At 41.5% G+C, this 72,089-nt stretch overlaps 1 protein-coding gene and 2 non-coding genes across 4 annotated transcripts; 1 reads left to right on the forward strand and 2 right to left on the reverse strand.

The window, feature by feature from the left end:
- Window positions 1-27,634: 27,634 nt before the first annotated feature.
- LOC128578749 (U6 spliceosomal RNA) lies at window positions 27,635-27,742 on the reverse strand. The gene has a single exon (XR_008377882.1). It is a non-coding gene; the product is annotated as a U6 spliceosomal RNA (small nuclear RNA).
- A 3,102-nt stretch (window positions 27,743-30,844) lies between these two features.
- Window positions 30,845-56,515, forward strand: ATP6AP2 (ATPase H+ transporting accessory protein 2). 2 transcript variants are annotated; one of them, XM_053581165.1, is made up of 9 exons: window positions 30,846-31,036; window positions 38,192-38,322; window positions 39,550-39,681; window positions 45,480-45,575; window positions 45,765-45,902; window positions 47,416-47,469; window positions 48,838-48,987; window positions 50,384-50,503; window positions 55,441-56,515. In XM_053581165.1, exons 1-9 carry the CDS (start codon window positions 31,000-31,002, stop codon window positions 55,633-55,635), a joined length of 1,053 nt encoding a protein of 350 aa, XP_053437140.1. In that variant the 5' UTR covers window positions 30,846-30,999; the 3' UTR covers window positions 55,636-56,515. The 2 variants fall into 2 exon arrangements, with proteins under 2 accessions (XP_053437141.1, XP_053437140.1); XM_053581166.1 differs by lacking the exon at window positions 45,765-45,902 and having other exon boundaries at window positions 30,845-31,036.
- A 6,611-nt stretch (window positions 56,516-63,126) lies between these two features.
- On the reverse strand, window positions 63,127-63,249 carry LOC128578880 (U4atac minor spliceosomal RNA). Its single transcript, XR_008377974.1, has one exon. It is a non-coding gene; the product is annotated as a U4atac minor spliceosomal RNA (small nuclear RNA).
- Between the last annotated feature and the right edge of the window lie 8,840 nt (window positions 63,250-72,089).

Here is a 72,089-nt window from a genome sequence, read left to right on the forward strand (position 1 = left end):
CTTCCCAGGCATCACTAAGCCAAATCCAAATCCTGATTCTGAGATGCCCCTTTTCACTTTTCAGGTTTTTATGTCCTCTCCCCAACCCCAGCCACACAGGGCAGGGCTTAGTGGGCCACTCGGTCCTGCAGCTCATCTGGAGGTGAGTGACACAGAGGACAACCCATACAGGTAAGGCCCAGACATATTCACACTCCCTCACCCTTCCTTAGGGGGAGGGCTGTTCTTTCATTTGGAGAGAGTGGGATTCTGGGATCCAAACACACACAGCGGTGGCTTCGGGCTGCTGGAAACTGGACAGCAGTGGGTGGTTTGGGAAAAGAACAACCTTTGGCACTGCTTAGCTTGTGGAAACATCGCCTCACCTCCTCATCTTGCCTTCATCGTCGCATGGTGTTCTCTCAGTATACCCAGCTCTGTATCCAAATTTACCTTTTTCATAAGGACATCTGTCCCATCCTGAGCTACTGGGGATTAGGACACCAACCTATCTTTTGGTAGAGGGCAGGACACAATTCAACACATGACACCTACTAATTCCAAACTTAGTGTGGCCATCCTGGTTTTTGTCCGCACAGAATGCCTGGCTATCTTCTTCTGGTAACAGCACTCCTCTTCCTTTACAATGAATCCTTCCTTTCCATAAGGCTGCCAATAACAGGACCCCGTCCTCCCCTTACAGAATGGGTACATGACCCAACCGGCCAACCGGATGCTCTCTGTCAGTCCCTCTTTCTGTGTTTTGTAATTACTTACATACTCCCAAAGTGGGAAGGGGTGAGGGGGAAACTAGTGCTATCCCCCAAAATTGGCCCAGTCTGTTTCCAGCATTTACTCTTTCAGGGAAGTCCTCTCCAATGACACACCTGGACTGTTACAAGCCCAAGGCTGGCTTTGAAGCTTCGACCCCCAAATCCTCATTAACTCCTGAGAGATTCAGTTTTCCATGTCTCCATTTTATCATATGTGAAATATATTTCTAGAGGAAGCCAAGAGGGCTTCCTGGAGGAGGTGACATTTGAGCTTGCTCTTAAAAGGCAGGTAAGTGATTTCCAAGCAGAAAGGGGGTAGAAGAGCTTTTCAGACAGAAGAAACCACATCTATGAGGACACCAAATGTTGCAGAAAGAGTGGAGAGAGGTCCAGAGTGGCAGAAGCACGGGGTGGGTAGAATGTGAATGTTGTGTCACAACATTCTGCTGTGATGCCAAAGTCTGGGGAGCCAAAGGAGGCTTTTCTTTCTTTCTTTTTTTTTTTTTTATTTTTATTTTTTTTTTATTAAATCATAACTGTATACAATGATATGATCATGGGGCATCATACACTCACTTCATAAACCATTTGACACATTTTTATCACAGTGGTTAACATAGCCTTTCCGGCGTTATCTCAGTTACTGTGCCAAAACATTTACATTCTACATTTACCAAGTTTCGCAAATACCCCTGTAATATGCACCACAGGTGTGATCCCACCGATTCCCCTCCCTCTACCCACCCCACCCTTTCCCACTTCTCCCTATTGTTAAGTTGTAGCTGGGTTATAGCTTTCATGTGAGAGTCCCAAATTAGTTTCATAGTAGGGCTGTGTACATTGGGTATTTTTTCTTCCATTCTTGGGATACTTTACTAAGAAGAATATGTTCCAGCTCCATCCATGTAAACATGAAAGAGGTAAAGTCTCCATCTTTCTTTAAGGCTGCATAATATTCCATGGTGTACATATACCACAATTTATTAATCCATTCGTGGATCGATGGGCACTTGGGCTTTTTCCATGACTTAGCTATTATGAATTGGGCTGCAATAAACATTCTGGTACAAATATCTTTGTTATGTTGTGATTTTTGGTCTTCTGGGTATATGCCCAGTAGAGGAATTACAGGATTGAATGGCAGATCTATTTTTAGATCTCTGAGTGTTATCCATATATCTTTCCAAAAGGAATGAATTAATTTGCATTCCCACCAGCAGTGTAGAAGTGTTCCCTTTTCTCCGCATCCACGCCAACATCTCTGGTCTTGAGATTTTGTGATATAGGCTAGTCTCATTGGAGTTAGATGATATCTCAAAGTAGTTTTGATTTGCATTTCTCTGATGATTAAAGATGATGAGCATTTTTTCATATGTCTGAAGGCCGTGCGCCTGTCTTCTTCAGAGAAGTTTCTCTTCAAATCCCTTGCCCAGCCTGCGATGGGATCCCTTGTTTTTTTCTTGCTGATGCGTTTGAGTTCTCTGGTTCTGGTTATTAAACCTTTGTCAGAGATATACCCTGCAAATATCTTCTCCCATTCTGAGGGCTGTCTGCTTGCTCTGCTTACTGTGTTCTTAGCTGTGCAGAAGCTTTTTAGTTTGATCAGGTCCCAGTAGTGTATTTTTGAAGCTGCTTCAATTGCCCGGGGGGTTCTCCTCATGAAATACTCACCCAGACCAATTTCTTCAAGGGTTTTCCCTGCATTCTCCTCTAGTATTTTTATAGTTTCATGTCTTAAGTTTAAATCTTTAATCCAATGAGAGTCTATCTTCGTTAATGGTGAAAGGTGTGGGTCCAATTTCAGTCTTCTGCAGGTTGCCAGCCAGTTCACCCAGCACCATTTGTTAAATAGGGAATCTTTTCCCCACTGAATGTTTTTAATTGGCTTGTCAAAAATCAAATAGCGGTAAGTAGCTGGATTCATCTCTTGGTTCTCTATTCTGTTCCAGATATCTACTTCTCTGTTTTTGTGCCAATACCATGCTGTTTTGATCACTATTGATTTGTAGTAAAGTCTGAGGTCTGGTAGTGTGATTCCTCCTGTTTTGTTTTTATTTCTGAGTAATGTCTTGGCTATTCGAGGTTTTTTCTGATTCCATATAAAACGAAGTAATGTTTTTTCAAGATCTTTAAAATATGACAGTGGAGCTTTAATAGGGAGTGCGTTGAAATTATATATTGCTTTGGGTAGTATGGACATTTTGATAATGTTGATTCTTCCTAGCCATGAGCATGGTATGTTTTTCCATTTGTTAACATTTTCAGCTATTTCTTTTCTTAGAGTTTCATAGTTCTCTTTATAGAGATCTTTCACGTCTTTTGTTAGGTAAATTCCCAAATATTTCATCTTCTTTGGCGCAACTGTGAATGGGATAGAGTCCTTAACTGCTTTTTCAATTTGACTGTTGTTGGTGTATATAAAGGCTACCGATTTATGAATGTTGATTTTGTAACCTGAGACACTGCTGTATTCCTTGATCACTTCTAGGAGTTTTGTAGTAGAGTCCCTAGTGTTTTCCAGATACACAATCATATCATCTGCGAAGAGCGAGAGTTTGATCTCTTCTGACCCTATATGGATACCCTTGATCGCCTTTTCTTCCCTAATTGCGGTGGCTAAAACTTCCATTACAATGTTGAAAAGCAATGGAGACAATAGGCAGCCTTGTCTGGTTCCTGATCTGAGTGGAAATGATTCCAATTTAACTCCATTCAATATGATATTGGCTGTGGGTTTGCTGTAGATAGCCTCTATCAGTTTAAGAAAAGTCCCTTCTAGACCAATTTTCTTGAGTGTTCTGATCATGAAGGGATGCTGGATATTATCAAAAGCTTTTTCTGCATCAATTGAGAGAATCATATGGTCTTTGTTTTTTAATTTGTTTATGTGCTGAATTACATTTATAGATTTACGTATATTGAACCAGCCTTGAGACCCTGGGATAAAACCAACTTGGTCATGATGTATAATTTGTTTGATGTGTTGCTGGATTCTGTTTGTTAGGATCTTGTTGAATATTTTTGCATCTATATTCATTAGTGATATTGGTCTATAATTTTCTTTTCTTGTTGGGTCTTTTCCTGGTTTGGGGATCAGGGTGATGTTTGCTTCATAGAACGTGTTGGGTAGTCTTCCTTCTTTTTCTACCTTTTGGAACAGGTTGAGTAATATAGGTACTAATTCCTCTTTAAAGGTTTGGTAGAATTCTGACGTGAAACCATCTGGTCCCGGGCTTTTCTTTTTAGGGAGGTTTTGTATAGTTGATGCTATTTCTGAACTTGATATGGGTCTGTTCAACATTTCCACTTGATTCTGGTTAAGTCTTGGAAGTTGGCGTGCTTCCAAGTATCGGTCTATTTCCTTCAGATTTTCATATTTCTGAGAATAAAGTTTCTTGTAATATTCATTAAGGATTTTTTGGATTTCTGATGAGTCTGTGGTTATTTCGTCTTTGTTGTTTCTGATTGATGATATTAGGGATTTTACTCTTTTTTTCCTGATTAGGTTGGCCAGAGGTTTATCTATTTTATTGACCTTTTCAAAAAACCAGCTTTTTGATTTATTGATCTGTTGTATTATTCTTTTGTTTTCAATTTCATTTAATTCTGCTCTAATTTTGGTTATTTCTTTTCTTCTACTGGGTTTGGGGTTGGAATGTTCTTCCTTTTCCAGTTGCGTGAGATGTCCCATTAAGTTGTTAACTTCCTCTCTTTCCGTTCTCTTGAGGAAGGCTTGCAGTGCTATAAATTTCCCTCTTAGAACTGCCTTTGCAGTGTCCCAGAGGTTCTGATAGTTTGTGTCTTCATTGTCGTTTTGTTCCAAAAAATTGGTGATTTCTTTCTTAATCTCATCTCTGACCCAGCTATCATTCAGCATAAGGTTATTTAACTTCCATGTTTTTGTATGGGTATGCAGATTCCTGTTGTTACTCAATTCAAGTTTTATTCCATGATGGTCCGAGAAGATGCATGGAATAATTTCTATTCCTTTAAATTTACTGAGGTTAGACTTGTGACCTAAAATGTGATCAATTTTGGAGTAAGTTCCGTGGGCTGATGAGAAGTATGTGTATTCAGTTTTGTTGGGATGAAATGTTCTGTAGATGTCTGCTAAATCTAAATATTGGATGGTTAGGTTTAAATCTAAGATTTCTTTGCTCAGCTTCTTTCTGGAGGATCAATCCAACACTGCCAAGGGAGTGTTGAAATCTCCAATGATTATGGAGCTGGAGGAAATCAAGTTACTCATGTCTGTTAGAGTTTCTCTTATAAATTGAGGTGCATTCTGGTTGGGTGCATAGATATTAATAATTGAGATCTCGTCATATTGAGTATTACCCTTAACAAATATGAAGTGACCATTCTTGTCCTTCCTTACTTTTGATGGTTTAAAGCCTACTGTATCTGCAAATAAAATTGCAACACCTGCTTTTTTCTGATTACCATTTGCCTGAAATATGGATGACCATCCTTTCACCCTGAGTCTGTATTTGTCTTTTAAGTTGAGATGTGACTCTTGTATGCAACAAATATCTGGCTTGAGTTTTTGTATCCAGTCAGCTAACCTATGCCTCTTTAGAGGACAGTTTAAGCCATTCACATTGATGGAGAGTATTGATAAGTCTGGTGGAATTTTGGGTGTCGAGTTTTTCAAAGGTCCAGTGGACATTTTTAATCCTTTCGCCAGTGTGGAAGTTGGAGTTTGATCCGAAGTTTCTGGGTGATTTTACTTTTGTGGTATAGGATTGGGTTGGTCGTTGTGGAGGATAGGTCTGAGAACATCCTGAAGAGCTGGTTTACTTATGGCAAATTTTTTCAACATATGAATGTCATTGAAGTATTTAATTTCTCCATCATAGATGAAACTCAATTTAGCTGGATACAAGATCCTGGGTTGAAAGTTTTTTTGCTTTAGGAGATTAAAAGTTGATGACCCGCCTCTTCTTGCTTGAAAAGTTTCAGCAGAGAGATCTGCAGTTATTCTAATATTCTTACCTTTGTACGTTATAGTTTTCTTTCGCCGGGTTGCTTTGAGAATCTTCTCTTTCATGTTAACTTTAGTGAAGCTAATTATGATATGTCTGGGAGATGGCTTATTGGGGTTGAATCGTGCTGGGGTTCTGAAGCTGTCTGCTATCTGAATTTCAGATTCTCTGGGCATGTCTGGAAAATTTTCTTTCATAATTTCATGTAGAAGGGCCTCTGTGCCCTTGGCAGCCACTTCATCGTTCTCCGGAATTCCTATAACCCTTACATTGTTTTTTTTCGAATTATCTGAGAGTTCTCTGAGTGAGTGATCCGTTTTTGCTCTCCATTTCTCTTCCTCTTTGAGAGATTGGGAGCGTTCGAAGACTTTATCTTCAATGTCAGAAATCCTTTCTTCTGCTTGCTCCATTCTGTTACTGAGGGATTCTACTGTATTTTTCATATCTTTGAGGGCTGCAAGTTCTTGTTTCAGTGTGTCTAAGTCTTTGGTGGTTTTGTCTTTAAATTCGTTAAATTCTTGAGACAATTTTTGAATTTCTCCTCGAATTCCTAATTCCATTTTATTGATCTTGTCTGCAAACCAAATTCTGAATTCGACTTCTGACATCTCAGCCAGTTGTTTATGAATGGGATCTTCAATCACATCTGCCGTATCTTTTCTTGGGGGGGTTGATCTATTCTGGTTATTCATGTTACCAGAGTTTTTCCGCTGATTCCACCCCATGGTTTACTCCCTTTGGTTTTTCCCCTGGGGTTTTATCGAGGGCCCGTACAGTGTTGTGGCCTGAGAAACTGGGGCCCTGTCTGGTGTGGTGGAGCAAAGTGGTTCTGTCTTGTTTTCAGCTGGTTTCTGTTCGATCCTATTGCAACTTCTACTCTGGCTTGAAGTCTCAGCTGTGTGGAAAAATCAGTAATTAAGTCACCCCGCCTGCCCACCTCTGGCCCCAGTTGGAAAAGGAGAATCAAACCTTCCTACAATTGCACACCCAGGGCACCGCCTGAAGAGTCCTCAGTCTATTAGCCCAGTTCAAAAGGTCCGAATCAACTGTCTCAATCGGCACTTGTCTCGGGTGGAAGGGTTCAAGAGGTCTCTGGGAACTGGATCACAGCGGCCTGGTTACTCCTCTGACACAGTTCACCCCAATGCAGCGTGGAGTCAGGAGGAGCCACCCAGCAAACAGAGCAGTCTAGGAAGGTTGACGTCTCCTTCCCCACTTTGCCCCTCCGTCGGACCCAGTCACTGGTATCTCTGCAGATGGCTAACCCAGTTGCCTGCAGTGAACAGACACTCCAGGGATTTGCACCTGCCTGAATCGCAAGGAAGTCTGCCAGGCCCCCGCAGACTGCCGCTATCTAGCAGGAGGAGATGGGGCCTGACATCTTTGAGTGTTTGATGCAGGTGATGGGAAGGAGGTGTTCACTCAGGCTTAGCCCCGTCCCTGATGGATGCTGCTAACAGAACAGAACAGAACAGACAACTTTGTGAGGTTCTGTCTGTGTTCCTGTCGTCGCCTACAGAAGACGGGCTGTTTTGAGTTCAAACGTCTTTGCTGCTGGAGAATTGCGTCTGAACACCTCTCTGGGTCGGCCCCGCCCTGGAAGCTTCCCGGGTTTGTGAGCCGCGTCACCCGGTGGCCTCCTCTGGTTGCCCAGGGAGACAGGGGGTGTGGCCTCAGAATATCCAGAAGTGAGCGTTCTGCCGTTAAAGAAAAAACGGCTGTTGATCTACCTCCAGGGAACTGCTGCTCTGGTGTGGGCACTCAGGCGACCCTTATCTCCTCTGTCCCGCGCCCCAGAGTCAGCACTGAGCGGCCGCAGTTTGTGCTGGGTTCACATCCCTTAAGAGATCCCCCAAGAATCAGAACTCTTGGGGGATGGGCCCCCAGACCCCGATTGGGAGTGGGGCGGGGGGAAGCTAGAGTTTCATTCAGTTTTACGCAATACTACGGTCCGGGGAGGGCTCCTGCCCTGCACCGCAGGGAAGTGCCGCCAAGGCTTGATTTCCCCTCAGCAGAGTGCCCTCTCCTCGCTCACGTGTCCCGGAGTCAGCACTGACCTGACGCAGCTCAGGCACTGTGCACTCCCCTCGAGAAATCACCCAAGGAGCCGAACTCCTGGGGGATAGGCCCTCAGACCCCGAGTGAGAGTAGGGGTTCTCAGCTCTCAGCGGGGAGGCCAGAGTCTTATTCAGTCTTGGGCCCGTATGCCCGGGGAGGGTTGGTGCACTGCACCGCAGGGAAGTGCCGCGAGGCGTGACTCCCCCTCAGCCCGGTGCCCTCTCCTCACTCGCGCGCCTCAGAGTCAATGCTGACCAGTCGCAACTCGGGGACTGTCCACTCCCCTTGAGAAATCACCCAAGGATTCGAACTCCTGGGGGATAGGCCCTTAGACCCCGAGTGAGAGTAGGGGTTCTCAGCTCTCAGCGGGGAGGCCAGAGTCTGATTCAGTCTTGGGCCCCGTATGCCCGGGGAGGGTTGCTGCACTGCACCGCAGGGAAGTGCCGCGAGGCGTGACTCCCCCTCAGCCCGGTGCCCTCTCCTCACTCGGCGCGCCTCAGAGTCAATGCTGACCAGTCGCAACTCGGGGACTGTCCACTCCCCTTGAGAAATCCCCCAAGGATCCGAAGTCCTGGGGGACAGGCCTCCAGACCTCAGTGGGCGGGAGGGGAGCGCTGGGGATTCAGGGTTGCCGGCAAAGGATTCCCAAAGTTTTATTCAGCCCTATGTCCGGCAGGAGAACGCCACGGCACCCCAGTAGGGGAGGTAGGTCCAGTTTTTGGAAGGTCTCTCCCGTGGAGTGTAGTGGGAGGGCCTTTAATTTCTGCCCGCTTGTTCAATTTTGGGGCTCTTGAGCTGGTCTCATGGGGGAGGGGGACTCCCGTCCGCTTGGTGGTGGATTTTGTACCTTTTGTTTGCGTCCTTGTGATCACAGCTTGCCTCAGCGGTGTTGATGTGCGTTCTTCAGCCTTCTCTCTTGGTGAGGCTCAAGTCCACCAGGATACTTACTAAATTCCTGTCCCTTAACTCTCCTTCTGGACGGGAGCCTTTGTTGAAAGCTGGCTTCAGTCCGCCATCTTGTCTCCCCCACCTTTTCTTTCTTTCTTTCTTTCTTTTTTTTTTTTTTTTGGCGGTTTTTGGCCAGGGCTGGGTTTGAACCCACCACCTGCGGCATATGGGGCCAGTGCCCTACTCCTTGAGCCACAGGCACCGCCCCAAAGGAGGCTTTTCAAATGGGGAGAAGTCATTCTAGGAAAATAACTCTGGGACACTGGAAGATGAAGTGGCAGGAGAAAGATTGGAAGCAGACCTAGAAGGCTACCATGTAAGCCCTAGGAAGGGAGGATGAGCTTCCATCTAGGCACAGAGGTAAAGACCAAAGCAAGAGCCTGATTCAAGAAGAATTTCTAAGGTTTAAGGAATTAAATATTGGGATAGAAACCTGAGGATGACTAATTTTGGATAATTGGCCAGAGCTCTTTAGACAGGGGTTGGAGATAAGAACTCCACTCTACGTGGGTCATTACAAAAGTCTTGAGATACACAAAAATCAAGAAACGTATTAGGTGTCTATACCTTGATGGAAACATTCGTTTGTACTAATTCACTGCTTCCTAAACAGTTTTCGGGTCCACAGTTTGGTCTACCGAGGAGATCTACCCTCAGTGAAGAATATCCTTTGCAGATCAAAGGCTCATGCTCAAGATGCAGAGTGAAAACACAGGCTTCTCAGACCAGGCACAGTGGCTCACGCCTTGCAATCCTAGCACTCTGGGAGGCCAAGGCAGGTGGATTGCCTGAGCTTGCAGGTTCAAGACCAGCCTGAGCCAGAGCAAGACCTCATCTCTAAAAATAGCAGGGCATTGTGGCAAGCACCTATAGTCCCAGATACTTGGGAAACTGAGGCAAGAAAATAGCTCATACCCAAGAGTTTGAGGTTGCTGTGAGCTGTGACACTATAGCACTCTACTGAGGGTGACAAAATAAGACTCTGTCTCAAAAAAAAAAAAACAAAAACCCACAGGCCTCTCTTAGCTCTGCTCTGCTAAGGAACTGGCCCCAATTTCACATTTTGGCCAATATTCTTTCTTCTGGAATGGATAAGTAGGTGCATTTTCTCCTCTCTATATTTGAAGGGTAATGCTGACAGACTGAATGTAGGGTGTGAAGGAAAAAGCAAAGGTAAAGATAATACCAGACTTTGGGTTTGGGTAACTGGAAAAATGGAGTCACCATTTATTATGATTCAAAGGTTGGATATGCTATATGTGAAATGCTTTTAGACATCCAAGTGCAGAGATGGAGAAAGCAGTTGAATATCTCAGTATAAAATCCTTCCCCAAAAATGAAGTAAAGAAAGAGAGGAAAATATAAAAGCAGGGTTAATAGATATAGAGAATTGAATAGACAGTCTAATAAAATTGATTGGAGTCTCGGAAGGAAATAAAAGGGAAGACAGGCAATATTTGAGGAGATAACGCCTAAGGTTTTTCCCAAATTAATGAAAAACATAGGCTGGAGGCCATGGTTCACACCTGTAATCCTAGAACTCTGGGAGTCCAAGGCTAGAGGATTGCTTGAGACCAGGGGTTTGAGACCAGCCTGAGCAAGAGTGACTCCCCATCTCTACAAAAAATAGAAAAATTACCTGGGCATGGTGGTGGGCACCTGTAGTCCCAGCTACTCAGGAGGGTGAGGAAGTAGGACCTTCAGCCCAGGAGTCTGAGGTTGCTGTGAGCTATGATGACACCACACAGCACTCTAGCCTGGACAACAGAGCAAGACTCTGTCTCAAAAAAGAAACAAAAAAAGGTCCTTAAAGGGATGTACTGCTGGAAGATTCAGGGAAAATTTGAGATGCAAGAAACAACCCTTCAGTAACAGCATCTATCATACCCAAAGAGCCACCCATGCCTGGGCACAGTGGCTCATGCCTGTAATCCCAGAACTTTGAGAGGCCCAGGCAGGAGAATAACTTGAGTTCTAGAACAGCCTGGACAATACAGAAATTCCCCCTTCTCTACAAATAATAAAAATAAAAAAATTAGCCAGGAGTAATGGCAAGAGTCTGTGGTCCCAGCTACTTGGGACGCTAGGGCAGGAGGATCACTTGAGCTTAGGAGTCCAAGGCTGCAGCGCATACCACTGAACTCCAGCCTGGACAATGAAGCAAAACTCTTCCCTTTAAAGAAAAGAAAAAAAAAAAAAAAGGAGCCACCCATGTTAGCATCTCCAGCATCCTGAAGCCAGCCGGCCAGTCACCTCCTGGAGTAAGGTTTTCAGTGGCAAGGTTCAGGTTGTCTCTTTGGGCTGCTTATAGTCCTGGGAATAACAGAAAACTCAAATGCCCCCTGGCAGCACACTGAGCTGTCACAAAGAGGATGGCCTGCAAGGGAAGCCTGCTAAAGATAGGCAAGCAAAGAATTTATCTCTGCAAAATAAAAGAAATAGACCAACAAGAGGTCCACAATCAGTGGTGGGTGGTGGTGGCCCATCCATCTGGGCAAGCACCAGCTGTGAGCCCTGAGAAGTAAGGATACAGCAACTCCTCACCATGGAAGATGGGGCCATTTCTCCTCTCTCTAAGGCATTTCTCTAGGGTTCCACTTCTGGGTGTCTCTCTCTCCCTACCCTTCCTTCCTCTTTTCCTTCTTGTTTTTTCTTTCTTACTTGTTTTGAAAACAACATTAAATCTACTCTACTAATTGGCCATATACTTATTCAATCACCTTTCCAAAATATCTTCCACAATAGCCAGTGGTGTTTAACATCAGTTGAATGGACCCAAATCAGATGAAATCTCCAGAATTCAGTTGAAAATCCTGTTATTATCTGTATGTATTGAGTGGTCCCACTTAATGAAGAATTTCTGTAACTGTCAAAGGTTTTCAGACCTAGGTGGGAATATATGTGCATCCTTTTTTGAGTCAAAGAAATACAAGATCTATTGATGTGTTCAGCCTAGGGTGGAGCTTATAGACTTAAGTGAGGAGACTAAAGAGTTAGGGAGGCCAGGCATGGTGGCTCACGCCTATAATCTTAGTACTCTGGGAAGCTGAGGCAGGTAGATTGCCTGAGCTCAGGAGTTCCAGACCAGTCTGAGCAAGAGCAAGACCCTGTCTCTACTAAAAATAGAAAGACTAGTCTGGCATAGTGGCACACACCTATAGTCCCAGCTACTAGGGGGCTGAGGCAAGAGGATTGCTGAAACCAAAGAGAGTTTGAGGTTGCCATGAGCTATGATGCCATGGTACTCTATCCAGGGCACCAGAGTGAGACTCTGTCTCAAAAAAAAAAAAAAATTAGGGAATAAGGCTTTGCCCACCTCTTGTAGTTATAGAATCATAGACTTAGTAACTTTAAATGTCAATGCAGATTCTTTTTACCACCTTAAGCATGCTGGGAAGGTGAGACAATTATGTCCTGGTAGGTGGGAGAGGAATTCCCCCAGCTCTCTGCAGTTCCAGAAATATGTGTGGCTAATATTTCTAGTCAAAAGTAACTTTGTCGGGCAGCGCCTATGGCTCAGTGAGTAGGGCACCAGCCCCATATACCGAGGTTGGTGGGTTCCAACCCGGCCCCAGCCAAACTGCAACAACAACAACAACAAAATAATAGCCGGGTGTTGTGGCGGGCACCTGTAGTCCCAGCTACTCAGGAGGCTGAGGCAAGAGAATTGCCTAAGCCCAAGAGCTGTAGATTGCTATGAGCTGTGATGCCACAGCACTCTACTGAGGGCAACAAAGTAAGACTCTGTCTCTAAAAAAAAAAAAAAAAAAAGTTACTTTGTCTCACTGAGGTGATAATCACGTTCCTTTGTGGGTTACATCTTTCAGGCAGACCCTGGCATAGTGGTGCACGCCTGTAGTCCCAGCTACACAGGAGGGAGAGGCAAGAGGATCTCTTGAACCCAAGAGTTTGAGATTGCTGTGAACTATGATGCCACAGCACTCTATCCAGGATGATAGAGTGAGACTCTGACTCAAAAAAAAGGGAAAGAAAGAAAGAAAAGAAAAGAAAAAATTACAGCCTGGCGTGGTGATGTGCACCTATAGTCCCAGCTACTCAGGAAGCTGAGGCAGGAAGATCACTTGAGCCCAGGAATTTGAGGATGCAGTGACCTATAATGAAGTCACTGCACTCTAGTCTGGGTGACATAGCGAGACCCTGTGAAAGAAAGAAAGAAAGAAGGGAGGGAGGGAAGGAAAGAACGAAAGAAAGAAAAGAAAGAGAGAGAGGGGAAGGAAGGAAGGAAGGAAGGGAAGAAAGGGAAGGAAAACTGGGCCTGGTGGCTCACTCCTGTAATCCTAACACTCTGGGAGGCCAAGGCGGGTAGATTGCTTGAGCTCACAGGTTTGAGACCAGTCTGAGCCAGAGCGAGACCCCGCCTCTACTAAAAATACAAAACACCAAAGCAAGAGGATCACTTGAGCCCAAGAGTTGGAGGTTGCTGTGAGCTATGATGCCACCACGGCACTCTAACCCGGGCGACTGCTTGAGACTCTGTCTCAAAAAAGAAAGGAAGAAAGGAAAGAAGGAAGGAAGGAGAGAAAGAAAGAGAAGTCGGCTGAGAGGCCTCAAGGGAGGTTTTCCTTTCAAAAAAGAGCACAAGGAAAGAGAGACAGAACTCCTTCCTTCTGGCCTTGGGATGTTGAGTAAAGATGTGATGCCTGGAACTGACCAAGCCATGTTGTGAGCATGAGGTGAGACACTGACAACTGAGGGCAGCAAGGTAAAAATGTGAGTCACAGGGTAGAAATTAACCAGTCATCCTTTCCGAGACCTAGAGTGTTTACATAATACATTCTCAGCTGGGCTTGGTGGCTTATGCCTGTAATCTCAGCACTTTGGGAGACTGAGGTAGGAGAATCAGTTGAGGCCAGCAGTTTGAGACCAGCCTGAGCAATATAGCAAAATCCTATGTCTACCAAAAATAGAAAAATTAGCTGGATATGGTGTTATGTGCCTGTAGCCCTAGCTAACCAGGAGGCTGAAGCAGGAGGCTCTAAGAGTTCAAGGTTGCAGTGAGCTGTGATCACACCACTTCACTCCAGTCTGGGCAACAGAGCAAGACCTTATCTCTAGTAAGAGATAATAGTAAGAGTAATAATAATAATATATTATTTTTACTGGTTTTCCTTTTTTGAAGTTTTCATTCAACCTTGTTTTAGTATTCCTCTCCCTATTTTAAGGATTCCCTTTAGTCATTAATCTTTCATCTTCCCCTTACCAGATAAAATATTTGCTTATTCTTATTGATTTATATGAGAGAAAGAACATTTTCAAATCTCCAAAAGGATAGCATTATTTGGGCTATTCATGCTTGTTACTTTCTAATTTTATTGTATTATGGTCAAATAAGATAACTTTCACATGTGTGATACCTTTTTTGGAATACATTCAGATTTTCTTTGAAGACTAAGTCTTGGTTAATTTTTATAAATTTTCTACAATTGTTTGAATAGAATATGTATTCTCTATTGGGTTCAACGTTTTATGTATTTCAATTAACGTTGGAGTTGGAGTTGTCTTCAGGGCCTGTTCCCTTTTATATTTGCTGCCTGGGCAGAGAAAACTCAGCACAGCTGGGGGCTGGTCCAGCTGCGCCTCCTCCAGCATGCTCCATCCCTATGTGGTCTCTCCACGTGTTGGCTTCAGGGTAACCAGACTTCTTTTTTCTTTTCTTTCTTTTTTTTTTATTGTTAAATCATAGCTATGTACATTAGTGCAATCAAGAGGTACAATGTGCGGGTTTCATATACAATCTGAAATAATCTCATCAAACTGTTCAACGTAGCCTTCATGGCATTTTCTTAGTTATTGTATGCAGACATTTGTATTCTGCATTTAGTAAGTTTCACCTGTACCCATTCTAAGATGCACCGTAGGTGTGGCCCTACCTATTACCTTCCCTCCACCCTAACCTCCCCCCTCCCTTCCCCTCCCTTGGCCCTTTCCCCATATTCTTGTGCTATAGTTGGGTTATAGCCTTCATGTGAAAGCTATAAATTAGCTTCATAGTAGGGTTGAGTACATTGGATACTTTTTCTTCCATTCCTGAGATACTTTGCTAAGACGAATATGTTCCAGCTCCATCCCTGTAAACATGAAAGAGGTAAAGTCTCCATCTTTCTTTAAGGCTGCATAATATTCCATGGTATACATGTACCACAATTTGCTAGTCCATTCATGGGTCGATGGGCACTTGGGCTTCTCCCATGACTTAGCAATTATGAATTGGGCTGCAATAAACATTTTGGTACAGATGTCTTCATTATATTGTGATTTTTGGTCTTCTGGGTATATACCTAGTAGAGGAATTATAGGATTGAATGGCAGGTCTATTTTTAGATCTCTAAGTATTCTCCAAACATCCTTCCAAAAGGAATGTATTAGTGTACATTCCCACCAGCAGTGTAGAGGTGTGCCCTTTTTTCCACATCCACGCCAACATCTCTGGTTTTGGGATTTTAGCAAGAAAAGAACAAGTGATCCCATCTCAGGGTGGGCAAAGGACTTGAGGAAAAACTTCTCTAAAGAAGACAGACGCACGATCTACAAACACATGAAAAAAAGCTCATCATCCTTAATCGTCAGAGAAATGCAAATCAGAACTACTTTGAGATATCACCTAACCCCAGTAAGAGTAGCCCACATAACCAGACTTCTTACATGAAGTCTCAGAGCTCTAAAGATGTGTGTTCCAAAGGGACAGTATCTGGCAGAGGAAGTCATATTGCCTGTATTGCCTTTTGTGATCTAGCCTCGAAAGTCACATGGCATCATTTCCATTATATTCTATTCAGTATTACTTTCCCTAGACCTCTTCCCCACGCTTCTGCCACTATCCCCACCCCCAAGTTTAAGATATTATTCCTTCTAAATGACCAGAATAAAGGAGAATCTCTAAGACGAGCACATGTTCAAGGGGAGAGGAAGTAGACTCCCACCTCTTGATGCGTCAAAGGATTTGAAAAAATGTTTCGAAAAACACCACACCATCCTATCGTGTCTACAGTACATAAAGAGCACAGGCATATTTTTATGTCTCTGTCTCTGGTCCCTTGATTTTTCCTTGTAATCTCTGCTTTCCAGTATTGCCTGCATTTCCATGTCACTTCTCTAGCCAACTCTGCTAGATGTGTTTAAAGTGTCATATTAACTCTCATTCTGAAATTTGGCCTCTGTGTGTTAATGTTTGTATTCTCTAACCCTCTCTTGCTGAGCCCCATCGATCCCTAGAACCACAAGGAATAATAATAACATGATAATAATTAATCAGATAATAATAAATCACCAAGTTTTGAGGTGATTTGTTAGGCACCAATAAATCACCAAAACCTACCACCTTATTTTTGAAGGCTGATTTACTAGCAAAATGATCAGAGAAGATAGTCTATTCTAGTCATTTAGAAGGAATAATGTCCTAAACTTGGGGGTGGGGATAGTGGCAGAAGTGTGGGGAAGAGGTCTTGGGAAAGTAATACAGGTTTTTTTAAACCAGTTTAGTGGGCATCAAGTACCAGTGGACCTTCCATACTGAGAGCCATGTTGGCGTCATTGATGATGCATCAGTCTCTTTCCCATTGATCTAATGGGTTTCAATCCCCAGGAGCTGCACCTGCTCTGATAACATCAAGTTTGTGGCTTCCAAAGCTAAGGACCTGACCCACTCCAGTGACTCCACCCAAAATGTGGCTTCTGTGAAGTTGAGCATTTCTTTGAGGAAGAAGGAAGGAAGGAAGGAAGAAAGGGAAGGAAGAATTTTGTTTGTGAAAGTATTTTCATTAGTTCAACACTTTAGTGGGTTTTGTTTTGTTTGTTTGTTTGTTTGTTTTAGAGACAGAGTCTCACTTTATCGCCCTCAGTAGAGTGCGTGGTGTCACAGCTCATAGCAACCTGCAACTCCTGGGCTTAGGCGATTCTCTTGCCTCAGCCTCCTGAATAGCTGGGACTACAGGTGCCTGACACAACACCCACCTATTTTTTCGTTGCAGTTTGGCTGGAGCCAGGTTCGAACTTGCTACCCTCCGTATATGGGGCCAGCACCCTACCCACTGAACCACAGGTGCCACCCTGTTTTGGTTTTTTTTTTTTTGAGACAGAGTCTCACTCTGTTGCCTGGGCTAGAGTGCCAAGTGTCAGCCTAACTCACAGCAACCTCAAACTCCTGGGTTCAAGAGATCCTCCTGCCCCAGCCTCCCAAGTAGCTGGGACTACAGGCACCCACCACAACGCCCAGCTATTTTTTTAGAGATGGGGTCTCGCTCTTGCTCAGGCTGGTCTCGAACCCCTGAGCTCAAGCAATCTACGGGCCTCAGCCTCCCAGGCATAAGCCACCTCGCCCAGCCATGGACATATTATTTTCTTTATTCCTGTTGTACAGATGAAGAAACTGAGGCATAGAGAAGGTCAGGAACTTGCCTAGTCACTCAGTGGTGGTGCCCAGATTTGAGCTGGTGGTGAGTGGCCAGAAATCTTTTCTTAACCACTAGCCTCTACTGCCTCCATGTGCCCAGCAACAAACTCAGGCACTGAGATAGAAAGATGTTTAAAACCAAGTTCTTCACTTCAGGGAGTTGACCTAGAGTTGGAGAGATAAAAGAGATCAAACGAACTCAGGAACGCACAGTATAGAAGCATACTTGGTAGGACAGGTTTTACCAGTTTGGGTTAAGTAAGTTCATATGGCTTTTGTTTTTTCAACATTTTTTTTTAATCATTTGACATTTTCAAACTTACACAAAAGGAGAGAAAGGAGTGTAATGAGCCCCCATGTACCCACCACCCAGAGTCACTAGTATCAATTTATAGTCAATTGGTTTCATGTATACCTCACCCACTTTTTCCTCCCGCCCCGCCTCCTCCCTGCTGGATGTTTGGACATCATAGGCTTTTATCTACATCATAGACATCATAGGATTTTATCTACAACCAATTCAGCACAGATCTTTTAAAGAGAAAGAATCTTTGTAAACATAATTACAATAGCACTATCACCCCCTAAATCATTAACAATAATACCTTAATATCATTCAGTCACTCTTAATATATTCAGATTAACTTCTTGGGTGCCAACATGCCCAGATTAATAAAAAAGCCCAGTTTCTCTCTTGAAGCCCCTTTCCCAGTGACTCATCCCAGACACTGGTGTGATTCCATCCCAATCCTATGGACAACCAGAGGAGAAAGAACTGGAAAACTTGAGTAGCCCCCCGGCAGGCACCCTCATTTCTTGCTGCCATTCCAGCCCCTGAGTTGTTTTTTTGTTTGTTTGTTTGTTTGTTTGTTTTTGAGACAGTCTCAAGCTGTCACCCTGGGTAGAGTGCTGTGACGTCGCAGCTCACAGCCACCTCCAACTCTTGGCTTAAGTGATTCTCTTGCCTCAGCCTCCCAAGTAGCTGGGACCATAGGCACCTGCCACAATGCCCGGCTATTTTTGGTTGCAGTTGTCATTGTTTGGCGGGCCCAGGCTGGATTCGAACCCACCAGCTTCAGTGTATGTGGCTGGCGCCCTAGCCGCTTGAGCCACAGGTGCTGAGCCTGCCCCTGAGTTTGCTGATTAAAACCAGTGGTCTTTTTCAGTCCAACCATTCTAATTCACTGCTAGTCCAGTGCCTGGCCACACCCCAAAGGCTATCCAAGGAAGGCTGACCCTTCCCTCTGGGGAGCCCTGGGATAAGGCACTAAGAGCTGGGATCCCACTCAGCTCTTGTTTCCACAAATATGCCTGAGGTTTTGCAGCCACAGCCCAGCCCCACCCCAGCTAAGAATCTGTCTTTCTCAGCAACAGTCTATACTCTGATGTTGAGCTTAGCCCAGCTTCTTCCTTCTCTGTGAGTTCCTCAAGGGTTCCCATATCCCCTCTCTGGCAGCTGACCCCCACCAAAGAAGGGAGATTCCTCAAAAGTGCCAGGCTCTGTTCCCTCTAATCTCAGGAATCTCTTTGACCCCAGCATAAACTTGCACAGGGACAGTCTTTGCATACCAAGGGCCACTGGGAGAGGCAAGCCATAGCCAGCCACAAAGAAAGGTCTTGTTTCACCCCACCCCCCACCAGTGGCCATCTGTCACCTGTGAGATTTATGTAGGTAAGAGGGGAGGACCAAGGTCAGCCCCAAGGGGCTCTGCTACCTCTTCCTAGACAGCCTGTGTTGTTGTTTTGCCTTCCTTTTTTTCATTTGTCCCTTTACTTTTTGAACAGGCAATATATTTACATGGTTCAAAATTCACAAGATAACAATCTTATCAGTTTCTTGTGTTTCCTTCAGAGACAGTTCATGTATATACAAGCAAACATACATATACATCTATTAATGTATATTCCACCCCTTTTCATATAAAGGGTGGCACCCAGTGCACAACATTCTGCTCCTTGCTTTTTTTCACCTCAGCATATCTTTACAATCAATCCTTAGAACCTTCTGTTCTTATTATAGTCGCAGAGTACAGTGTATTCCAAAGTATGAATGGACTCTTCGTTATTTAACCACAAGCGTATGGGTGAACTTTCAGATTGTTTGCAATCTAATTTCAAATACAGTCATGTGTCTCATAACAATGAGGATACATCCTGAGAAATGCATCATTAGGCAATTTCGTCACTGTGTGAACACCACAGAGTGCACTAACACAAACCTAGATGGTACAGCCTACTACACACCTAGGCTGTATGCTGTAGCCTGTTGCTCTGAGACTACACACCTACACAGCTTGTGGGCAGTTGTAACATAATGGTAAGTACTTGTGTATCCCAACATATTAAACATAGAATCCCAAACATTCATAAAATTCCCATACCGTAAAAATGTGATATTATAGTCTTATAGGACTACCATTGTATATGTGGTCTGTTCTTGACCAAACACGTTATGTGGTCAGGACTATAACTGTAACTGTACTGAATAAACATAAACAGGATCCAGACAACTTTTAACCAGCAACTTCTCTTGCTTAGAAACAAATTAAAATTCCAGCTAAAGGAGGCACCCAGCTGTCTAAGACAAATAATAAAATAGACCAATGGCTCACGCCTATAATCCCAGTCCTCTGGGAAGCCGAGGTGGGTGGTTGGCCTAGGCCCAGGAGTTCAAGACCAGCCTGAGCAAGAGTGAGATCCTGTCCTTAAAAATAGCTGGGTTTGTGGCAGGTGCCTGTGGTCCCAGCTATTCAAGAGGCTGAAGTAAGAGAATCGCTTTGAGTCTAAGAGTTTGAGGTGCTGTGAGCTGTGATGCTTCGGCACACTCTAGTCTGGGCAACAGAGTGACACTCTGTCTTTAAAAAAAAGAATGATAAAATACTCTGGAGGAGACCAAAAAAGATAGAGCCTGGGCGGGGGCTGGTGGGAAGGGGAGAAGAGATTTGTGGAGTGGAAAAGACTGAATCTGCAGGCGGGGAAATCACAGATGGATTCATTTAGAAAAAAATGAAGTTACCTTGTGCTTTGTATAGAATGCATGGTATGGCACGTCAATTTAAAAAATAACCCTCTAGCTGGGCATGGTGGCTCACCTAGCACTCTGGGAGGCTGAGGCGTGTGGATTGCTTGAGCTCAGGAGTTTGAGACCAGCCTGAGCCAGGACAAGACCCCCATCTCTAAAAATAGCCGGGTGTTGTGGCAGGTACCTATAGTCCCAGCTACTTGCGAGGCTGAGGTAAGAGGATTTCTCAAGCCCAAGAGTTTGAGGTTGCTGTGAACTATGACATCACGGCACTCTACCGAGGGTGACAGAGTGAGACTCTGTCTCAAAAATATAAAAATTAAAAAAAAAAACTCTTTCTCTATTCAGTGGCACTATCACTGGTAAATTAGAATAACACTATTCCTGCCCTTTGTCATTACTACATGCTTGTCACTTCTTAGCAAATGTCTTTGGGGTTTTTTTTTTTTGGTTGGTGGGTAGATGAGTGTGATGCAGTTAAGGTGATTTTCACAGTCACTGCAGACATGACATCTTTCCACATAGCACTTGATGCTCTGAATTATTAATCAGGATGTTAAATATATTGCTCAGTACATGAGGTTATATTTAACTCCAAATACTGAAAATCTGAGCTTTGTACCTTCCTGGGTTTGAAAATTAATTCCTAACAACAGGATCTTGTGTGTTTGTTCAGAAAACCATACTTGTAAAAAGGGTGGGGGATCATTTTAAGCTGACCCAGAGAGGGGAACAGTCAATTGAACTCTGGGATAGAATCCCCAAACAGAAACTGGGAAAACAGGAATATCCACAGTTAGCTCCTGGCACTCTGATTCCTAGGTTCAATCTTCCAGAAAATTCTGTCTAGAATTATTGAGAAAGACTTGGGCTTTGGCATTAACCATACCTGGGTTCAAGTCTGGATTCTGCCAAAATCTAAGATGCAAAAACATTTTGCAATTATTAAAAAAATATTTTTATATATATTTAAATGAGATTATCTAATGCGGATAAGTTTCCAGTGAAACATGCATTCATTTTTCAAGATTTGTGCAGAGGAAATGGGTGTGAGGAGGTCAGTGCCAGGTGCCTGTAGGCTGCCACAGGTGCAGGGTTCCTGGTGTGGCCCAGGGGTGAGGGAGAGTTTTCATTAATAAGTCACCACATTCAGATAGAAGGGGAAATAGCTGCCAGAGGCGATGAGAGAAGATGGAGTACAGGAGCACAGTTGGTTTTCTGAGGCTGGTAATGGATCAGTAATGACCGATTCATACTCTCTGGTCTAGACTCTTTCCCCCTATAGTCAGTAGCACGGATGCCCAACAGCTGGCTGGAGCTGGAGTGTGGTCTCCTAAGAAGCAGGGAGCGGCTTGAAGACATTGCCGGAAGCTTTGAATAGCAGCAGGGATGGGGAAGGAAGGGAGGAAGCAGTGAGTAGGGCAGAAGAGGTGGTCAGGCAGGTTTGTGGACCCAGATGAGAGCCATTCCTCAGGGCTAGGGGAATTGGCCCAGCAGCAAAGGCAGCTCATTACAGGAAGGGAAAGTGGGCAGGGAAGAAGACTTGGGAGGTCAGGGAGTCAGGATGTGACCAAGAGAAAGAGTGAGGGGTCACCCACCAGTTCAAAGCAAAAATGGGGAAGGCAGAAAAGACAGAAGGGGAGCAGGTAGGGGAAAATAGGAGGAAGGGCCTGCGCAGGTGGCCTATTGTCTCAGTAAGCTCCTGTCACCTCCAGAGCCAATCTTGGAAAGTATTGTGGTAGAGATGTGGTCTTGTTCTATCCTTACCTTTGAGATTATCTGGAAATTGAACTTACTGTGATCCTTTCACTATCAGAAGATTCCTTCCATTTTATACCTCAGGTATGTATAAAAATCATCATTTATTAATTTGTTCATTCACTCAGTCACTCATTCATTCAGCCAATGTTGTGTGTTTACAATATGCTTCTGTGAACACTGGTTCTTGCTAACTTAAAGTTGAACCCTGCAGAAACAAGCTTTTCCTTTTCTACCCCTTCAAATTGGATAAATTCTCATCTTATTTCCCTAAGATTCAGCTCTAAGTTACCAGGGCCTAGGGTTCACAGAGCCACTTTGGAAACACACAGCATTGGATAAGGGAATGAATGAACGGGTGAATGAACAACTTAACAAAAAACGTTTTCTACTCATGTGAGTTAAAATATCTATTAGATGCTAATTGACAATACTCTACTTTAAAAAAACTTGACATAGTCTCACTCTGTTGCCCTAAGTAGAGTACCATGGTGTCATAGTTCACAGCAACCTCAAATTCTTGGGCTCAAGTGATCCTCTTGCCTCTGCCTCCTGTGTAGCTGGGACTACAGGCACCCACCACAACGCCCCAGCTAATTTTAGATACAGGGTCTAGCTCTTGTTCAGATTGGTCTTGAACTCCTGAGCTCAGGCAATCCACCTTCCTCTGCCTCCCTAGTGCTAAGATTACAGGCATAAGCCACTGTGCCCAGCCTTATGACATGTCTTAGATAAGACAATAGCTACAGTCACCTCAGAGATATTGAATGGCTTTTGAGCCATTATGATTTTGCTGTTGTTTGATCAAAAGTATTGACAGACCTTATGCAAGGAAGGCAGAGGTTTGTCAGTGGAAGCATGTAATAAGGAGCCTGAGAGAAAAAAAGAAGATAAAAATGGACGAGCAGCAGGGCCTCAGATACCACACACCCGTGTTCACAGCAGCGTTACTCACCATCACCAAAAGGTGGAAGCAACCCACATGTCTCTATCAGCGGCTGAATGGATAAACAAAGGTGGTAGATCCACAAAGTGGAAATGCTATTCAACCTAAAAAAAGAAGGCAATTTGGACACCTGTTACGATATGGATGAACCTTGAGGATGTTATGCTAAGTGAAACAAGCTGGTCACAAAAAGACAAAAACTACATGATTTCATTCATGCAAGGTATCTAGAGTACATAGAGACAAAAGTAGAATAGTGGCTGCCAGGAGCAGGGGCAATAGGAAAATGCAGAATTACTGTTTAATGGGTACAGAGTTCCAGTTTTGCAAAATGAAGGAGTTCTGGAGATGGATGGTAGTCATGGTTGCACAACAGCAAGAATGTACTTAACACCACCAAACGGTACACTTAATGTGGTCAGTTTTATGTTATACATATTTTACTACAATTAGAAACTTTTTTTTTTTTTAAAGGAAGAGGTTAGGCCTGGTGCAGTGGCTCATGCCTGTAATCCTAGCACTCTGGGAGGCTAAAGCGGGTGGATTGCTTGAGCTCACAGGTTCGAGACCAGCCTGAGCAAAAAGCAAGCCCCTGGGCAGCGCCTGTGGCTCAAAGGAGTAGGGCACCTGAGGAAAGAGAATCGCTTGAGTCCAAGAGTTTGAGGTTGCTGTGAGATATGATGCCATGGCACTCTACCCAGGGTGACAGCTTGAGACTCTTTGTCTCAAAAAATAAAGAAAAGAAAAGAAACGAGGTTGAATTGTAAGAATTCTGGGCTATCACACATACTTCTAAGTCAGGGAATTCAGTTGAGACTCCCCAGGGGTGAGAATTAAAAATGTTCGAGCTGGCAGGAAGTGCAGACACATCTGGTCTTTCCTGTCTTCTGGTTTTTGGATGTGTGCTCCAGAGACTCTTCTCTTTCTGCAACCCAGTTTCTGCACCTCGGAGTATGTGGCAAAAGATGTTAATTCACAGATTTCCCTGTTCAAGTGCTATAAAAGAATCGCTAGCATCTTTTGGCCCCAACCCCACAATTCTAGCCCATTGGCCCAGTCTGGGTCATGCGACCACCCCTGGTTCACTGGGCCAGGGAATGGCCTCGTAAAGTACAGACAGGACTATAAGGATCATGGAAGGGGATGGGGAGCTCTCAAATGGCAAAGCGTAGTCCATACAGTCACCCTCAAGAGAAGGTGTGTTACAGTGTCCTGTCAGTCTGACATAAATATCCAGTCTGCCCAGTGAATACATTCCAGCTGTGCAGATGGGTAAAACAGAGCCTAATACATTAAATATTTGCTTTGATTGTATACTCACCAAGTTTATTTTGAGTAAGTAGGAGTCCTGTGTCACTTGCATTTCTGTAGAGAGCACACTAACCAGGTTGACATGAATATGCAGACTACCACTTACTTACATATCTCACTGTAAATGAACAAACTGCTACTCGCAACATTAAGATCTTATGAGTTTATTATTTTGGGCCAATGTCATCCGGTTGGATTCATTCTGAAACACTGACAGAATTGGGGTTCTCAGGCTGGAAGGCTGAGAACTGGCTTCTGCCCAGTGGTGAATTCTCATGGTAAATACCATCTCTAAGATCTCTTGGAAGGCAGCCATTAGGATGCCAACCACAACACTGGTCTTTCTTTGGAAACTTCCACACTCACTGAAGACGTGTTTTGTAAACACAAAATTCTCCAAACATAAATGAAAACCCCATACAAATAATTTCTACCAAGTCAAAAGGAGGCAGCACCTCAAGATTCAAAAAAGCAAACTAGATTTTTAAAACCTTTCTATTGTAAAATATAACACACAAATGAACATACATTATCAATGTTCGGAATACGGATAATCAGAAAACAAACACAAACATTTTTCGTTGTTGTTTTTTAGTGACAGGGTCTCACTCTGTCAGTCAGTCTAGAATGCAGTGGTGTGATCATAGCTCATTGTAACCTTGAACTCTTTGGCTCAAGCAATCCTCTTGCCTCAGCCTCTCAAGTTGAACTTTTTTTTTTGGAGACAGAGTTTCACTGTGTCACCCCCGGTAGAGTGCTGGAGTGTCATAGCTCACAGCAACCTCAAACTTTTGGGCTCAAGTGATCCTCTTGCCTCAGCCTCCCAAGTAGCTGGGACTACAGGCACCTGCCACAACACTCGGCTATTTTTAGAGAAAGGGTCTCACTCTGGCTTGGGCTGGTCTTGAACCTGTGAGCCCAGGCCAATCCACCCACCACTTGTTTGCTATTGCAAACAACACTGGTGGGAACTTTCCTTTTTTTTTTTTAAGAGACAGAGTCTTGCACTGTCACCCAGGCTGGAGAGCAGTGGCAAAATCATACCTCATGTAACCTCAAACTCCTTCTGGGGTCTCAAGACATCCTCCTACCTTAGCTTCCAGAGTAGATGGTGTGTGCCACTACAACACCTGGCTAATTTTTTCCTTTTCTTTCTTTCTTTTTTTTTTGAGACAGTCTCACTTCGTCACGCTGGATAGAATGCCGTAGCATCATAGTTTACAGCAACCTCAAACTCCTGGGCTCAAGTGATCCTCTTGCCTCAGTCTCCCGAGTAGCTAAGACTACAGGTGCCTGCCATAACACCCGGCTATTTTTAGGGACAGGGTCTCTGCTCTGGCTCAGGCTGTTCTTGAACTTGTGAGCTCAGGCAATCGACCCACCTTAGCCTCTCAAAGTGCTAGAATTACAGGCATCAGCCACTGCGCCTGGCCCTCTTTTTTTTTTTTTTTTTTTTATGTTGCCCGGACTGGTCTTGAACTCATGACCTCAACTGATCCTCACCAACCTCAACCTCCCCAACTGTTAGGATTACAATCATGAGTTCCTGGCCTAGGAACATTCTTGTACATGTATTTTGGGACATGTTAAGTGTATATTCCTATAACATTTATTTCAAGAAGTGGCACTGCTGGTTTATAGGGTACGTATATCTTCAACTTTATTGATTAGGCAATACTCTCCAACTTCGTTGCACTAATTTATACCCCTATCAGCATGGTTTGAGAGTTTCAGTTGATTCACAATGCTTGCCAACACTTGGCATGGTCAGGCTTCTTAACTTTTGCCAGTCTAGTGGTGTGCGTGATAGCTCACACTTTTAGATTTGCATTTCCCTAGCTACTAATGAAGCTGAGCATCTTTTTATATATTTACTGGATTTTGGATTTCCTCTTTTGTAAAGTGCCTGTACAACTCTGTAGCCCATTTTTCTACTAGATTGTCTTTTCTTATTGACTCATAGATGTGATTTATACAGTTTGGATACAACTTATCTTTTCCCATTTTATGGCTTATAGTTTTACTTTATACTGTCTATTTTTTTTTAAGAACGGTTATAAAGTTACAGAAAAATTGAGACAGTTCCCATATTTGTTACAATTAATACACCAAAATTAATACATGATTATTAGGTATAGCCTATACTTTATTCAGACTTTCTTTTTTCTGTTGCAGGATTCCATCCAGGACACCTCATTATGTTTTTGTTTTGTTTTGTTTTGTTTTTTTGAGACAGAGTCTTACTATGTTGCCCTTGGTAGAGTGCTGTGGCATCACAGCTCACAGCAACCTCCAACTCTTGTGCTTAAGTGATTCTCTTGCCTCAGCCTCCCAAGTAGCTGGGATGACAGACGGCCGCCACAACGCCCAGCTATTTTTTTGTTGCAGTTGTCATTGTTGTTTAGCTGGCCCAGGCTGGGTTTGAACCCACCAACCTCCGTGTATGTGGCTGGTGTGGTAACCAATGTGCTACAGGCACTGAGCCCCAGGACACCTCATTATATTTAGTGATCATGTCTCCTTAGGCTCCTCTTGGCTGTCCCAGTTTCTCAGACTTCCCTTGTTTTCAATGATGTTTGAAGAGCAGTGGCCAGATATCTTATAGAATGCCTCTCTACTGGCATGTGTCTGATTGTTTTCCTCATAATAAAACTGGGGCTATGGGTTTGGGGGAAGAAGATCACAGAGGTGAGGTGCCATTCTCATCCCTTATCAAGGATACACACTGTCAAAGTGACAGATCTGATCCCTGTTGATGTTGACCTTGATCACCTCTCTGAGATAGTGTTTGTCAGGTTTCTGCATTGTAAAGCTACTCTCCCCTCTCCCACCTTTCCATACAATACACCGTGCCTTTTGAAGAACAGAAATTCTTAATTTTAATTTAGCGGAGGCTGCTCAGTCTGGGGGACCTGGCATAATCTTGGCCCACAGGGCTCTCTGCTGGCTGATTTGCAGAGTCTAGGGACTAAGCTCACTCAGGGACCACTGAGAACTCACTGCTGGTATTAACTGAGGGAGTGGGGAGCAGTTAGGGAACCAAATGGAATTATCTATTCTTTTCTTTCTCTTAAAGTAAAGCTGGCTAAGTTGGTTCTTTCCATGATTAGTCAAAGAGACCAAATCCTATACATGGCATTTTTGTCCAACTCCTCCAATTTTTCCTTAGTTTAAAAATATGAAATGCTGAGGGTGGCGCCTGTGGCTCAGTGAGTAGGGCGCCGGCCCCATATGCCGAGGGTGGCGGGTTCAAACCCAGCCCCGGCCAAACTGCAACAAAAAAATAGCCGGGCGTTGTGGCGGGCGCCTGTAGTCCCAGCTGCTCGGGAGGCTGAGACAAGGGAATCGCGTAAGCCCAAGAGTTAGAGGTTGCTGTGAGCCGTGTGACGCCACGGCACTCTACCGAGGGCGGTACAGTGAGACTCTGTCTCTACAAAAAAAAAAAAAAAAATGAAATGCTGAATGATGATTTTGCATATCATCTTTGTGCAGGGGTCATGCTTATCTTCTCTGCATCATTCCAATTTTAGTATATGTTCTGCCAAAGTGAGCATCATGTATTCTTTTACATCTTACAACTGGACCTCTAGTTTTGGAACTTAAGAGCCAAGAATTTGACATCTTTGTTTCCTGGTTCTCCTCTAAGAACCCTTCCCTGATGGCCATGGATGACTGGTGTCTTTCCTATTTGCCCTGAGGGGAGAGGAGGAAGGCTTCTTTTAGGTTAACAAATGGGGTCATAACTTCAAATACTATATTATACTGCCACACACATGTATTCCCCTCTAAATGCTTCAATGGAAAAGTTAACTGCTCATCGCTGGTTGTTTACTGAGCACTAAAGATTGAATCAGAAGGTCTGCATTCATAAAGCAGAACTGCTGACAATTCAGAATGTGACTTTGAGTATGTGCCCTCCCCTCGGTTTCAATCTTTCAATATGTGAAACAAGAAGAAGGCTTCCTGCAGAGTTTATCTTGCTAAATTCCAAGGCTATATGGAGCAGCAATGATAAGCTCTTCACCCTTAGCCTGAAAAGGGATGTTAGTCTCTAAGACATAAGAGTATAAGAGATTGTAACATTGTGAGGTTCTCTTGGTGGTGGGGGGAGGGATTTATTTTATATTCTGATCTATTTATAATATTTTTGATCTTCCTCAAACTCAAGGAAATAAGAATGTCCTAGAACTCTTCTAAGAACAGAAAAATCCATTTCTTTCCCTGTTTCTTTAGGCTGAGTGAAATTGCTGGAGCTCTGCTCTGCTCCACTTTTAGCTGATTATGTCCCTAAATAAGGTTAATTTAGATAAGCTCTCCTGCAGGGCCTGTGGTTCAAAACCTGTTCTAGGATGTGCAGTAAGATGGACAAAGAATGAAATTTTAGTTGATGTGAAGAGAAATGAATTCACCATAAAATGAAATTTTAGAAAAATGATTAATTTTTTTCAAGTCAGTCATGTCAAGAGTTGATGTTTTGGAAATTAGCTGGTTTAGACATTTTAGTTCTAATAATTTCACATCCCTAGTGAAAAAATATCTCTACTTCCTTTCAGATTTCTTTAAAATCACATTTGTGCAAATTCCCCTCTGGAAAAATGCAAATTCGAGAGTTAAAAGTTTCCTGTTTCCCAAAATTGAGTGAGGAAATCTAGATTCCATTCCCTAAGTTGAGAATGGCTTTGGTAAGCATAGTGGGTTCCAGAAAGTTGAAACAATTTGAGGAGTGTTTTTCTGATTCTAGTTTTCAGCTGGGCAAGTTTTTCCTAGGGTGGGTCTGCTACCTGACCAACTCCTGGGGAGACTACTTTCAACCTACTTTCCTTTCTTCTGCCCTCAGTTAATTCCTAAAAGAAAATGGAGGCTGGGAACTGAGGAAACAGTAAGACATTTTTCCCCCAACAAGTCCATCTTACATTTGTGCATTAAACAATGCTTAACTGCTGGGCGGCGCCTAGTGGCTCAGTGGGTAGGGCACCAGCCCCATACACTGGTGGCAGGTTCAAACCTGGCCCTGGCCAAACTGCAACAAAAAACAGCCGGGTGTTGTGGTGGGCACCTGTAGTCTCAGCTACTCAGGAGGCTGAGGCAAGAGAATCGCCTAAGCCCAGGAGTTGGAGGTTGTTGTGAGCTGTGTGATGCCACAGCACGTTATGGAGAGTGACATAGTGAGACTGTCTCAAAAAAAAAAAAAAAATTAAACAATGCTCATATGTCTTCAATGGCTCCCCATTTCCTACCAAATGAAGTGTAGTTCTTTAATGTACAATTTAATGTCCTCGATAAATATGTCCCTAACTGAAAGTTTAGCTACGTTCCTCTCTTCCATACAATCTCTTTGGTCAAACTAAACAGTTAATGCTCAACCTTACAAACCTTTCTCCCTTACAGTTTTCACTGACAGAATCTCCCCATCCCCTACCCTTGACCCAGGTGGGAACCATACCCATTTTTCAAAGTCATCAGCTAAGACATCACTTTCTGACCACAGGTGCTATACTGTGTCACCTCTTGTCCTGCATCACAGGAGAAAGACTATAAACTGTGGGGAGGGAGAATACTGGCCTAATTAGTATGCTTATCCCTTACATACTCATATCCTCAGAGAACACCTTGTCCAGATGAGAAACTGAGTGAATGCATGAAGTACCTAGTTAACTAACGTTTTGTCCCATCACTCCTCATATATCAGGAAGTCTTTGGAGGTAAGCTTGCCAGATTTAGCAAATCAAAATGTAGGATGTCCAGTTATATTTGAATTCCAGATAATCAACAAATACTTCATTTGTTTGTTTGTTTTTGAGACAGAGTCTCACTCTTACCCAGACTAGAGTGCAGTGGCCTCAGCCTAGCTCATAGCAACCTCAAATTCCTGGGTTCAAGCGATCCTCGTGCCTCAGCCTCTTCAGTTGCTGGAACTACAGGCCCCACCATCAGGCCTGCTAATTTTTCTATTTTTAGTAGAGACAGGGTCTTGCTCTTGCTCAAGCTGGTCTCCAACTCCTGGTCTCAAGAGACCCTCCTGCCCCAAGCTCTCATAGCTGAGACTACAGCCGGGAGCCACTGTGCCCGGCTAAATTTTTTTTTTTTTGGTAGAGATGGAGTCTGGCTATGTAGCTCAGGCTGGTCTCGAATTCCTGACTTCAAGCGATCCTCCCGCCTCCGCCTGAGCCCGGCCTGAAATTCAGATTTAACTGGGAGTCTTGTATTTTATCTGGCACCATACTAGGAGGGCAGGGGTTCCCCCGAGTAGCCGGACTTCCTCCCAGCAGGTGCTCAGCATCTGTGTTCCCGTTAAAGCGAAACCCGAACCAGCCCCTCCTTTCACAGCTGGCATCCGTAGCGAGGCGGAGGCACACGACCCGGAAAGACAGACACCCTGGTTGGAGAATATCACTGGAGAACAACCAAAGTGTCTGCACCCGTGAAGGCGTCCCATACCGTGGGTTCTCAGGATCCCTCGATTTTGGCTCAGTCAAACCCTCAGACCACCCGCCCTACCCTTCATCTCGTGACCAGTCTTCACCTACTGGGGGGCGGGATTGCCCGGCTTTTTTAATCGCTGCCCACCATTGGCAGTGCCTTCTATCTGTTACTTTAGGCCCCGCCCATCAGCCTGACGTTTCCCGGGATACGTCTCTCCCGTAGCCGCGGCGTGGCTGGCGATTGGTGGAGAAGGCCCCAGCTGTCCCCGCGGAGGCCACGAAGGGGTGGACTGCAGGAGTCCGGACGATCCCCAGCCGTGAGGTGGTCGTTTGTGTGCCGCCGGCCCGCTCCGTGTTGCCCCGCACTGTTGCGGCAGCCGCGGCACCATGGCTGTGTTCGTCGTGCTCCTGTCCTTGGTGGCAGGTGAGGAGACAGTGGCGGGCTGGGCGTGCTCCAGAGGCCTTGTGCCTCGGGGCGTGGAGGCGGGGGCGGTCGTGAGCGGGTGGCAGCAGGGCAGGTGCCGCAGTGCGGGCAGACAGTGGCGGCCTGGCTTCAGCTGCCTCCTTCTCGGCCTCTTCTCCGGATCAGCCTGTGGCTGCCGGGTCTGACCGGCCTCTGGGCCTGGGGCTGGGCTGTGTGGGGGGAGGGGGGACTCCTGGGCCGCCTCACCCTCTGCCTCCTTGAGAAAGGCAGGTCCACCCACCCTGCTGCTGACCTCCTGTCGACCTGGCCTCTTCCTGCTCCAGAGGTCCTTCAGAGGATCTCAGTGGAGTGTTGAACCGCAGTCCTCTTGGAAGAAGGCAAAGCAGGCTTCTTAGCTGCCACCGGTTGCCGCGAGTTTTTGCGTTTGTATGATGTTTTCATTTCTAGTGGTTGCTATTAAAAATTGGTGAAATCCCCTCCCCTCCTTTATATGTATTTTAGGATACAAAGGTTGAGACGGAAACATTGTTTATGTAATTGTTTCCTTAGGTGGATACAAAGCACCTCTCAGTAGTTTGTCTCACTTCCCAATTTTAAGGATTTGGAAACTAGGATGAGTCATATCTTCGGAGTCACATGTCAGTAAGTGGTAGCTCTCTGAGTGGAACCTAGATTCCCTAGGATTCAGCAAGAGGAATGGAAGTCAGTTAATATTTGGCCTCGTATTCTGTATCGTGGTAATGTATTTCATTTTACAGCAATCCTTAGAAGAGCATATCATCTTCATTTTGCAGAGTTTTCGAGCTTAAATTACCCCAAACCGAACAGGTAGAAAGTAGCAAAGCTGGATTTAAACCCAGATCAGTGGCATGAAAACCTGGGCCTTTTTCATTTTATGTGTTGTAGCACAGTTAGCCCATTTACTGTGGGAGGGATGTGAGGGCACAAACAGTAGTGAACAAGAGGCCAAGTTGAGAATAATTTGGTGGAATGGGTGTTCTGGTCCCCACTGTGTCAGTTGAAAACCTATGGGAGGCCAGTATGGTGACTCACACCTGTAATCCTAGCACTGTGGGAGGCCAAGGCAGGAGGATCACTTGAACCCAGGAGTTGAGGTTGCTGTGAGTTAGGCTGATCTAGGCACTGTAGCCTGGGGCAACAGAGTGAGACTGTCACAAAGAAAAAAAGAAAACGAAAACCTAATGGAAACCCAAGCCTCTGCTATGTGAGGTGCTGGAGGTTCTGCTTTCGAAATGGCGATTTACTTCTGCTTAAGTTATAGACAGGAGTTCTTGAAATTGGCAGATATCCTCCATCCCTGGAGGTTCCTAGTGTTATGTGTTGATAGATTTGTTTTCATGTCCCAAATTTTTAGGATTCTTTGTTTTGTCTCTCTTATCTTGTTTGTTTCTGGCTTTGGAAAGGTCATTCTCATCTATGGAGATACTTCGGGGGAAGTTTTAAATTTAATTCAGTTTTTGAAATTAAAAAAAATTTCCCTTTGATACTGTGGTTTAACTGAATATCTATTGAAATTCCATCTTTTAATGTTATGACTGATAATATTTTGATTCAGCGAGTGGGGTTTTTTTGGTTTTGGTGTGAGATAAAATAATTGCTCCTGTACATGGTTTGAACATGCTTTCCTTCCTGGAACAGTCTACTTTCTACATAACAAGAACCTGATCCTGTCAGCTTCTGCCTTGTTTGGTCTTGTCAGGTGAGGTTATTTTCCATAATGACCAAATGTGATGTAATGGAAAACATCTTTAAGAACTCTGACTTCTCTATTTGAAGAAATAATTGAAATTCTTTAAAACATTGTTACCAAACTAGAGAGAAAACTAGGGAACTAGAGAGAAAGGAGGGGAACTACAGTTATGAATACCATGTCATGAGAAGTATTTGAAAAAAATCAGATACTGAGCCTGGAGAGGAAAAGCCAAGGGCAAAAGAATGGAATTTGAATGGACATCATGGAGATATGGTTGATTTGGTCACTGATGCCCCAGCGACAAAAGGAGGACTCATTTTTCATTTAATTGAGTGATTCCACCCACCATTCATAGAAGATCATAGCACAGTATGGTAGAGTTCCCAGAGAGAAGGACATATACCCTCTAACCCAGACTGGGAAGGCTGAGGGAAATTTCCCCAGGGAAATTGCCTCCTACGGCAAATATGTGAAAGGTTGAGGTGGGAAAAAAAGCTTTTTGAGATAGAACAGTGTGTGTAAAAGCACGGAGATGGAGATGTGACAGCAAAAGGCCAAATAGTTTGGTAGGGCTGGAATGTATAGGGGTTGAGTTGAGATCCCAGAAATAAAGTTAGTAAGGTACCTTGGGTGTCATGTTTTAGATTTTACTTTGAAGGCTCTGGGCAGTGAGTGAAGGCATTTAAGTAGAAGGATGAGTAAACAGAGCTGTATTTTGGAAAAGTGATGGGAAGGCTGGATCAGTAACAGGGTCATAAGGCAGCCAGTTCTACCAAACCTGGTGAAGGCTTGAAGAATGTGCACTGGACATGGAGGGGGAAGGATTTGTGAGATAATAAGAAAAAAAGATTAACAGGATTCAGCTGTGGTGCTAAGGAAGGATTTAAAGATGGCTGATATGAGCTGCTGAGTGGAAGGTGGTGTCATCCTTCAAGAATACAGGAAAAGCATGTAGAAAGATGGTGAATTCAGTTTTGAACCTATTGAGCTTGAAGGACCCATGGGACTTAGAAGGAAATGCTTAGCCAACTCTTGGGTATGTAGGTCTAAGGCTCAAGGGAAATCTCTGCTAGAAATAAAAGTCTGGGAGCCATCAGTGTGTTTGTGGTGTCTCTGATAGGGAGAGAGATGTAGACTAGAACAGCAGTGAGGATCAAGAATGGAGCCCTCAGCTCTCCAAAGTGGAGTATGCGAGATGATCTATTCGGATACTGAGGGAATGTACTAGACAGAACTTCCATTTATATCTGGGTTTTTCTGGCCTCAAGCCAATCCTCCCATCTTAGCCTCCCAAGTAGCTGGGATTACAGGGATGCACCACTGTACCCAGCTTTGTTATCTATTTTTTGCTTCATCTTTTTTTGAATAGTAATGGTCAGATATTTTGTAGACTGCCCCTCAGTTTGGGTCTGTCTGATATTTTCTCGTGATTGTGAAGAATACTACACAGGTATCTTACCCTTTAAAAAAATTTTTAGTTTTGTGTGCTTTGTAGTAATATACAAATATATAATCTTATTATAGTACGTGTGTGTGTATATATACAGTCTACTTTCCAATTTTGAAAAGTTGACATCTAAAAAGTTTGGGCACTACTTCGTAAGGACAGAAAGGGAAAAAACTGAGGAGAATCAGCTAGAAGGATTGCAAAGAAAACCAGGGGCTCTGCCTTCATGAAGGCCAAGGTAGAGGATTTTCAAGGAAGGAGTTGCCAGTATCAGATGCTTTGGGAAGTTAAATTAAGGACTGAAAATTGTCTTTTGGATTTGGCAAGTCATTTCAGTGGGGTGATGGGGTCAGAAGCTGTGGCTTAGGTGTGAAGAAGCAGAGAAGCAAATGGTGGTTGATTATTCTTCCTAGATTCTTCCTCTGAAGAGAAGCAGGGACTATTAGCTTGTGGGGACTGGTAGGAGCAAAAGGAAATCTTTTTGTGGTTTTAATTTTAGAATGGGAGTACCCAAGCATATTTTTATGATGAAGTAAAAGGGCCAATTGAAAGGGGAAAATTTGTAGTTTGAGGTGTGACTTCTTCATTCCTTAATTTAACAAGTATTTATTGAAAACCAATATGTCAGGCACTGTTTCTCAGCCCTAATTCCTCATATGTTGTCTGTCCTGGAATAGTGACTTAATAAACATTGAATGGATGCAGGTGGGTGAATGAAGGTCTTAAGAAGGCTGAACACAAAATGGTCTTAGACTGAAGAAGAGGGCCACACCCTTACTCTCATGTCTGGAGGGAGAGGAGATTTGTGGGAGACACAGGTAGTTCGAGGAATTCTTCTGCTTTATCTGTGAAGCTGGAGATGAGATTATATGACAAGACTCAGTAGGGGAGTGATGGCATAGAAAGTTGCCTGTGGGTCAGCGGTTAGGGCGCCGGCCCCATTTGCCGAGGATGGCGGGTTCAAACCCAGCCCCGGCCAAACTGCAACAACAAAAAGAAAAATAGCTGGGCGTTGTGGTGGGCGCCTGTAGTCCCAGCTACTCGGGAGGCTGAGTCAAGAGAATCACCTAAGCCCAAGGATTTGGAGGTTGCTGTGAGCTGTGTGACGCCACGGCACTCTACCAAGGGCGATAAGGTGAGACTCTGCCTCTACAAAAAAAAAAAAAAAAAAAAGTTAGGAAACCCATTTCAGTTCAGTACAAGAAAACAATTTTAAAGGACTAGAATGTTGGGACAACAGAGGTGATGCTGACAAACATAATGTTTGTAAAGTGAGGTGGTGTTCCTGGTCCCTGGTAGTATTTTAAGTAGGAGAGAGTGACTTTCTGCCTGGTATCCCTGAGGCATGATCCCTGCAGTAAACAGAAGTTTGGACAGGATGGCCTTTTTGGTATAGAAGTCCGTGACTCTTTAAGGGGTTTCTAAAGCTCTAGGCTCCTGCAGTATTGTTGTTCAGGCATGGAAACTGAATCTGACTATGAAGTTGGAGCAAAGTTATTTGGTATAGCTTTGCTGGGACTGAGGGAGTAGGACCATGTCTCTCTCTCTTTTTTTTTTTTTCAGCTGGGGCCGGGCTCGAACCTGCCACCCCTGGTTATATGGGGCCGGTGCCCTACTACTTGAGCCAGAGGCATCGCCCAGGACCATGTCTCAAAACCAGATCAAAATATGATTCTTTTTAATTTTATTTATTTATTTTGAGACAGAGTCGGGCTCTATTGCCTTGGGTAGAGTGCCCTGGCGTCGTAGTTCACAGCAACCTCAAATTCCGGGGCACGAGTCATCCTCCCTCTCAGTCTCCTGAGTAGCTGGGACTTGCAGGTACCTGCCACCACACCTGGCTAGGATATAGGCATGAGCCACCACACCTGGCCTCTTTTTTATTTTTTTGAGGCAGAGTCTCACTCTGTGTTCCGGCCTGGAGTGCAGTGGTGTGGTCAAGCTCACTGCAACCTCAAACTCCTGGGCTCAAGTGATCCTCCTGCCTTGGCCTCCTGAGTAACTGGCACTATAGGTGTGCACCACTACACATGGCTAATTTTTCTCCCCCCCCCCTTTTTATAGAGATGGGGTCTTGATCTTGTTCAGGCAGGTCTCAAGCTCCTGGCCTCAAGGAATCCTCCTGCCTCAGCCTCTCAAAGTGCTAGCATTACAGGGATGAACCACTGTGCCTACCCCAAAATATGGTTCTTTAATTAGAAGAAGTATATGCATACTAGGCAAGGATAGGTTTCTTGCTGCCCTATTTTTCTTTTTTCTTTTTTTTTTTTTTTTTTTGTAGAGACAGAGTTTCACTTTATGCCCCTCTGGTAGAGTGCCATGGCATCACACAGCTCACAGCAACCTCCAACTCCTGGGCTTAAGCGATTCTCTTGCCTCAGCCTCCCAAGTAGCTGGGACTACAGGCGCCCACCACAGTGCCTGGCTATGCCCTATTTTTCTTAAGAGTTTGAAGTACTACCACTTCAGTGAATTGAGATGTCTTATCGGTTGCAGAAGACGATTCCATTCTGTGTGTGTATATATATATATTTATTTTTTTTTTTTTTGTCTGCCTTCAGTTACTACAATTTGGAAATTCCTGCTCTGGCAGCTATGCTGAATTGAAACTCATAACTCTTAATGTATCAGCACCATCCTGAGGCCCTTTTTCTTTCCTTTTTTTTTTTTTTGAGACAGTGTCTCATTATGTCACCCTCGGTAGAGTGCCCTGGTGTCACAGCTCACAGCAACCTTCAACTCTTGGGCTTAAGTGATTCTCTTGCCTCAGCCTCCCAAGTAGCTGGGACCACAGGCACCCGCCACAACGCCCAGCCATTCTTTGTTGCAGTTGTCAATCTGGCCCAGGCTGGTTTCGAGCCCGCCAACTTCGGTGTATGTGGCTGGCATTGTAACCACTGTGCTACGGGCGCTGAGCCCCATCCTGAGGCCTTTTATTTGCTGTCAGTACTGCGACACCAAAACATTTTCTGTTGTTTCCAACTTTATTCCCATAACCTGTAAGTTGGTGCTTTCCTTAGGTCAAGAGAATAACACTGTTGCTTTACTAAAGTCTAATTTTCTCATACTAGGTATGGCCAAGATTTGTTTTGGACTTGGAGCTAATTTTTTCATAGGAACCCCAAAGTTTTCATTAGTTACTTGTCCCTATGTAACCTAGACATCACTGGTTTAATACATAATGGGTGAAGAAGCCAAATAATCTCATTCTTAGCCTTGGAGGGTTTATAAAATATTATAATCCTGTTATTTTCATCCTTATCTTTTAATCCTAGGGCATAAGCCTTTAGGTGGTTTACTTTATCCTTACAGAATACCGTTTCTCATCCTTTTGTTATGTCAACTACAAATGCTGTTTCCTGGACTTTGTTTCTAAAGTCCAAAGTGTTTTTATATTACTATAAATCATTACTCATGAAAATAGGGGGTAACATGTCACCCCCTATTTTCACAGTTCTCATTCCACTAAGTTGGCCTATGGGACATAAGGAAAGAAGTGACCTGTGCTAAGATACACTGACCTGCTAAAGTCTTACAGTGAAATACTAGGAGCTTTATGAATTTGCATTTTTGTAGAGAGGGTTGATGGTGGAAGTAATTTAGAGATTTCAAGTTTTTTTTCTTCCTTTTTAGCCTATGCCAGGGTTTTATTTTTTGCTTTTTAAATTTTGGAGAAATATAACTGATTTCTCATTCTTGCCAAATCGCACATACTCCTGTGTTAAGGGTCATCTATAGGAAGACATCTGTCCTATTAAGAGAATGCTGTTTTACAGTTATATTTTTGTTCCAGCAGAACATATGGACTTAAATTCTTAGAGTGATACTTTGAAAAAATGTGTTAATGTTTAGGATTTAGCATTTTGTCCAATCATAATTTAGTATGCTAAATCTACAGAGTTTGGGGAAAACGTATTATACTTAATCATTGTCAAGGTGGGTGTAAAAGATTTATGATGCTGATAATTCACTTACTAATCTGTTCTGTTTTCAGGTGTTTTGGGGAATGAGTTTAGTATATTAAGATCACCAGGGTCTGTTGTTTTCCGGAATGGAAATTGGCCTATACCAGGAGAGCGAATCCCAGATGTGGCTGCATTGTCCATGGGCTTCTCTGTGAAAGAAGTATGTATGCTTTATTTGTTTTTTAAATGTTTGGAACTAAGAACATTTTTCTTGATTTATGCTAATAGCCTAAGAAAGCAATAGACATAGATACATTTGGTATAGATTATAGAAGTTAAAAAGCTCTTTTGTAGTTGGAGAGATTGGAAGTGCTTCAAACTTGGCTTCTGAAACCAAATTACTATAAATCATTACTCATGAAATTTTGTTTATTCATTGTAGTGAATTTTTTGTATATAAGAGAATAGATCTTTCCTACTAGTAATAGGATATGTAATTTATTTTTTCTTAGTACAGGTGATAGATTTGCTATGAATAATTAAATGTATATGCATATTGCCCGAAGCTAGAAAAATGGTGTGTTCAGTGACTTAGAAACAGCCAAGGACCTTGCTTTCCTAGAATGAAGCTATAACTTATTGTAGTAACTGGCTGCTTGCTTCCCTTTTAGTGGAAGGGGCCTAGATCCAGTCAGTATTCAATATGAGACATCTGAAGCTTAAGGTCTTAGAAGAAGGGAAATGCAGCTTGCTCTGTCTTGCTATCATTATCTCCTCCCACTTTGAAAGTGTGGTGCCTTTGATGTAGTCTTTAGATATCATCAATCACTGAAAAGAACTTTCCTTATAGATCCTGAGTACCCTTAAAACCAGAAGCTCTATGCATTCTTTGGACAACCAAAGTAATTACAACCTTAAATTTGACTACAAATGGCTGTTAAAATAATCTAGAGAAATAATTATGAGCAAACTAATACAAGTTACTTTCAGCAGGAATTGTTTTATTCATAAGAGAGCTTAAAGAGAAGTTTAATGACAATCTTGCTGTGTCACTATGAAAGATAAAAGTGATGCTGTATATTAGGGCAGAAAATGATATGGAGGAAGAATATGTTGATGGCTATATGAAGAGACTTTTTGTAATCTGGAATTTGAAAACTCCCTGTGTTTTGTGTACTTGCCTGCATTTTTCTACAAAAGGTTTGAGATGACTTAACTGTTAGACTTTGTTTCAAATGGTAGAATTTTAAGAAAATGAAGAAGATAGAAATCAGCATTCTTGATTAGGAGATAAAAACTACTACCATAAATAAAATGCTTACATTCCCTGTGAATTTGCCTTAGCCACATCATCCCAGAATCCCTTAACTCTGCTTACTAGATGTTATGGGGGAGATGGTTTCCTGACTTGATAATTAAGTGCCATTTCATGCTTTTCAATGTTTAGGACCTTTCTTGGCCAGGACTTGCTGTGGGTAACCTATTCCATCGTCCTCGGGCTACTGTTATGGTGATGGTGAAGGGAGTAGACAAACTGGCTCTACCCCCAGGCAGTGTCGTTTCATACCCTTTGGAGAATGTGAGTATTTATTATAAAAAAGTAAAGGGATACATTTTTAATTTTCTCTTTGTCAGCTATCATTACGAATTGCATTCTTAACATACTTATCTTTTTTTGATGCAGAATTTCTTTTAAAAATTGTCTAAAAACACAATTTCTTTTTAAAAATTTACATGGTGATTATAAATTTGTTGCAACTTAGATTCTCTCCATGGATAAGAGTACTTTCTAAGATAAGAGGTGGAAAAACTGCCTCACTAAGAACAGTTGGAGGCTTGAAAAAGAGCCACCAAAGAAGATATTGAGGGTATATGCTGCTGACATTTTCTTGGGCATTGTCTTGTCACCTTCACTTCAAAATTTTACCTCTGTTTTGTGTGTATAAGAAGACTGGAGGCTGTTTGCTGGCTCTCTTATTCTTTCACTGGCCTTTCAGGTGATGTGGGTGACTTAGCTGATGGGAAAGGCCCTCCTTCTACTGCAAGCATATAGAAGTCCTGAACAAAATGTCACAAAAACATCTTTACTAGCATAACTAAACTTGAAGGGGAGGATATACACACAGGTGCCAGGTATGAATAGAAAACTCAGAAACCACGGTGGCAAGCAGGAGCTGACACTGAAATTGTGTTCTCTGCAGAAAGCCAGGAACTATAAAATGCTGTCAACTTGTTCTTAAGAAGAGGACTAGTAAAATCCCAGCTGCCTCAGGGTTACGGCATAGGAGCTGGCTGGCCACCCTTGGCTATGAGACTTAAAGAGTCCCCTGAGAGAAATCGGAATTATAGGCTTATGCTGTGCAGAGTAGTTCTTTCCAAATTCACATAACCCACCCCAGAGGGACACCTCCACAGCCCAGGGCTCCTTTGGTAAAAAATGGGAAGATGAGTGGAATTTACAAAGCACTTGAAGAAAAACAAAAGGACACAAGGAAGTCAGCAAGGTACAACAAACAGAATTCATCCTCTTAAAACTACAGATAATAGTACAACCTCAAAGAGGTTGTAAAATATATACATTAAAAATTGTGAAAGAGTGAAAAGAAGGAATAGAAACTATGAAGCAGTTACAAGGCATTTTTGATATGGTGCTTTTGTTGGTATTCACTTCTAAATATTTCTTTATATTGTGATTCTTTTTTTTTTTTTTTGAGACAGAGTCTCACTTTGTTGCTCTGGGTAGAGTGCCATGGCATCATCATAGCTCACAACAATCTCAAACTCTTGGGCTCAAGAGATCCTCTTGCCTCAGCCTCCTGTGTAGCAGAGACTACAGGCACCCACCACAACACCTGGCCATTTTTAGAGATGGGGTCTCACTCTTGCTCAAGCTGGTCTCAAACTCCCGAGCTCAGGCAGTCCTCCTGCCTTGGCCTCCCAGAATGCTAGGATACAGGTATGAGGCCTTGCCTGGCCCTATACTATGATTCTTTAACCCATGAACTATTTAGAAGTGTTTTTTCCAAACGTATGTGTTTTTAAAAATTATTTCTAATATTTAGGTTTCTAATTTCATTTCATTGTAAGACTGTGATGCTGATATTTTAGAAATTATTTTTTACACTTTACTGTGGTTTAGTATAGTTTATTTCCAAGCACATGGCCTAGTTATAAAAAAATGACAGGGAGGCACCTGTGGCTCAGTGGGTAGGGCGCCAGCCCCATATACCAAGGGTGGAAGGTTCAAACCCAGCCCCAGCCAAACTGCAACAAAAAAATAGCCAGGCATTGTGGTGGGCGCCAGTAGTCCCAGCTACTCGGAAGGCTGAGGCAAGAGAATCGCCTAAGCCCAGGAGTTGGAGGTTGCTGTGAGCTGGGTACTCTACCAGGGGGACACAGTGAGACTCTGTTTCAAAAAAACAAAACTGTAAACATGTATCAAAACTGTAAACATGTGTCAAAACTGTAAACATATGTCAAACATCACATTGTAACCCCCAAATATATACAGTTATTACTTGTCAGTTAAAAATAAAATAAATAGGGTGGCGCCTGTGGCTCTGTGAGTAGGGCGCCAGCCCCATATGCCGAGGGTGGCGGGTTCAAACCCAGCCCCGGCCAAACTGCAACCAAAAAATAGCCGGGCGTTGTGGCGGGCGCCTGTAGTCCCAGCTGCTCGGGAGGCTGAGGCAAGAGAATCGCCTAAGCCCAAGAGTTAAGAGGTTGCTGTGAGCCGTGTGACGCCACGGCACTCTACCCGAGGGCGGTACAGTGAGACTCTGTCTCTACAAAAAAAAAAAATAAAATAAAATAAATAGGCTCGGCGCCTATGGCTCAAGCGGCTAAGGCACCAGCCACATACACCTGAGCTGGAGGGTTCAAATCCAGTCTGGGCCTGCCAAACAACAATGACAGCTACAACCAAAAAACAGCCGGGTGTTGTGGCTGGCACCTGTGGTCCCAGCTACTTGGGAGGCGGAGGCAGGAGGATCGCTTGAGCCCAGGAGTTGGAGGTTGCTGTGAGCTGTGATGCCACAGCACTCTACCCAGGGCGACAGTTTGAGGCTCTGTCTCAAAAAAATAAAGTAAAATAAAATAAAAAGTATCTGGAAATGGTAAAAACAAAGAAAAGATACATGATTCAGTTTTGGCGCCTATAACTCAAGAGGCTAGGGCGTCAGCCACATACACCAAAGCTGACAGGTTCGAATCCAGCCCGGGCCTGCCAAACAACAATGACAACTATAACCCCCCCAAAATAGCCAGGCATTATGACGGGCGCCTGTAGTCCCAGCTACCTGGGAGGCTGAGGCAAGAGAATCGCTTAAGCCCAAGAGTTTGAGGTTGCTGTGAGCTGTGACGCCATAGCACTCTACCCAGAACGACAGCTTAAGACTCCGTCTCAAAAAAAAAAGATACATGACCCCTCATATTTAAAGCATATTGGACATCCAGTAGGCTAAAGCCAAATCAACACCTAGATGTACAAAATTGAAGAATCATCAAAGAAATGGGAAATTTTTAAAGCTATCAGGGAGAAAAGACGTCGTTACAAAGGAATGAGAGTAAAATGAAAGCAGATTTCTAATCATTGCCATTGTCGACCAGAAGAGCAAGAAAAGAAAAGCAGTGATTCTAATAGTATGAGGCTAGGCTGAGAATGTTATTTACATAATCATAATAATAAAATGATCCTCATCCAGTGAAAATTCTGATTTAACTATTGGGAGGGTAGAGAGACGGAAACAGTGTGTAGATGGGGATGTGGTTGGTGATATGAGAACGCTAAATCCTCATTTTCTATAGTGGACTGTAAATAGATAATGCCTAATTTTGAAAAATTAAGAAGTGAAGTAGTAACTTAAATATCTTATTTAGAAATGGTGGTAAAAACAAAAGGAAACAGAGGATTTGTAAATGAGTGCCTCAGAGGGATGGGAGGGGCAAACTTTTTCATAAAATGCCTTACTAAAACTATTTGTCTCTTTAAACCATGTATTATATATGACTCTTAAAAATTCATTTTTAAAAAGATAACAAGAAAAGTTGAAATAAATGTATTCCTAAATAATTGTGTGAGGAGGAAATCACTGTGGAAATTGCTAAAATATTTGAAACAGAAAATGAATGTACTATATATATTTTAAAAAGTTGTGAGGTGCAGCTAACATGGTAAGAAAAGGGAAATATATAGCTTTAAATGCACATGTTAGACAATTTAGATTGTCTATGATTGGAAATTAATGAGCTAAAGAAACCAGAAGAATTTCAGAGCAAGTGCCCATAAAGTAGAAGGGAGGGAACAATAAAGATCAAAAGGCAGATTGTTTTCACAGGAGTATTTAAGTAGTTTATTATGTGATTTCTATGAAAATCATTGTAGATTTCCTTTAAAATAAATATATAAAAATCCAAAATGCCATTTCAAGATTTTTATTAGCATATAATCCAAAAGTAAACATTTTAAAACAGACTAGCCTCATTTTACATGAGGAGAAGCTGTGAAAAGAGCCTATTTTATTGCTTGATCCCACCTGATTGACTGCTCATAATACTTTTCCTCGCAGAAGTTGGTAAATGAGATATAAGGCTCAGAGGGTAAACCCTGCAAAATGTAAAAATCAGAATCTACTTAATGAAGCTTCCATTTGATTAGCCATCTGTTTTAATTAGAATTTCAAGTCATAATAGGTACAGAAATTCCAGGACAAAACCACATATGTCCTTATACTACAATTGGAGAAAACAATCATTTGTTTTTAAGCAGCTGAACTTTTTACATTTTGAGCGTAGACAGCTATATATCTTTTCCTTTACGATCTGGCATTCACCTCATTAGCTTCTCCAATTTGATCACTAGGGAAATGTTACCCTTAACTGTCAGCTTTTCAGACCTGAGAGCCATTTTCCTAGGTGAAATGAGACTGCTGGAGAGTTTTTGTGACTTGCTCATGTATTCCTTCCAGACCCTGTGGTGGTGAACTATATGATCCCAAAAGGAAAAGACTCACAGTTGACTCAAGGAGGCTGCTGACAGTAGCTTTTGCAAGTTTGAACTCTCTTCCCCCTCTTCACTTACTCATTAACTCATTTAAGGAGAATTTTGGGAAGAGTTAATATACATTTTCAGTAAGAGAAAAAATTGATTTCATTTCACAATATCTCAAAATTGATCACTTAATTTTGATGCTGGGATTTCATCAGTAAGATTTATATAATCACATTGATTTCTGCCTGTACCACATTAGAATGAATTTGCTAATTATAAGCATGAACCTTGAGATAGTAACTACTGAAAAGAAAATCACTGTAAGAAATTGCCATTAAAACAAAAACACTACTGTACTGCTTGTTTTAATACAGTAATATTGGGAATAAAATAATTTGGGGGGAATTACCGTAATTTACTTTTAAAAATAATGAAGAGCAATATAAATCTATAGGTATAGAAGTCAGAATTTTGGTAACCTTTGGGTGGAGATGGTACTTCTAGGGTGCTGGTGATGTTCTATGTCTTGATCTGGCTGGGTTACATGAGTACATCCTTTTGTGAACATTTGTTGAGCTGTTACCCCAAGATATGTGCACCATATTACATGCAACATGCTAATAAAAAATTCAGGAAAATAAGTAGGTCTTGCTATAATTGGTTATTCCAGTCTACTAATATTCTTATGTGATCCTAAGATAAAGACTTCAAAATCTTGTGACATACTTAACACCTGTCTAAGAGTCTACAGTCTAACTAAAGACAAGTGCTAAATCTTATTAAACATTTGAAAAATTTTGAAATGAAAAATAAGGTATATTTCTCTTTCAAATAAATTTAATATTTCAGATTCCTCTAATTTCTTAAATGCAAGTAAACATTGTGAGATACACATTCATTGTGGCATATTTAGTCAGTACTGAAACCAAATGTATTGCTACTTATATTACACAAATGATCACCAGAAAATGGTTTGTGCTAGATAATGTTGTGTCCTTCAGGTTTACAAGTTATTTCCCACTTAGATGCATTGGGAGATACAGTCTCAGCCCACTGAGGGGGTGTTTAATCTTCTGTTCCTGTAAAAGGGCTCTTTGTGTTTGGAAATGATTTGGATTGCCTAGTAAATTTCCATAGAAAATGCTGGTGCCTTCATTTGATCAACACCTTGAATGGAGAGCCAAATATGTTCCTCTTCAGCTGACCAGCAATGGCCTTTTGAGTGTAGTAGGAAAATAAAAAAAAAAAATTTGTGTGTGTGTAAAAAAAAAAAAAAGAAAATGCTGGTGCCTTTTTTTCTTTTAGATTCTTTTTAAAATGCCATCTGAATGATTTCTCCTTCCCACTCTGGTTCAGATAATAATTGCAGTCTTACTCTTAACTTTCAGGCAGTTCCTTTTAGTCTTGACAGCGTTGCGCATTCTATTCACTCCTTATTTTCTGAGGAAACTCCTGTAGTTTTGCACTTGGCTCCCAGTGAGGAAGTAAGTGATAAAGTTTTTAATTAAGATGTTGTAAAAGAATAAGCTTTCATAATTTGAAAATTTATTATGAAATAATAATTTTATTATGAAAATGTAGAACTAATTTTGATGAAAATTGCTGTCAGACCTCTACATAGTGGAATTTATCTGTAGAATGTAAGTAATTTAAAATTTGTATTCTTTTTGCAGAGAGTATATATGGTAGGGAAGGCAAACTCAGTTTTTGAAGACCTGTCAGTCACATTAAGACAGCTTCGTAATCGCTTATTTCAAGAAAACTCCGTTCTCAATTCACTTCCCCTCAATTCTCTGAGTAGGAACAATGAAGTAAGTAATATAATAATTGAATAAATGAAAATCATTAATTTCCGATTCCTTATATGACTTGAAATCTTAGAAATTTTGATATTTTTTTTGAGACAGAGTCTCTTTTGCCCAGGCTAGAGTGCCATGCCATCATCCTAGCTTACAGCAACCTCAAACTCTTGGGTTCAAGTGATCCTCCTGCCTCAGACTCCTGAGTAGCTGGGACTATGGGCACCTGCCATAGAACCTGGCTAATTTTTCTATTTTTAGTAGAGATGAGGTTCTTGCTTTTGCCCTGGCTGTTCTCAAACTTCTGAGCTCAAGGGATCCTTCTGCCTCAGCCTCCCAGAGTATTAGGATTATAGGCGTGAGCCACCACACCTGGCCAAAAATTTTGAAATTTTAGAAAGCGAAAATTATGAAAATTTACTGCTAGAGATTCTTCTTTCCTTTACCATAATTTTCTTATGATAAACTAATTCTTTTTATGAATTGAGTTGTAGTAAAGTCATAAAAGTAGTAAATAGTATCACATTATAGCATGAGTGTTGCTACCTATTAAGCCAGAGATGATTGTATCTACTTGGTGGAGCTGTACAGATCTGGTAACATGGGAGCCATTGTTCACTGCCCCTGCTGATGTTGCCACATCTTTCTCATTTATTCTTGACACTACAGTGGAGGGAGCCACACCCTCCCTCCTCCTTTTTAGGAGACTCCTGTCTCTCTCTGTCTTACACTCACTCTGTCTTACAAGCTGAATTGCAGTAACATGATCATAGCTCACTTGCAGCCTCAAACTCCTGGGCTCAAGTGATTATCCTACCTCAGCCAGCCTCTAGAGTAGTTGGGACTATAGGAGTATATCACTGTGCCTGGCTAGTTTTTAAAACTTTTGGTAAAGATAGTGTCTTATTATGTTGCCCAGGCTGGTCTTGAACTCCTGGCCTCAAGTGATCCTCCTGCCTTGGCCTCCTAAAGCACTGGGATTACAGGCATGAGCTACTGCACCCAGTGCCTCCTGTCCTTTGACTCCTGTCCTTCAGTTTCACTACCTGCTCATGTACCCCCTTAACCATGCCAACTACAATGGCATGCTGCCTTTGTAGTAACCTTACCTTTTATCTGGTATGGTTGACCAAGACCACCACCATCTTTATTCTCCTATGTGTAAAGTGTTCAAGGGAAATGAGCAAATGAAGCCATTGGAAGGATGTCATTGCAGTGTGCCAGGATATGTGAGGCCTCGAAGGAAAACCATTGTAGAATTTGGCTTTATCCAAGATATAGCTATTTAGTGGTAGTCACTGTGCTAGGGAATAGCCAACATCACCTTTTTGCTAGGAAACAATGTTGTATGCATTTTAAATTGAAGTGAACCTACCAAATGGAGGACAATTATATAAATTCACTTATGTAATTGACATTTGTAATATCCTGTCCTTTATTTGGTAAATGGCAAATACAGATCTCTGATGGTACATTTAAAAGAATGCTCTTTTTTTTTTTTTTTTTTTTTTTTGGCTCTTTGAAGGTTGACCTGCTCTTTCTTTCTGAACTACAAGTGCTACATGATATTTCAAGTTTGGTAAGTAGATTGCTCTCATTTTTTAGTTCTATTTATTTTGTTTTCTAGAGAATCCTTGAATGATAATGAAACCAGTTGAATACTTTGATTAAGTACACCCTAGATTTATGATCCCATGAAAAATGAGAAATTAATGGTGGTGTTGGGAATTTTGAACATATCTCATAGTCAAATTAGTACATTTTACATATACTTTTTGGAGAGAGCACATATCCTCCAAGAACATAGGCCTGGAAATAAGAACACCCTGGCTGTAGTCCTAACTTGACTGGTGATTTCTTGTCAGTCATTAAAACTTAATCTCTATATCTTTGAGTTTAAAATAGAAACAATTTTTTGGACTAATGCTATCAGCCAAGTCAAGAAGGAAATAAATCTGTCTGAAAGGTATTTTTTTGAACAGATTTTTTTTTTAGAGACAGAGTCTCACTCTATTGCCCTCAGTAGAGTGCTGTGGCGTCATAGTTCACAGCATCCTCCAGCTCTTGGGCTTAGGCAATTCTCTTGCCTCAGCCTCCCAAGTACCTGGGAATACAGGCACCCACCACAACGCCCAGCTATTTTTTGTTGCAGTTTGGCCGGGGCCAGGTTTGAACCTGCTACCCTCGGTATACAGGGCCAGCACCCTACTCACTGAGCCACAGGTGCTGCCTGTGAACAGATTTTGTTTTTGAGACACTCTCACTGTGTTGACCCAAGCTAGAGTGCTGTGGCATCATAGCCCACAGCAACCTCAAACTCATGGGCTCAAGTGATCAACTTGCCTCAACCTCCCAAGTAGCTGGGACGACAGGTGTCTGCCATGATGCCCAGCTAATTTTTCCATTTTTAGTAGAGACTAGGGTTTCACTCTTGCTCAGGCTGATCTCGAACTCCTGAGCTCAAGCAATCCACCAGCCTTGGCCTCCCAGAGTGCTAGGATTACAGGCATGAGCCCCTTTGTCAGCCATTGATGAACAATTTTTATAATAAAAAATCATCCTGGTAACTGAAATAGAAATTCTCACTTGTTTGCTGTGTTCTAAAGTTATTTGCCCAACTTTTCTAGCAGGCATTAGTTCAGGCTCGTGCATTCCTGGAATCAAACTGGTCCAAACATCTGTTCTTTCATACCCTGGCCCATATGTGTAAAACTAAGGAATTTTGATAATGGGTTTTATCAGATATTCAGGGAGTCCTATATTACTCTTAAAAATGAAATTTGTGTTGGATTTGTTTTTTTAGAAACTCTCATTTAATCTAGTTTCATTTGCCAGCATTTTAGACTATTGGTATGGTTATGTTTAGCCTAGTTTAGTTAGGCATAAAACTTAAACTGGCTATGTCTGACATCTTACTTCATCTGCTACCTTTGTTTGTTCCTCTAAGTTGTCTCGTCATAAGCATCTAGCCAAGGATCATTCTCCTGATTTATATTCACTGGAGCTGGCAGGTTTGGATGAAATTGGGAAACGCTATGGGGAAGACTCTGAACAATTCAGAGATGCTTCTAAGATCCTTGTTGATGCTCTGCAAAAGGTAAATATCAATGTGGCATGAGAAGTTGGAGTATAACCATTTCACTTTCAGCCTCTTAATGGAAAAATCTGCTTTGTGAAGCACTGCTGGTTAAAGTCGTACTTGCCCTCTGTGCGGGTCTTTTACTTGTCATGGCCAGGCATGGATAGGGTCAAAGGTATAGTTTGGAATGTTTCTTCCAAATGCTGGGAGGAGCAGAATTGGGAAAGGATTGGTAACTCCAGTATAGTATTGTTTTTTCTTATTGTGGTAAAATACTTGTAAATTTACCATTTTTAAGTGTATAGTTCTAGTGGCATTAAGTTCATATGTTGTGCATCCCTCACCATCATTCTTCTGTAAAACTTTCTCATTTTCTCAAACTGAAACTCTGTACCCTTTAAACACTATGATATAATCGAAGTAGAACACCTAGTACAGTACCAGATATTTAGTAGATGCATAATAAATGCTAGTTCTGGGCGGCGCCTGTGGCTCAAGGAGTAGGGCGCTGGTCCCATATGCCGGAGGTGGTGGGTTCAAACCCAGCCCCAGCCAAAAACCACAAAAATAAATAAATAAATAAATGCTAGTTCTCCTCTGCCTTTGAAGTTGTTCACCTGGCACTCTGCAATGAGGCCTCTTTTATTTTTTTGAGACCCAGTCTCACTCTGTTGTCCAGACTAGAGTGCTCTGGCCTCAGCCTAGCTCACAGCAACCTCAAACTCCTAAGTTCAGGGGATCCTCCTGCCTCAGCCTCCTGAGTAGCTGGGACTATAGGCGCCCACCAGACTCCTGGCTAATTTTTCTATTTTTTTTTTTTTTAACCAGAGATGGTAGGGGTGGGAGTCTCACTTGGTCTGGCTCATCTTGAACTCCTGAGCTCAAGGGATCCTCCCATCTCAACTTCCCAGAGTATTAGGATTACAGCTGTGAGCTACTGCACCTGGCCTGAGGCCTCATATTTAAATCTTTGTAGATGTTTGTGATTAACCAGAGACCACTTAGGAAAATTTCTTCATTTTTCTTTCCAACTTCCCTTCTCCCAATTTATATGCCAATAAATTTAGTCTCTTAAAGTAATTGTATTTTAAGCATTTGAGTATATGTTAAAGCTTAACATTTTCCAGAGTATTTTAACGTAATCAAACCTTTAAGACTTGCCTGTTTGAGATATGACATGTGCTCTTGTAACTGCACAGAAGCTTTACAAATAATTTTAATATGTATTTAACTTGTCACAGAAAATAGGTAATGAAGTGATGCATATGTTAGTCAATGTGGATTTAGCTATTCCACAATGTATACGTATTTCAGAATATGTTGTACACAATATATACAATTTTTATGGGTTGACTAAAAATGAAAATGAAAAAAGAATGTGTTTGAGAGTCATAATAATGTTCATAACTTTCAGTTTTCAGATGACATGTATAATCTTTATGGTGGGAATGCAGTGGTAGAGTTAGTGACTGTGAAGTCATTTGACACATCCCTTGTGAGGAAGACAAGGACTATCCTTGAGGCAAAACAAATCGTGAGTATATTTTTAGATCCCACTTTAAAACTGTAAAATTAACTTTTTGGTAGAAAACAAAATCCTATATCACCTATGGGGGACATGAATGAGCCATCAGTAAATCTAAAAAATAGTTTCAGTTAAAACATAAGTTTATTATTCATATAGGTATGTGTGTTTTGCCAGTGATACTCAGTTCTTTGGGGCTGTAATCAGATAGTATAAGAATCTGAGTTAAGGATAAAAGTAAATCTGTCAAAGCCAGTAGTATAAATCAAACATTGGTATATACAAGGAGACAGAGTAGCCTGGCTCGCTATCTTTATGGCATAGTCCCTTATTTTCTGGGGTCTTCTGTATATACCTTTTTTTTTTTTTTTTTTTGAGACAGAGTCTCACTATGTCACCCTTGGGCTTAAGCGATTCTCTTGCTTCAGTCTCCCAGGTAGTTGGGACTAAAGGCGCCCGCCACAAAGCCCGGCTATTTTTTGTTGCAGTTGTCATTGTTGTTTAGCAGGCTCGGGCTGGGTTTGAACCCACCAGCCTTGGTGTACGTGGCTGGTGCCTTAACCACTGTGCTACAGGCACTGAGCCTATATATACCTCTTTTAAAATTTATTTTTATTTCAGAATATCACAGGCGTACAAACATTCTGATTACATAAATTACTTTTGTACAGTTTATGTATACCACTTGATAATTTTAATTTATTTCAGTAGTTCTTTGGTATGGATCTTGGTTCAATTTTAAGCATTTACTGGGCTCAGGGCAAGGTTGCTGGCCATGGTAAAACATGTACTGTATGTGTGTGTGTCCATGCACATGTATGTACATACAGCTGCAGCAAACTTGGTGAGAGGTGACAGAAATAAGTATAGATGCTCCATAACATCATGTGGCCAAGAACATGACCTCACAGTTGGCTTCATTGCTTGCAGCATCCAGATACCCAGTCGTTTATACACAGTCCGCTTCAGAACAATTTGCAGCCCCCACCCTGCTCACTTTTACTGATGGAAATGTGGGACTTGGAGTAAGAAGGTCAAAGCTGATGCCTGTTTAAGATAGTCAAGAGATGACTGGTTGGAGATTGTTTCATCCTAAATTGAATTGGAGTAGAAGGATGTCTGTTTAAGACAGGATGGTAGGCTAGACAACCCTCCCCTCCAAATTTCCCACTATAAAACATCTAGAAAGGCTGGATGAAAAATAAACGTAATCCTAGCACTCTGGGAGGCCGAGATGGGAGGATCACTTGAGGTCAGGAGTTTGAAACAACCCCAAGAAACATAGTGAGACACCTTCTCTACAAACAAACAAAATAGAAAAGTTAGCCAGGTGTGGTGGCATGAGCTTGTAATCCCAGCTACTTGGGAGGCTGAGGCAGGAGGATTGCTTGAGCCCAGACATTTGAAGCTACAGTGAGCTATGATGATGGATTCTACTCCAGCAACAGGGCAGTAGAGTGAGACCCTGTCTTGAGGGAAAAAAAGAAAGTAAGGGAAATTCTTTTACAGGGTGAATAAAGGAGAGGAACCTGAAGGTAGTAAGCAGGCTACCCTAAGGACTTTGGCCATTTGGATTACCAAGAGGCCCTTAGCTCCCTGCATGTGGTAGACTGGAAATGATACCTCCAGATAAAGCTGGTTATCCTGAAAGGGCTATGCCTTCAGTGATAGGGCGATCTGTCTACCACCAAAGGGAGACAAAAAAGCAGCTTAGATTCTGGGAGGTCGGTATATGTGTTCTTTCAGGGAATTCTTTTTTTTTTTTCTTTCAGTTTTTAGCTGGGGCTGGGTTTGAACCCACCACCTCTGGCATATGGGACCAGTGCCCTACTGCTTTGAGCCACAGGTGCCACCCTCTTTCAGGGAATTCTTAAACTCAGGGCTACCATCCTTGGTTTGGGGCTCAAATTTATATTGCTTCAAATTCTAGGAAGCCACCATAAGAAATTAACATAAGACCTGGTCCACATTGGTAAGGCCCCTCTGGTGCCTAGCAAAAGTAAATATAAAACCTCTCTGGCAGGACACACCATGAGCATAAGCCACAGCAGAGGGCGGACCCCCCCATGAGTCTCCCCAAACATGAACTCCAAAAATTGTAAAATGTGGGTGGAGACAATCCACCACGAGTACGAATTAGCTAAAGGAGCAAATGGCGAAATTAGACCCACAAAGACCTTCAAATAATAATAAAAATGTGGTATAAGCCATAAAATAACAGTTTAAGTACACTGATTAAAGAAATAGAAGGAGTCAAGAAAGGAGAACTTTTTTAAAAGATAGATTTCAATTTAGTGGGAAAATAAAATTTTAAGTACTAGATTCTTTTGGCATTGCCATGTTAGGCTTGCTAATTTTAGACTCTCTAGAGAAAAGTGCCCGTTTGAAGAAGGTCCCAGTTTTGGTAGTTTCTTTGAGAAATCAGTTTTGCAAAGATGAATTATTTTGTCTTCTCTGAGTTGTTAGATTGAATTTGAGTCAGCTGCCTGAATGGATAAGTTTAATTTATTAGAAAGTAGTTTCTCAACTTTTGTATGGGTAGAGAAGGGCAAGAATCAGGTAATATCATTGGATTTTCTTTATCACGGTAGTGAAGTAAGTAACACTTTGCGTACACAATGTAAAGCCTTAAGATTTCCTTTTTGTTATACATAATAGAGCAAAATGAACATTTTGACATGGGACGTTGGTACCAGACATTCCTTGGAATACCATTTCAGTCTCTGACTCACTAGTTTGAAGTTGACAACTTTCATCTCTCTTCCATATCTACTGTGCCACTCAACTGTGTACTAACAGTCTCACCCACTTTGCAGAGAAAAAGAGGCTTCAGCATGAAATTCCTTTTTAGGGTGATGGAAATGTTCTAAATTTAGATTGTGGCAAAGGTGACACACCCACTAAAATTCATTAAATTGTATATTTTAAATGGATGGGAAATAGAAATTGTTTACCAAAAAAAATTTGGAAAGCAGCAAAGAGGTTTTCAGGGTGTCTACGCTCCCTGAAAGTGGTAAACACACTTGTCAATACCTATCCTCTCCTTCAGTTAAAACCACTATCTTCCCTAGCTTAAGGGAAGAGAAAAGAGTTTAAGAAAACATTTATTGAGTGTTCGCTACAATGCCAGGTGCTAAGGCTATAGGGTCACATAGAACTAGGTTACATTCTCTTCTCCATCCTCACTGCCAGGCACTGCACCCCACTCTCCTGCCACCTCCAAACTTGTTTGTCTCCCTTCTTCCCAGCTAGACCCTCCCAAATCCATTCTGCACATTGTCATCAGGCTTTTTTGTTTTTTGTTTTTTATTTTTTTGTGAGACGGATCTTGCTCTGTCACCCAGGCTGGAGTACAGTGGTGAGATCATAGCTCACTATAACTTTGAATTCTGGAGCCCAAGCAACCCTTTCATTACAGTCACCCAAGTAGCTAGGACTACAAGTGTGTGCCATCACACCTGCCTAATTTTTTGTTTGTGTTTTGTAGAGATAATGTCTGTGTTGCCAGGCTGGTCTTTAATTGTCTTCAGGTGATCCTCCCAAGGTGCTATTGCCAGCCTTGGCAATAATCCTAGCGCTTTGGGAGGATCAACCTTGCCGGCCAAAGTTATCTTTTTAAGACAAACCTGACCAGGTCACTCACTTCCTGCCTGAAACCTGTCAGTGGTGACTCATTGCCCAGAGGTGAATTCAAGTCCAGATTTTCTATAGCTTCCCTGCTTCTAGCTTCATCTCTTGCTGTTTTCCTACTTTTACAATGTTCTAGGCAGAAGGAAATCTCCCAAACAATGCCTTTGCCAGAATGAAATCTCCCAAACAGGGTGGCGCCTGTGGTGGGTAGGACACCAGCCCCATATACTGAGGGTGGCAGGTTCAAACCCGGCCCAAACCCAGCCCCGGCCAAACTGCAACAAAAAAATGGCTGGGCATTGTGGCGGGCGCCTGTAGTCTTAGCTACTCGGGAGGCTGAGGCAAGAGAATCACCTGGGCCCAGGAGCTGGAGCTTGCTGTGAGCTGTGAAAACACGGCATTCTACGGAGGGTGATAAAGTGAGACTCTGTCTCTACAAAAAAAAAAAAGAAAGAAAGAAAAAGAAAAGAACTCTCCCAAACAATGCCTTTGCCAGAATGAATTCAGTTTCTCAAACGATGCCTTTCACGGGCCTGCATGTGACTCTCAGCTTTTCCCCTCACCCCCCACAAGCAGATAAAAAGGTTAAGATTGAAGATATGGTTGGAGCATCATTTGTTTTTTCCTCTTTTGAGTTAAAAAAAAAAGTCTAAGTGGTTTACACATACATAAGTATATAACATTTAATAGTAGTTAGTTAGCACTATATAGCTTAAGAGAGTATCTGTTCTTTTGAAGCTCCTCTGTCTTATCCCTCTACCCTCCCTTATCCAGAGGTAATTGCTAATCATTCTCTTATGTTTTCTTTAGGTTGGCTACATCTGTATTTATTCTTAAATGATGTTTGGTTTTGCTGGTATTTGAATTTCATATACATAGAATCATATCATATGTATTTTTCTATGTTCTTTGCTCAGTATTGCTTTTAAGATTCACTCAGGCTGATGAATGTAGCTGTAGTTTAGTCATTTTACTGCTTTATATTTTACCATATGGCACAATTGGTTTTCTTATATATGTTTCTTGGTACATATATAGAAGTTTTCCCTAGGATTTACTCAATCAGAGGATATGTACACCTTCAACTGTTTTAGGTATTGCCAAATTTTCTCAAGCAGTTGGATGGGCTATACTTCCACCAGCAGGGCAAGTGTCTTCTCCATGAAGGCTCCTCTGGGCTCCTCCAAACATAAGTAGCTCTTATTTCATTTAGGAATAAATGTTTTTTAGATGAATGAGTGATAGCTACTGAATTCAGATAATTTCCTAGCTTAAGATTCTTCCCTCTTCATTTTTCTTTATTTTCTTCATTGTAGAACGACCCAGAAAGTCCCTATAACCTTGCATATAAGTATGATTTTGAGTATTCGGTGGTTTTCAATATGGTACTTTGGATAATGATCTCCTTGGCCTTGGCTGTCCTTATCACCTCTTACAATATTTGGAACATGGATCCTGGATATGATAGCATCATTTATAGGATGACAAACCAGAAGATTCGAATGGATTGAACTTTCCTCGTGCCAGACTTAGAAAAGGAGTTTGGAAATCAGCTGTTTTGTTAAAATATATCTTTTCATGTGGTTTAAAGTATACTAAAGATAGTATACTTTAAATTTATATAAAAAAGCAAATTTTGTTCTCTATTTTGTGTGTGCCTGTGATGTTTTTTTAGAGTGAATTATACTATTGACGTGAATTAAACTGTGTGATATAGATTCCATAATATGATATAGCCATTTAATAACATAATCTCATTCCATTTAATAAATTTGGAAATATGCACTGAAAGAAATGTAAAACATTAGAATAGTTTGTGTTATTTATGTTGGAAAAATGCACTGAATTTATTAGAGAATCTTACAAATGCTTAACTTCCTTACATGAAATAGGTGAAATCATATTTGGGCTGTTGTATACTATGAACTATTTGTAAATGTCTTAGTTTGATGTAAATATCTCTGAAATAAGAGAAAAAAATTTTAATTTAGAGCAGCCCTAGAATATGGATGTGCTTATACAATCGCTTAGTTTTGAAACTGTATCTGATTGACAGACAACAGCTGTTTTTTAACCCTCTTCTGCAAGTTTGGTGATCCATATGGTCTAGTATGGATATTAAAAATACTGCATTGATCTAAGAAGAGACTAGCTTTGTGGAGCATAAGTGCTTTTAATTGTACACACAAAAACAAATCTTTGGGGGACATCTTGAAGCATGAATATAAAATAATTTTATTTCAGTAACTTTCCCCCTGTGTAAGTTACTATGGTTTGTGGTACAACTTCATTTCTATAGACTATTAAGTGGAAGTGGATGAATTCTGCCTTTCATGTGGAGTGGACCAATGTCTTTAAAGAGTGACAAATAAAGTTAATAATGATTCCAAATTTGCGTCATTTCAGTACTGTTTTATATTGTAAAAACCAAACTAAACAGGCTTTTATTTCCTCAGGATTGGCTATTTTGTTGTACTAATTGAATTCATGCTGGAGTTTTTTTAATGCTGGTTTATTCTCACTGCCTCCTGAGATTCAGTACCAGTATAAGGAAGGCATTTTAATTACCATATGATAAATTCACACTTGACTTTATGTAGGAAAGGTTAGATTTTCCTGTAGCATTTTTAAAGATGTATAAGCAATTAATTGATTAGAATATGAAGGACTGTCTAAGGTAAAGGCTTAAGGTTATGATTTTATTTTATTTTTTCTTTTGAAACATAGTCTTTGTTACCCTCGGTAGAGTACCATGGTGTTATAGCTCACAGCAACCTCTAACTCTTGGACTCAAGCAATTTTCTTGCCTCAGCCTCCCACATAGGGTAGGCCACAACGCCTGGCTATTTTTAGAGACAAGGTCTCACTCTTACTCAGCCTGGTCTCGAACCTGTGAGCTCAGGGTAGTCCACCCGCCTCAGCCTCCCAGAGTAGTAGGATTACAGGCATGAGCCACCGGGCCCGGCTATGATTTTATTTCTTAAACATGTACTAGAATTTTTAATTTTATGATTAGATAGTAAAATTCTTTTAGTATGAGCATTGCATCCCTGACAGTGAGAACCCTCCTTAGTTTTAGTATAGCTCTTTCTGCCTCTTTGCCAAGATTATAAAATCATTTCTAAGTAACACTGAGTTTGGCATGTTTGAAAAGATGGAGTCATTTTAGTTACATTTTCTACCACTTGTTGCAATATGGCCACAACAGTTACAATGTTAAACCTCCATAGAGTAGAGGGAAATTTTATTTGGTTTTTGCTTTTCACTGAAGTATAAATAATAGGGAAACTGATACTCAACTTCACAGAGAAGAAAAATTACATTATTCTAAAATCACTCCTCACCCCACCTCCCTGCCAAGTCTATAGAAGTGAGGGTTTTTCAGCTGCCTAACCCTGAAACAGTTGCCACTCTTCACTCCCATGGAACCCAATAGGGTCTATATTTAGTTAGCACACAGTGCTTAGAATCCATTTTTCTTTCTTCTTTTTTTTTTTTTTTGTAGAGACAGAGTCTCACTTTACCTCCCTCAGTAGAGTGCCGTGGCATCACACAGCTCACAGCAACCTCCAGCTCTTGGGCTTACGTGATTCTCTTGCCTCAGCCTCCCGAGCAGCTGGGACTACAGGCGCCCGCCACAACGCCCGGCTATTTTTTTTGTTGTTGTCGTTGTTGCAGTTTGGCCGGGGCTGGGTTTGAACCTGCCACCCTCGGCATATGGGGCCGGCACCCTACTCACTGAGCCACAGGCGCCGCCCTAGAATCCATTTTTCTTTCATAACTTTTGTCTATAAACATTGCCATAGAAGTTAGATTGTTATGATTAAATATGAAATAAACCAATGCCTTTGTAATTTAAAACTTATGAGACTTTAAGTTCTAGGGGAAGAAAAAAATTAATTACACGATAGTACTAATCCTTATAGGGTAAATGGCATCAGCATCCTATCTATGTTAGGCAGAAGGCAATTAATTAAAATAAATGTTCTGCCAAGATTATTATACCTGTTGCTGATGATTTGCTCTTAAATTAAGTCTAATTTGTTCAGGAACATAAATCACAGTGTTGAGATTTGTGTGAAAGGCAGGAAAGGCAGACTCGTGGCAGATTATTCCACTGACATTGAACTGAAAAGAGCTCAATCACTTTACATTGAGTTGGTGGACTAGTTGAAGTTTATAAAATATCTGAGATTCTGCATGTAGTAGATATTGCTTAGGGATAATATAGAACTGATGTTTATTTTCCTTGACTATATTTTCTAAAGGAATGATAATCTGAATCCATTTTCATTGATACCAAGTAATATGGAAGCCATAACTTTTTAACAGACAATCAAACCAACAATTTCCAGGGTCGCAACTGAAGTCAATACCATGCCTACTGAGTCACGCAGTAGCATTAAGCCTTCTAACCTTGGATTTAGGCAGTTTCTTTCTAGCCTTTCCATGACAGAGTGACTGAATATTTAGTGGTTTCTTGGGAAAATAAAGAGTTGTCAGAGAAGGCCATCAGTAAGAAGCATTGTAATGAAAATGCATCAAGAGTCATACAGATGAATTCAGTTCACTGCTTCACCACATACTAGCTGAACAATCTTACGCAAATCCCTTAATCTCTCTGAATCGGAGTTTTTAATCCATATAATGGAGATGGTAATATACCAGGTTTGTGAAAATCATCATTCAGTGGGAGAACATATTATAAGATTTGTGAATGCTTTAAAAATATGAATTATATAACTATAATAATAGTACTAAATTCAAGGAACTCTGCTTGGACCTAACATGGTACCATTGATAGGTACTAGTCAGTTTCTTGCTTGCAAGCAATAGGAATAAGCTTTGTTTAAATTTTGCCAATTGTCTGCTAATGTCTCTCTCTCTCTTTTTTTTTTTTTGGAGACAAGGTCTTATTCTGTTGCCCAGGCTAGAGTACAGTGGTGTTATCACAGCTCACAGCGACCTCAAACTCCTGGGTTCAAGGGATCCTCCTGCCTTAGCCTCCTTAGTAGCTGGGACTACAGGTGCCCATCACCAAGCCTGGCTAAGTTTTCCTATTTTTAGTAGGGACGAGGTCTCCCTCTTTCTCAGGCTGATGTCAAACTCCTGACTTCAAGTGATCCTCCTGCCTCAGCCTCCCAGAGTGCTAGGATTATAAGCGTGAGCTACTGCACCAGGCCTGCTAATGTCTTTGTACTAGACCAGGATCCAATCCAAGAGCATCCATTGTATTTAGTTGTCATGTTTCCTTTAATCTGGAACAGTCTACTTTTGAAGAGCATTGGCCAGTTATTTTATAGATTGTCCCACAATTTGTATCCTGTTGATGTTTGCTCATGATTAAATTCAGGTTATGCAGTACCACTCTCAGTGCACTCTCTTATATATACCCATCTCAGTGCATCCTTATCAGGAGGCAGGTAATATCACGGTCTCATTTTTGGTGATGTTAACTTGGGTTAATCACTAAACCCTTGGTTAACCAAGAGGACCCCTGCCAGGTTTTTCCCCTATGAAGTTACTGTTTTCCTTTATAATTTGTTACTTTATGTTTATATCCCAGTTTTTATCATACTTTCACCCATTAATTTTAGCATCCATTGATTCTTTCCTGAAACAATCATTACTGTGGTATTTGCCAAATGATGATTTTCTGTTTTCATCATTCCTTCTATATTCGTTGGAGTTTTATTGTAAAAAAGAGCTTTCTCTTCCTTTCCTTGTCCCCATTCATTCCATTATTTATATCACTATAAAGTCATGCATATTTATTTTAGTCTCTGTGGTATTATCTATTACTATCATTTATTTTATTATTCAGTTCTCCCAAATTTGGCCATTGGGAGCCCTTTTAAGTTGGCTCCAGTGTCCTTTTGACACATCCCTGAGTACTTCTTTACTTTCTGGTACCACATGATATTTATCAAAGAAATTTTCTTTTTAAAAAATTTTTTTGTAGAGACAGGGTCTCACTCTGTTGCCCAGGCTGGTCTCAAACTACTGGCCTCAAGCGATCCTCCCTCCTCAGCCTCTCAAAATTTTGGGATTACAGGCAGGAACCATAACCATCAACTAACCTTTATATGATGAGGAGAAAGATGGGGGAAGGGAGAAAAAGTGGTGTCAGTGGAATATATAAATACATATGTGACAAAACAAGGAAGGTATTGGGGTAAGTGTTCTTGCTCTTGTTACTTCAAAAGATAATGAGGTCATGATGAGATTGTATGAATTTTGAGGGCTACTCCTTCAGTGTTCCCTTTAGCATCAGCTAGTTTCTCACTCATCACACAAACCCCTCTATCCCTAAAAATAGATGGAGACTTACAATGACTTGCCAATGGACCAAGTGTGCGCCTCAAAGTATAGCATGTAGACTGTTGCCAATAGACCATGTGAGAAGTATAAAAATTGAGATCAATTAAGAAATTTTTATATCAATTTGATATTACATGATATCCAAACATACTCATCTCATGGATCAAGGTACAGACCAGTTTGGGAATTGCAAAGCTTGCTTGGTGAGTCACATGCAGAACAACCTACAGCCCAGTCATGCACAACAAAGCTATGTCATAGTGGAGATATTTTAAGGTTAGTTTGCTGTTACCCAAAAGTATATAAAATCCAGAATTTATATTTAACTCTAACTTTTACATCACAAATTGTTGGAACAGAATAAAGGTTTGAAAACATATTTGGGGAATAAATCATCACTTGCTTTTTATTTTGGATGAAAATTAAAAATGAATATCCTGAGCTTGGTGAGTTACTTTAAAATACCTCCTTCTATTCCTGTCAACATACCTTTGTGAGACTAGTTTCTCTATATGTTATTAAGACAAAACATAGAAATACTTTTAGCTATTTATCATTCTTGGTGTGTAGTGCTGTCAACAGTCCAACCTAAATTAGATAAATTAACAAGCAACCAAGCTTATTTGTCACATTAAAAACTTTTTTTTTTTTTTTGAGACAGTCTTACTTGTCACTCTCGGTAGAATGTGTCCTGGTGTCATAGCTCACAGTAACCTCAAACTCGAGTGATTTTCTTGTCTCAGCCTCCCAAGTAGCTGGGACTACAGACAGACGCCCGCCACAACTATTTCTTTTTTCTTTCTTTTTTTTTTTTTGTGTGTGTGGTTTTTTGGCCGAGGCTGGGTTTGAACCCACCACCTCCAGCATATGGGACTGGCGCCCTATCCCTTTGAGCCACAGGCGCCGCCCAACTATTTCTTTTTTAGAGACGGGGTCTCATTCTTGCTTAGGCTGATCTCAAACCCATGAGCTCAGGCAATCTACCCATCTGCGCCTCCCAGAGTGCTAGGATTATAGGCGTGAGCCACTGTGCCTGGCCAAAAACTTTCTTGATATACACAGGGTTTTTTTTTTGTTGTTTGTTTTTGAGACAGAGTCACACTATGTCACCGTTAGTAGAGTGCCGTGGCATCACAGCTTACAGCAACCTCAAACTCAGGCTTAAGCAGTTCTCTTGCCTCAGCCTCCCAAGTAGCTGGGAATACAGGCGCCACCACAATGTCCGGCTATTTTTTATGTTGCAGTTGTTGTTGTTGAGCAGGCCTGGGCCGGGTTTGAACTTGCCAGACTCGGTGTATGTGGCCGGTGCCCTACCCACTGAGCTACAGGCGCCGCCCAGTATACGGTTTTTATTCAAAGTGTGCATATAGCTGTTTCATATGGGGAAATGGCACTGATTCATAACTACATTTATAGAATAAAAGTTATGAGTAATGATTATCTCTTAATTGCCAATATATATTTTCAAAGACTACTTTTAATTTTTTTCTTGTGTTTCTTCTGATTATTAAAAATACAATCTTATCTGCTAAATACAATAGAACAATTGGGCATATGTTTTTATATAATTTTTAAAAATTCATTTTCAGTGTAATTCATTTTTATCATAGTTACAAAATACTAGTCTACCATGGATTTGAAATTAAAAATAAAAGACTACCCCAGCTGATCACTTGCTTGTCCCTCCACTCCACCCTACCTTGTCTGGCACCAATCCTATTTCCTTTTTGAGAGGAAAATGAGGATGCAATTTATTGAACTAGAAACTCCACAAAATACCTAAGAGTAAGAAAAAAATTAAATCAACTTAATGCATAGCTACTTTAAGAACAAAACAGAAAGCAAGCATCTGCTGATGAATGTTCTCCCCATAAAAGCCAACCATGAAGCACAAGAAAACTCTAATACAAGAATCCAAATTGAATTACGTACTCTCAAACATGTTTTTAAATATGAAAAATACAACTTGGAGCCCATAGCTCAGTGGTTTAGGGCACTGGCCACATACACCAATGCTGGCTGGTTTGAACCCTGCTCAAGCCTGCTAAACAACAATGACAACAACAACAAAAAAAATAGCCAGGCATTGTGGCGGGTGCCTGTAGTCCCAGCTATTTGGGAGGCTGAGTCAAGAGAATCGCTTAAGCCCAAGAGTTTGAGGTGGCTGTGAGCCGTGAGGTTACAGCACTCTACCAAGGGTGACAGTGACTCTGAGGTTGCTGTGAGGTGTAACGCATGGCACTCTACCAAGGGTGATATAGTGAGACTCTGTCTCAATAAATAAATAAATAAATAAATAAATAAAATCCTAAATCAGAAATGTAAAAACTAAGAATGGAAATGAACAAGAAGCAGAGAGTTGAGTGAAGGGCATGGGAGTTAATTGAACTCAGGAACGAAATTGTAGTCAAAGTAAAAGACAGCTGTCTCGGAAGTGAATTAAGTACATCACCCACAGAAGAAGAGATTCAAATGGAAATCTAACAAAGGACATTGAATAATGAAGGGGGAATGAGAAAATGAAAAGCAGGTAAATAAGTAAACAGGATCAGAGAAAAAGCAGTTGAGATGGAAAATACACAGAAAAACTCCAGCAACATATATGTATTATAAGACTCCCTGAAGAAAAACAATGAAAGAACCCTAATTTTTTTTTTTGTCATGGAAAAAAGGTTTTCCTTTTTTCCGAAAACTCCAAGGTAAAGCAAAGTTCTAATAGATGCCATGCATTGTGTAGGTGTTAGCAGTACTTCCCTCACTACATGCTCACTAGGCAATAGTGCCAAATCCAAGAAAAGGAAGGTTGGGAGTTCCTTTTTTAAAACTCAGATACAAGAAAACTTTCCAGAAATAAAAGGAAAAACTCTACATATTGAAAGGACCCACTGTGTGCTTAGGAAAATTGACCTGAATTAATTAACTCTGAAACATGTTAATAAAATTTTAGACTATAAAGACAAAGAAAAAATCCTGGCTTGGTGCCCATAGCTCAGTGGTTAGGGCGCCAGCCACATAACACCGGGGCTGGCGGGTTCAAACCCGGCCTAGCCCTGCTAAACAACAATGACAACTATAAAAAAAAAAAAAATAGCCAGGCGTTGTGGCAGGTGCCTGTAGTCCCAGCTACTTGAGAGGCTGAGGCAAAAGAATGACTTAAGCCCAAGAGTTGAAGGTTGCTGTGAGCTGTGACGCCATGGCACTCTACCGAGGGTGACATAGTGAGATTCTGTCTCCCCCCCCCCAAAAAAAAATCCTTAAGGTTTCTAGGCAAAAGTCAAACTACTCACATGAAAAGAAAATTTGGCTGGGATCAGACTTCTCAAGAGTAACACACAGAGTATTGCAAGATCAGAGCAGTATTTTTAAGAAAAACAAGGGAAGAAATCACAAGCCAAGAATTTTATATCTAGCCTGCTATCTTTTAAGAAGCATGTATATAGGAATCAATGTTCAACTTTGAAACAGTCCTAAAAGACACAAAACTAAATTTGACAAATGAAACGACATCACATCTTTTTGGATAGGAAAATACATCTCTGTTAGTGCTGAGAAAACACACTTATTTTAAGGAATTAGCTCACATGCTTGTGAGGGCAAGCCAGCAAGCTGGAAACGTGCAGGCAGTATTGCTATGTTTTAGTCTTGAGGCAGAATTCCTTATAAGAACAGAAGTTATTAGATTAAGGGCTCACCCTTAATCTAATAGGACCTCATCTTAACTACTTACATCTGCACCAACCCTACTCCCAAACAAGGTCAGATTCTGAGGTAGTCTTTTGGGGGGACCCCAGCTGACATTAAAATTTTGGTTCTTCCTAAGTTATTAACAAGGTTGGTTTGTTTGTTTTGAGACAGCGTCTCACTTTGTCATCCTGGGTAGAATGCTGTGGAGTCACAGCTCACAGCAACCTGAAACTCTTGGGCACAAGCAATCCTTTTGCCTCAGCCTCCTAAGTAACTGGGACTATAGGCGCCTGCCACAATGCTTGGCTATTTTTCTTTTAGAGATGGGGTGTCGCTCTAGCTCAGGCTGATCTCAAACTCCTGAGCTCAGGCAATCTGCCCACCTAGGCCTCCCAGAGTGCATTACAGGCATGAGCCACTGTGCCTGGCCAGTTGTTAATAAGTTCAATGTAATCCCAATGAAAATAACAAAAATGTTTTTATGGAGCCAGTCAAGTTGATCCTAAAGATAATATGGAAAACATCATAAAGGAAAAATTACAAGGGCAAACTAGCCCTACAAGATATTAAAACATAGCATTAATAGATAGGCAAACCATAGCTTGGCGCCTGCGCACAGTGGTTACGGTGCCAGCCATATGCACCGAGACTGGCGGGTTCGAACCCAGCCTGGGCCAGCTGAACAACTACGAAAACTGCAACAAAAAAATAGCTGGGCATTGTGGCAGGTGCCTGTAGTCCCAGCTACTTGGAAGGCTGAGGTAAGAGAATCATTTAAGCCCAAGCATTTGAGGTTACTGTGAGCTGTGATGCTGCGGCACTCTACCCCTCTAGAGCGACAGCTTGAGACTCTGTCTCAAAAAAAAAAAAATAAAAATAGGCAAACCAATGAGATATAATAGAAAATCCAGAAATAGATTGAAGTACACACAGAAATTTAGTATATAATAAATGTGACACCTCAAATCACTGTGCAAAAGTGGACTTTTTTTTCTTTTTCTGAGAAAGAGTCTCACTCTGTTGCCCCAGGCAGTGCTGAGGCATCATATAGCTCCTAGGCTCAAGCAAGATCTTCTTGCCTCAGCCTCCCGAGTAGCTGAGACTACAGGCACACCACGATGCCTTGCTAGTTTTTTTATTTTTAGTGGAGACGGGGTCTGAAACTCCTGAGCTTGAGCAATCCACCCGCCTCAGCCTCCTAGAGTTTTAGAGTGCCTCCTAGAGTTCCAGGCATGAAACACTAGACAGCCTAAAAGTGGACTTTTCAATAAATGTTGGTAGGCAACACAATACCCACTTGGAAAAACATAAAACTAGATCCATACCTCCCAAAATACAAAAGAATAAATGGATTAGAGATGTAAATTATTTTTTAAAAAACCATACAAGTACCAGAAGAAAACAGTGAATTGTTTTATAGTCTGGGTGTAAGAACCGCTTTACTAATTTAACTCAAAATCCAAATGCAGTAAGAGAAAATCTTGATAAATTTGACTACCTACAAAAAATTATAGGGCGGCGCCTGTGGCTCAAAGGAGTAGGGTGCTGGCCCCATGTACTGGAGGTGGCGGGTTCAAACCCAGCCCTGGGCCCCCCCAAAAATAACTGAAAAAAAAATATAACTGGCATATTTTACATATCACACAACTTATTACAAGTATAGAACTCAATGTTTTAGTAAGTTTACCAAGTTGTACATCACTATCATAGTTTAGAACATTTGATCGCCCCATGTACATGTTTACTGTAAATAATCCCATTTCTCACACTGACCCCTGGACATTTAATATAAATGAAACCATATAATATGTGGTCTCTTATATCTGCCTTCTTTCAATAAGCATAACATTTTTGAGGTACTTTTATGTCATTCCATGTATCCATAGCTTGTTTCCTTTTATTTTTTAGTTTATTTATTTATGTATTCATTTTTGAGACAGGGTTCCACTCTGTTGCTCAAGCTAGTGTACAGTGGCATGATCATTGCTCACTGCAACCTCAAACTCCTGGGCTCAAGTGATCCTTCTGCCTCAGCCTCCAGTAGCTGGGACTACAGGCTTGAGCCTACATGCATACCTAATTTTTAAAAATATTTTGCAGAGATGAGGTCTTGCTATATTGCTCAAGTTGGTCTCGAACTCGTAGTGTCACACTGTCTTCCCACCTCAGCCTCCCAAAGTGCTAGGATCACAGGTGTGAACTACCATACCCAGCCCTTACTGCTGAACAGCATTTCTCAAGGGGATATACCACATTCTGTCTATCCACTCACAACTCTGGGCTGTTACACTCATACCACTATTCAGTGCTGCTAAAAACACCATTAAAAAGTCAAAAGACTAATGACAAACTGGGAGAAAATATTTGCAGCATACATCACAGATAAAGTACTAATGTCCTGACATAGAACTTTCAAAATATGAGGGGAAAAAGTTTAGAAGTTTAAAATCAGCCAAAGACATGAACAGACAATTCACCTAAAAAAATACTATAATGACCTTAAACATGTGAAAAGATATTCAAATTTACTTGTAGTAAGAGTGCAAATTAAAACTATACTGAGAACACCTGCTAGGATGGCTATCATTAAAACAACAAATAATAAGTGTTGGTGAGGATGTGGAAAAATTGGAATGCTCACACATTTTTGGTGGGAATGTAAAATGCTACAACCACTTTCAGAAGCAGTGTGGCAATTCCTCAAAGATTAAACACAGAGTTGCAATATGAAATTCCTTTCTAAGATATATATACCCAAGAGAAAAAGACATATGACCACATAAAAATTTGTATACAAATGTTCACAGCAGCAGCATTCATAATAGCCAAAAAGTGGAAACAGCTCAATTGTTCATTAACTGATGAATGAATAAACAAAATGTAGCATTAATATATATCCACACAGTGGAATATTGGTTAGCCACAATAAGAATGAAGTTTGGAAATGTTATAGATGAACCTTCAAAACACAATGCTGAAAGAAGCCAGACACAAAAGGTCATATTGCATGATTCCATTTATATGAAATATCCAGAATAGGCAACTCTATTGAGGCAAAAAATAGTGGGTCCCCGGGGCTACAGAGAGCAAGGAAGAGGAGCGGCTAATGAGTTAGTCGTTTCTTTTTCAGGAGATGAAAATGTTCTAAAATTGATTGTAGTAATGGCCACACAACTCTGTGAATATACTAAAAGCCACTAACTTGTACACTTTAAATGGGTGAATTGTACAGTATGTGAACTATACCTCGATGCATCTGTTATTTAAAAAAAAACTACAGTGAGATATCACCTATCAGACTAGCACACATGTTCTAGCTTGACAATGTACTCTGTTAAAGGCTGTGGGGTAATGCTTTTGTATATTGTGGAAATGCAAAATGGAGGGCAAATTTGGCAATATCCAACAAAACTAAATATGCACGTATTTACCCTCTCACCCAGCAATACCACTTTTAGGACTTTACCCTCAAAACATATCTGTAACAGCAGGAAAATACCTATTTTCAAGGCTATTCAGAAATATTTATTCTTGCAAAGTAGAAACTACCTAAGCATCCAAATAAAGCATATGGGTTAAAGGAACTATGATAATCTTCACTTGATGGAGTACTACATGGTTGTACAGAAAAAAAAAAAAATGAGGAATATCTCTATAAGGTGAAAAGGGGTGGTTTCCAGGATATATTGTAAAGTGAAAAAGAGTACTGAATATTCTGTTCTTATCTTTTGCGTAAGAAAGAGGAAATAAGGGTTAGGAGTGGTGGCTCACATCGGTAACCCTGGCACTCTGGGAGGCTGAGGTGGGTGGATTGCATGAGCTCAGGAGCTTGAGATCAGCCTGAGCCAGAGCGAGACCCTATCTCTAAAATAGCCAAGCACTGTAGCAGGCACCTTTAGACCCAGCTATTTGAGAGGCTGCTATAAGAGGATCACTTGAGCCCAAGAGTTTGAGGTTGCTGGGAGCTATGACACCACCGCATTCTACCCCCAGGGCAACTGAGTGAGACTCTGTCTAAAAAAATAAAAATTAAGAAAAAAAATAAGAGGAAATAGGCTCGGCGCCCGTAGCTCAGTGAGTAGGGAGCCAGCCACAAACACCGAAGGTGGTGGGTTGGAGACAGCCCAAGCCTGCTAAACAACAATGACAACTACAAAAAAAAAAATAATAGCGTTGTGGTGGGTGCCTGTAGTCCCAGCTACTTGGGAGGCTGAGGCAAGAGAATCACTTATGCCCAAGAGTTGGAGGTTGCTGTGAGCTGTGACGCCAAGGCACTCTACTGAGGGTGACATAGTGAGCCTCTGTCTTAAAAAAAAAAAAAGGAAATGAAGCATATATAGATATATAAATACACACGCGCACACACACACACACACACACAGGGTAAGCAATATCCCTTATACAAGATACTTGGGATCAAAAGTATTTCGGATTTTGGATTTTTTTCAGATTTTGGAATATTCGCGTTTATACTGGTTGAGCATCTCAAATCTGAAAATGCAAAATGCTCCAATGAGCATTCTCTTTGAGTGTTAGGGTACATCAGCACTCAAAAAGTTTCAGGTTTTGTAGATTTTCAGATTTTGGATTTTGGATCCTCAACCTTTATCTCCATATTTTTGTAAAAAGAAATATAAGAAGCGTAAACTAAAAAACGATGAGGTTACTGGGTGGCACCTATGGCTCAAGGAGTAGGGCACTAGCCCCATATACTGGAGGTGGTGGGTTCAAACCCGGCCCCACCAAAAACTGCAACAACCCCCCCCCAAACAAACAAACAAAACAAAACAAAAACGATGAGGTTAGTTAGCTATAAGATATGGGAGGAAACGGCGCTTTCAGAGTAGCCCTTTTTGTATAATTTTTATTCCAGAAAGTCAGGAGGCAGCTTCAAGGGGCTCCCACTGTCCAAAGTTGGGCCACTTTCGGCATCAAAATTAAGAAGACAGTAAAAGATTATAACCCACTAAATAAAATAGGCATCCCTGAGACCATCTTGATAATAAAAGATAACTAAGTGAGCAGAGAAGGGAAGGTCTTCCTCACAGTAGAACACTCACTGATATATACTGTATGTATGAAAGAATCAGTGGAGGTGGAAAACCATTGCTTTAAATCTGTCACAGTAATATTGACTTAGACAAGAATCATGATGAATGCTAAGTCTAAGGAGAAGAAAGTCTGATAAAGAGCAGGCTATTTAAGGAATCTTAAATTACCTACCTAGTGATTATTTACTAGCTGCAAAGGGTTAAGTTATATCTATACAGTGAAGACACTGGACAATGCCTTGATTGAGTGATGAGAATGTTCATTGTGACGAGGGGCAGATAGATGTGTGCTTCTGCATATGATCCGCTGAGAAGGACACAGATCACTTTTATAGTATTTTGCCTGAGACTGTATAACCTGAATCTAATTGTGAGCAAACCTCAGGCAAACTCCAACGGAGGAACATTCTATAAATTAACTGGTCTGCACTCTTCCAAAATGTCAATGTCACAAACAACAAAGGCTGAGGAACTGTTCCAGGTTAAAGGAGACTACTAAATTTCCTGCATGATACTGGATTGGATCCTGTACTGAAGGGGGGAAAAGTGCTATACAGACATTATTGGGACAACTGACAAAATTGGAATACAGACTGTAAAGTATTATTTCAACATTATATGCTCTGAATTTGATAACTACTATGGTTATATAAGAGGATATCTTTGTTTTTAGGAAATATACACTGAAATGTTAAGGATTAAAGCAGAAAGATGTCTGCAACTTATTCTCAAATGGTTCAGATAAAATACAAGGTAATGTGTGTTTGAATATACATACACACACATCAATAAAGAGGATGATAAAACAAACGTGGCAAAGTTTAAAATTGGTTGTAATGGTCTGTGCTGTGTGGGCTGGTTCTGTTTCCCTGAATGGTTCCCCGTATGGTTGCAAGTGAGAGCTGGCTCAGAGATACCTATGAAAGATTTGGAGTATGGAAGCAAGACATCACTCTCAGAAGGTAGTCATGGTTAAAGGCAGCACAAGACAGAAGCAGAGCTGCCTACAGGTTCCAACTATTCTCCTCCACTCTGTGTCCAGCTCTTCCTCTTAACTGCAATTCTTACCAACCAATAGCGCCCCCTCCTGGGCTTATCACCAGCCTCCCTTCAGGGCCCTAGGCTCTACTCTGGCTTCTATGACTGCTTGGTGTCTCCTCTGATCCTCCAGGTCCCCCTTTCAGACACCATCACCTCTCCCCTCCTTCTACAACTGTGTTCTGTCTAATCCCTCTAATGAGCCCCTTATCACTGGGATATGAGAGTTCTCTACAATGTTTTAAAAAGTCAAAGTGCTATGTTTTTATATATTTTTTCTGTGATTTAAAATACTTAATGATCCTTTCACCAAAAGGTTAAAAAAATTATTTCCGGTGCAAAGACTCGGCATTAGGAAAAGGCACTGACCTATTTCCTATGATAGTGTAGGGTGGCAGAATATGTTAAAGTCATTTGAAAAATGGCAGATGCAAGAAAGGCAATCTCATCTTACCTTTTTCTTCTTGAAAGAGGAGATGAAAGCTCCCATGTGAAAGATGTCCTCCCTGTACCAGGAGAAATATTCTTTGATGGGGAGTTATAGTTGAGAGAATTCTGCACAAACAGACCTTTTAAAATAATTCTTATCTTCCCTCCCCACATAATTTAATTTTCCATGACTGCCTCTCTTGGTTTAATTTCATATAAAAGCCATAGATATCGATAGTTCTTTGGGTCTTCATTTACTTATGAGGGCTCCCATGTGATATAAAACTTACATTAAATTTGTATGCTTTTCTCTTGTTAATCCATCTTATGTCAATTTAAATCTCAAGCCCACCCAGGACCCCAAGAGGGCAGAGATAGTTTTGCCTCCCCTACAACAGGATCCTCCAAATGAGGTCCTGGTAGGAGCACAAGTGGAGAAAGATTTTGTAGCCTTCTGCTTGTTTCACCATTGACCTGAGGGATCAGTCATCTGAGACTGATGTCTCACTTCTGTACCCCAAATCTTTCATATTTATCTCTGAGTCAACTCTTACTTGCAACCATACAGGGAAGAGGATTCTGGGAAACAAACACAGTTCCAGTTTCACCAAGCTGACACAGTATAAACCAATTTTAAATTTTACCATGTTTATCATTCTCTTTATTGAGGCATGCATGTACACACACAAATGTATTTTGATATATGTATCTAAACATATATATGTGTACATATATTCAAACACATTACTGTTTCTCTGAACCATTTGAGAGATAGCAGATATCATTCTACTTTACTTGCTTTATTCCTTAATACAAAGGACACTACAAAAGTTTTGAGATACACAAAAATCCGGAAAAATAAAATCATTTTGAATACTATATTTTCTCAAAATAATCACCATGATATTCTACACACTTTTGCATTCTTATAAACCATTTTTGAAAACACTCTTCCCACTCATTTTCTTCAAGTGCTCTAAGCTCACTTTCATAGGCATGAACAGCTTCTTCGGAGGAGAACCTTCTTCTGTGCATGCAATTTTTTACTACAGGCAATAGGATATAATCACATGGGACCAGGTCAGTTCTACAGGGTAGAAGGGTCAAAAGGCAAAACTCTGTGGACTCCAGGAACTGAATGGGGTTCAGGTTGGCTGTGCAGGTAGACACACTGTCATGGTGCAAGATGGTCCCTTGCAGTCCTGTCCTTGGCCTGCCATTCTTGAAGCTTCCTGAAAACTTTTGGTAGGCATAGTGTTACATACCACTGAGCAGTAACAGTCCTTTGTTCTTCCAGAAGAACAGGTGTGAGAGGACTACTTTTGGAGAAGAAGGTTGCAACCATTTACTCTGTGACACTTTGGGCGCTTCACTTTTGCTGGTGGATTTTCATTGGGAAAAAAAGTCCACACTGTCGACTGACACTTATTCTCTGGATCTGT

The sequence above is a fragment of the Nycticebus coucang genome, chromosome X (genome assembly GCF_027406575.1).
Source record: "Nycticebus coucang isolate mNycCou1 chromosome X, mNycCou1.pri, whole genome shotgun sequence".
Lineage (NCBI taxonomy): Eukaryota > Metazoa > Chordata > Mammalia > Primates > Lorisidae > Nycticebus > Nycticebus coucang.

Bases quoted from the DNA above. Each gene is read 5' to 3' on its own strand.
- ATP6AP2 (XM_053581165.1), top strand. From the start codon at position 31,000: ATGGCTGTGTTCGTCGTGCTCCTGTCCTTGGTGGCAG. The intron at 38,323-39,549 runs GTATGTATGCTT...TTCAATGTTTAG, and splicing joins TGGGCTTCTCTGTGAAAGAA to GACCTTTCTTGGCCAGGACT. The intron at 50,504-55,440 runs GTGAGTATATTT...TCTTCATTGTAG, and splicing joins TCCTTGAGGCAAAACAAATC to AACGACCCAGAAAGTCCCTA.